At 46.4% G+C, this 71,107-nt stretch overlaps 1 protein-coding gene and 1 long non-coding RNA gene across 12 annotated transcripts; one reads left to right on the top strand and one right to left on the bottom strand.

The window, feature by feature from the left end:
• Positions 1–16,314: 16,314 nt before the first annotated feature.
• Positions 16,315–20,271, bottom strand: LOC146892652 (uncharacterized). The gene is made up of 2 exons (XR_015004159.2): positions 20,046–20,271; positions 16,315–19,533 (listed from the first exon to the last, which is right to left on the bottom strand). It is a non-coding gene; the product is annotated as an uncharacterized LOC146892652 (long non-coding RNA).
• A 181-nt stretch (positions 20,272–20,452) lies between these two features.
• Positions 20,453–67,089, top strand: Wt1 (WT1 transcription factor). Of its 11 annotated transcripts, XM_048443680.3 has the most exons (11): positions 24,772–24,975; positions 25,882–25,975; positions 26,622–26,744; positions 27,160–27,262; positions 36,836–36,913; positions 37,872–37,922; positions 57,331–57,427; positions 60,355–60,505; positions 62,483–62,572; positions 63,445–63,537; positions 65,720–67,089. In XM_048443680.3, exons 3-11 carry the CDS (start codon positions 26,723–26,725, stop codon positions 65,839–65,841), a joined length of 807 nt encoding a protein of 268 aa, XP_048299637.3. In that variant the 5' UTR covers positions 24,772–24,975; positions 25,882–25,975; positions 26,622–26,722; the 3' UTR covers positions 65,842–67,089. The 11 variants fall into 11 exon arrangements, with proteins under 11 accessions (XP_085552844.2, XP_085552842.2, XP_085552843.2 ...); XM_085696716.2 differs by lacking the exons at positions 24,772–24,975; positions 25,882–25,975 and adding an exon at positions 20,455–21,165 and having other exon boundaries at positions 63,445–63,528; XM_048443679.3 differs by lacking the exons at positions 24,772–24,975; positions 25,882–25,975 and adding an exon at positions 20,457–21,165.
• Positions 67,090–71,107: the final 4,018 nt, after the last annotated feature.

The raw sequence follows: 71,107 nt of genomic DNA, 5'->3' as shown, positions 1-71,107 counted from the left end.
AGGTTTTATGTGGGTTCTGGGAATCCGAACCGAGTCCTTAACTGGTAGTTACTGAATTTTTTTTTTTTTAGTCTATGTGGCTCTACCGTCATTATCGTAGTTGCGCCATAGATTTATTTATCTTACCCCCCCATGCCACTAATGGGCCTCTGCATTGATCTGGATATTTTACAGTTCCAAACATCCACGTTTGAACATTTGTGTTAGTATTTCCTAAGAAAGGACGTTTCAGGGCCCGAGGGTGAGCCATTAAAAAAACTGAAAACGAACTCCACCCGTCCCCAGCAGTCATGCCGTTTCTTATCAGACACCCGTGGCTTGCAGTGTTCCCCAGCATCTGTAGATGCTCCAAATGCCTGAAACAAAGATTGTTGGGGGGAGGGGCCTTTGGAATCATCTGTTCTAATCTTTTATTTTCAGGCCTGAGGCACCAAAGCCAAATGCAAGAAGAGGGAGCACAGCTTATTGGTGCCAAGGCTGGGAGCTGAGCATTTCTCTTGCCCTCTCTCTGTGGGTACAGGGCCTGTCCTAGCTTCCACAGCATCCCCAGGAAGGTGGCTGTCCCTCCTGTGCCCAGGCACCCTTTGCCTGTGATGCTGTAACAGTATCAGGCAGTCTGACAAATCAGCAAACCTTTCAGTGGAGCATCCCACACCTCCACAGTAAACAAGGCAGAGGAGCCAAGGCTTCCCCTTGATATTTATAACCAGAATAGAACTGAATCAGCTGGAAGGCTTGCTACAGTTTCAAAGCAAGCTTTCCTGCCTCCCTTCTGCTGAGCACAGCCAAGTCACAGGCCCTGACCGAAGTGCCTAGCAAGCCAAACATTTTGCCTTGAATAGAAGCCACTTGGGAAGACAGAAGCAGGGGGTTTTGTTGGTAGGGGGCGCCCCTTCCCTCCAGTAATTCACGCTAGTGGGCTGGCGAGAGGTTAAAGCCATGGGGTGTGCAAGCAATGTGGACAATCTCTAGCCATAACTGCACAGAACTTAGTCTGCTGAATTTAAGGCCACAAATGCTGACAGATCTCACCAACTCCTCACAGAGCTAGTCGAGCAGGGAGATTATTGGAGATTTCTATGCTTAAGTCCATTGAGGGCAAAGCCAGGACTGACAGCAGTTTTCCTACCTCTATTTCTAGAATGCTCTCCTCTTCCCCACCAGTCCTGGTGTCCTGCACCCTGGACACTCCCAATAGGCTTTCCACAACTTTGCCTCAATTGCATGAAGAATATTTTAAAAATATTTTTTACTTCACAGATATATTTTTTGTTTAAAAGAAGAAAAATCAATCCAGTTGAACATGGTGATGCATGCCTTTAACCTCAGCATTTGGGAGGCAGAGGCAGGCCAATCTCAGTGATTTTACAGTTAGTCTGACCTACAGCGTGAGTTCCAGATCAGCCAGGGCTATATAGTAAAACCCTGTCTCAAAATAAATAAATAAATTCAGACTTTTTAATTCTATTTATTTTCTTTTAATTAAGACTTTTCCTTATCTATTGATGGGTGTGCCACAGCGCGTGTGTGGAGGTCAGTGGGGGTCTGTGGATCAAAGTTAGCCTGTCAGGCTTGATGGAGAGTCGCCCATTCAGCCATCCATGGCCCCTCTATTCTTTTCCCTCCTCTTATGCTTCTTCTTTCTACCCTATTACACAATTCCGACACCAACAAACTGAAACGCAAGAAGAAGCTAAGTCTCTTTCTTCTCCAGGCAGGCCAGGAAGGCTATCTTATCTCTCTTAGCAACACAAGAAAACACTGACATAGTTACCATTTGGGGAGAATCTTGTTTTTTTTTTTTTTTTTTTAAATCTTAATGATCAACATGGAAGTTAATGGCAGAGGCTGAGGTTTATGTGAAGTAGCTTTGGGTGATGAAGGGACTTGGGGTGTACTGGTCAGTCTTTTCTTGACTATCAGTGTGAAACAGAAATACAAAGAACCCACTTTTCCATAAAAGATGGTGAAAGGGAGGGGTGAGTTCCCAGCCTAACTGCAGACTCGAGCTTCCACGGGTGACCTCTCTCCTCTCCTGAATGCCAAAGTTGTAAGACTCAGTCAGAGGTGGGTGGGGTTTCCACTTTGCTCAGGATTTAACTTCAGAGTCTCAGAACTTCCAGTAGGCAAGAGGTGAAGCTATTACCTACTCCAGGGATGGGTTCCACGAGAAAGCGCCCCTTTGTCCAAAAACACTGTGAGGAAATTGTCAGTTGCCAGATTCTGGCCCAATTAATCACTAGAGATTCACAGTCAGAGACCTCCCTTCCCGGGGCCTGTTCTCGCACAAGGCTCATTGCAAGGCAGATTTATGAAACATGGCCCCAGCCGCTTACATTCCGTGTGCTACAATTTACACATTCCTGTGGGGGTCAAGGTGGGGAATGGCACGCATACTAATAGCTTTCATGTAAACCTTCTTCCAAGCTCATTTTACTGATACATTACAATATTCTTTTTTTTTAAATAAATGACACTTCAAGGTCATGAATGAATGCTTCCTAATGTCCATTTTTAGAAGATTACAGGTCTCAAAAGGGCAGTGAGAGGTTCCTTAGACCATTCCCATTTCCTGGCTAAGACTCTATTTGAACCATCTTAGCAGATCTCCAAGAAGACAAAAGAATATTTTCCTGTAAGTCTCACAATCTCTATTTGCCAAGGTCTTTCTTAAATCTCTGGGGTTTTGTGGCTGTATGGTTCCAAGCATACATATTTTACTCCGTGTTTAAGTCCTAAAATAAGATCCCCTTGCAGAATACTTCTATGAAAAAATTGCAAGGTGGCTCAGAAGGTAAGTGTGCTTGCTGCCAAGGCCAATGGCATGAATTCAGCCCTGGTACCCACATAAAGGACAGAAGTGATGCCTTCAAGTTGTCCTCTGGCTTCACAGACCCACAGTGGCACATGTGTACCCATGGACATGCACAGACACAATGAAATAGATGTTTAAAAAGCTCCAAAGAGGAAGAAAATATCCAACAAAACTGCTGACTCCAAGGGGCCTGGTGAAGTGGGTCTACCATCTTGCTGAGGTAACCAACTGCAGGGTGTTGGCTTCTTGGCAGAAGGCAGAAGGTCCTAAGGCTTTGCCTTAATTTTTTTCTGACCTAAATGGTCAGTCAGAGTCTGTCTTTGTTCCATTTGTCAAAACACCATTGTTCTTTCTCTTCACTGGGGTGGTTTCACTTCCATTGTTTAAAATATCAAAAGTCAGAGCAGCCTTGAGTGGATGGAAGCAGGGCTTGGCGACTGCCTTGGTGGCCAGGAGCCAGGCTCATCTTTGGTGTTCAGCGGACCGTGGAGATCAGGCTGCCAACCAACTTTGGCTCCATTGCAAGGTTACCAGGCACAAAGAAGTCTCTGTCACCAGTTACTCTGCTCCAGGACCACAGCACACCGCATGGGGAGCCCCAGAAGAGGGCACCCTCTTCTCCCAGCGCAGCTATCTTTATATACAACAATAAGCTCATTAAGGAGAGGCCCAAGATTTTGCTAAGAAAAGTATCTGACAGGCCTGGTTTTGTTCTGTTGTTGTTTTGTATTTTTTCTTAAGAAGGTCATGGTCTCACATTGTTATGAAAAGACACCCACTTTTCAAAGTTAACATGGGGCCTTATTTTTGTGGAGAGACAGAACAACTGGGGCATTTTAGCTCCAGAGAAGAAGTAATACATTTTAAATGATCATTTAGTTGTGAATTTTTTATATTGGACTTTAACATTAATTGCTCAAAAATGTATTTTAAAACAGAATTTAAAATGCCATGTACCTATGCTGGGTGCAGGCCTATAACCAGTACTTGGAAGGTGGAGGCAGAAGAATTTACGAGTTTGACACCAGCCTGGGTTATATAATAAAAATCTTGTTATAAATAAGTAAATAAAATAAAACAAAATACAGAATAACAACATTGAAAAGCTTGATTCTTGTGTTAATTTGTGTCAACTACTATGTAAAAGAAAAGGGATTGCTTAAAAATTGGTAATTCATTTTTTTCTGAGTCTATAAATTGCCATTTAGAAAATTGTTGGGATCATTTATTAAGTATGTGAATATTTAAAAAAAATAATTACGAGAATTCAGTTGGTCCATTTGAGGAATTCTTAAAGATAAGATCCAGGCAATTCTCCTGAGAGAAAATCCTAGTTTCATGTATGGGTTCAATGCAAAGGATGGCTTTATATTTCTCAAAACCAACAATAGACGTGAGTGAGAAAAGAGCACCGACTTCAAAGCCAGAGTAAAAATAATTGTTATTCCTTAGGGACCGAGATGACGAAACCCCAGTGGAGAAGAGGCCGATGTCATCTGAGCTTTAGAAGGTCCAAACCCATGTCCCTTGATGTCCCTGGACACCAATCTGCATCACGGGTACTGACGGGACCCAGTCTTCCACTCCCAGATTGTCTGGCCATTGGCAAATACTGGCTGAGGTGAGAAGGAAGAGGAGAATAACTCAGCCTATTTGTTCCTGTATTTCTTCCAGAAGGTCAGCCTTCCTTTCAGACAGACCTCTCCATTTTCTTTCAGGCACAGGATGGGGACAGGCTCCCTGCTGGCCGGAGCCTGGAAACTTAACCCCCCTATTGGTTTTACTTAGTCTTGCCTACATTTTAAGCTATAGACTGTGCATTTACTATCTCTCAGTGGCCCTACTGGAGTGTGTTTCTGTCTCCTGTGGGACCCTCACCTACATGGATGCCTGAAAGATCAATGGATGGCGTCACTTATTTCTCTAGCATGGCACAGTGGTTAAAATTACCTTAGACTCACGTCCTCCTGAGCTTTGCCACATCCCAGCTATAAGACTTTGCACAAATGACAAGCTCTCTATGTCTCATATGTAAAAAGGGAGATTTAGTTGATTGACTGATTGGAGATTTTAAGAACAGAGCCTAAGACCTCAGGCATGTACTTGACCACCAAATCACTTCTCCGACTCAAAAACAGGGTTGGTTTTTTGTTTAGTTTTTGCTTTTTTGAGGCAGGGTTTCTCTGTGTAACAGTCCTAGATATCCTGGAACTAGCTCTTGTAGACCAGGCTGGCCTAAGACTCACAGAGATCTGCCTACCTCTGCCTCCCAAGTGCGGGGATTAAAGGCGTGTGCCACCACTGCCCAGCTAAAAACAAGGTTTGTTTTTATGACTTAACTTTTTTTCTCATGTGTATGTGTGCTGACACATGTGTGAGCACACGTATGTGGGGCGTGTATAACATGTATGCATGTGCATGTAGGTAGGGGCCAGGGCTGACATCAGGAGTCTTCCCTAGTTGCTCTCCATCTTGTTCACTGGGGCTGAGTCTCCTGGTTAAACACAGAATTCACCGATAGAGGTAGCCTGGCTAGCCCGCTTGCTGCAGGCATCTCCTGCCTCTGCCTTCCGAGTGCTGGGATTGCAAGCTGACCCGGACTCCCATCCAGCACGTAAAAGGATTCAGGAAATACAAAGTCTAGTCTTCACGATTGATGACAAGTGTCTGTTCACTGAGCCATCTCCCCAGCCCCGTTTTTATGACTTTTGACTTGGCATTTCTATGAGAACCAAATGATAAAATCTTAGAACACATGTAGCACAGTGGCTGTCACCGAGAAAGTGCGCTATAAAAGCAGTTACTGTTATTATTTCCTGTAATGATCTCCACGCCACTGCCAGTCTGCTCTGCAGAGGGCCAACCGACCCAAGGAAAGCCCAAAGCTGTACTTTTGTTGCCTTACAGGTTCAGAGGGAGCTTCCGTGAGGGAGAAGCTCCATCAGTGTCTCTGTAATATGCCTTTGGGGCGAGCGATAACGATGCTCCTGCTTCCTGTGTTGAACCCTGGCAGGCATGGCTGGTGGCCTCAGACAGCTGGCCTTGTGTTTTGGAACACAACCGGACACAGGTTTTATAGACTTGGTGATTCCCAACCAACTGACCTGTTCTCCTTTGAAGAGAGAATGATTCAGAAACGGAGTTGGGGGGAAGTCACCGTGGGATTCCGGAAGGAGCAGTTTCTTCTTGTAATTCCCACACAGTGCAAAGTCGTTGGCCTGTGGATCTTGCCGTGATCTGGCTGGATCACAGTTGGACGAATGACACCAGAGGCTGATGCTAATGCGCATGTCTGAACCTTAGTCCTCTCCTCTTCCTTTCCTTTCGCAATTCTGAATTCTGAATCTTCTGTCCAAACCAACAATGGCTGTGCTGCCTACACTGTGTTTGAGATGGAGAAGAGTGGTCATGTCTGTCTCCCAGCTTAGACTTCCTTGTCAAGGACGTGGTATGATGACGCCTTCTTGAAATGGCGTTGTGAGGAGTAAAGAGAATGGATGAGAGCCACGAGCATGCGGTAGAAGATAGCTAATAAGAATATTTATTATTATAAAAAAAAAAGAAGGTATGGGGAGATGGAAGGACAGAGAAAGAGGGAAAACACATCTTGGCTCCACAGAGCAGCGGCCCCACCGCGAGCCATTTGGGAAGCATAGGAGTGCGTTTATACATACTTTGACAAATCTGAAACACTCTTTAAAGAGGATCATTAAATTTCCCAGTAGGGTTGTTTCTGTTTATAAGCTTCAGCTTAGAAATATGTCTTGATTGCGGCAGTATTTTAGTTTTGACATCAAACACTATGAGATTTTTTTTTTCCGGCTTCTTCCACAGCTTTGGCTACTCTTGCCCAGCAATTCTGGGGTCACCCAAGTACTTTTATTCTAGAGACCTTCCAAAGGCAGCCAAGGCGGTGGTTCTGAAAACGGCCCTTGTTTGTCGACACGAGTACATTAAAACAATCAAGGGTCTGACTTCTGTCCAGGATGATTGTTTTTAATGTCTTACTGGACACATTTGAAATGTTTTTTGGGTCCTTGGGGAATTGATTGGGAGAAAAAAAAAATTTTTCTTGTATTTTGTTTTAAGTCTTGGGATGCGATCTTTGGTAAACGTCCGTGCTGTTTGCACGTTGTGTAACTCTCCCTCCAAAGGCCGTTGGAATTTCGTCAGCATCAGAAGGCAACAAAGACTCAGGGAGAAGAAGAAGATGCGCCACTTCTCCTGGGCTTTCTGCTCATCGTCCTCTGACTGGGCTACTCAAGGAGCTTGAGGAGATTGGTTTTCCAGTTCTTTCCAAACCAGAACCACTTCTGCTTCAGGCATCGGTGACTAATTCTAGAAAAGGATACCACCATTATGTGAAGTAACCCCATGGAGAGCAATGACGTTTTTCTAATTACGACAATACTGTAATTAGCCAGTTATTCACATACTGGTCAGAGACCCTCTCTGTGAAACTTGAATGGTCTTTATTCTCTCTGGATAGCACAGGGAGGAACTGAAGAGAATCCAGACAAATTCCTGGATCTGGTGGAAGTAAAGATTTTTCTATAATGCTTCTGTTTGAAATATTTATTATTATTATTATTATTATTATTAATGTATGTTTGGAGGTCAGAGGACAACTTTGCAGAATTAGTTCTCTCTTCCACCATGGGTTCCAGAAAGGAAACACAGGTCATAAAGCTTGGGCATCAAGTGTCTTTACCTACTCTGAACTCTCTTACTGGTTTCCAAGGACACTTCTTATAGGAGAACTTGCCTCAATTATGATCAAATACTGAAGCAATCATGACCAAATCCTGTAGCACAACCAGAATCCAGAAACCAGTATTACATGCAGTTGGTTGCCGGGCCCGTAAGAATTACTTGACAAGGAAAGGGAATGTGCTCTGTAAGGGAAATGAGTTCTCCTTCCACAGGCCTTGCTTAGGCAACCCATAATATGGGGGCGGGGCGGGTGAGACTGGGTGCTCTCAATAGTCTCTTGCGTTTTGTAACTTTCTGCAAACTTAAGACTCAAGTCAGGGAAAAAAAAGTGTTTTCCGTATCCGCTCAACTGGACGATAGCCAAAGTAAGTGCCGTGCCAGGTTGAGTTAGGAAGAGGTGATTGACATCGTAGCAATGCTTAGACTCCCCTTACCCATGTGAACACTCAGGACATGGGTGACGTTTCCTTTAAAACAATGAAGACCAGCTACATCCAGCAAGCATTTTTCACAAATGCTCAGTGGATGAATTTCCGACACACACTCCATTTTATGGCACCACACGTACGCAACCATCCCGATATGAGCAGGCATCACAGTCCCTTCTAACTTCTTTCTGAGCACAGCGCCTAGTGAGAGTCAGGACGGGTGCTCTATTTCCCTCTCAGATCCTTCCGTGATGGACACTGGGTTGCACTCAGAAAGAAACTTGTCTTCACGGAAACAGGGCCAGCTTGCCTGAACCGATGTCCCTGCTTGTCCGATAATAATAAGGACACACTGTGTTTATTTGAAAGATGGCTCAATTATTTATTCTGACTCCAAGGTCCCAGCGCAAAATCCTGGATTCTGATCCCGTGGATTTATCACACCCACTGGAGGAGTCTAGCGTTCCAAATCTCTGCATGGATCATTTTCTTCCATTAGAGTGGGTTCACCCTTTCCAAGAGATAAAAACTTTCTTCCCTGGCCCGAAGTTCCCTCAATGTCTTTGTGAAAACAATATGTGAGAATGCGGGACAATAGGAAGTGCTGGTGGGAACGTGGTAATAAACATGTCAGGTGCTAAACTAGCTGATGATATTTCTTTGGTTCTCTAGGACCAAGTATTGGGATATGATAAATTACGATCATCTCGGATTTCTCTAGCAATGCATGTATGTTGGCAGACCTCAGTGGCTCCTGCTAATTTATTTGTAGATCATCAAAGAAACACATAAAAATGTAAGTCTCCAGGCGAGTGAACTGACTGGGAAGCCGAATTGGGTAACAGCAGTATTTTCCTACACCGTAAGTAAACATGTCCACATGATGACAAGGGTTTTTGTCCCACTCCTGGCAGAACTTTGAGGGGTGACATGGCTAATATTGAGGGACTCAGCTTTGTAGTCTTTCCTTTCAGAGAGCCTCATGACTCCACAGAAGGATATGCAGCCTGACACAGGGAACTGGGTCAGAATATTTCTAACCAGAGATTCCTACGTGTTATTGGATAACGGCAGGGTTCAGGATTCTCTGTGCTTTGGTAGGCTGTGTTCTAGAGCCTGCACACATTTTTAAAGTTAATCTGATATAAAATGGACTCACAACAATTTCTCCACTATGTAAGTGGTGAGAAATGATGGGGGGGGGGAGCAAAATACATGTCTGTACGTACACCACAGGCTGGCATGCCAAAGACAATCTTTGTGGATCTGGAAGTTTATGCTGTCTTTGACTTGTGAGATTTCAAAACATACTAGTGGTATTTAGGGATCTTGGAGCATCTGCCCTGAGTTGACGTGGGCTCTGACTGTCATGTTGCTCCACATGGAGTCTCCTTTCCTAGTTAAACTAAGGTCTCCATAGTTCCCTTTGTGGACTGTATCCAACAACAGCCCATGCCTCTTGTCATCTCCCTAATTCTTTCACCAACCTGTCTTTAGCCTGGGAAAGGCATCTCCCAATTCTACTGGGGAGGGATTGGAGAGGAGAGATGTGACCCAAGGCTCCTCTTCCATATGCTTTCTGATTTTAACCCTGGTAGAGGTGATGTTGCGATCTCTTTTGCTGATGGTACTCTAAGGTGGATTTTCAAACTCAGCACTGCTGATATGTTAGGCCTGACAGTTCTTTGCTCTCAATGTCTGCCTTGTGCTTTGTGTTGGAGGGTGAGGTAGCATTCCTGGCCCTGCCTTCTTGATGGTAGCAGCATCTACTGTCCACAGAATTCTCCAGGCCAGTGGGTTCTCAGTCTGTGAGTCTCAACTACTTTGACAAACCTCTATCTCCAAAAATATTTACGTTAGAATTCATAACAGTAGCAAAATTATATTTATGAAGTAGCAACAAAAATAATGTTATGGTTGGGGGTCAGCACAACGTGAAGAACTGTATTAAAGGGTCGCAGAATTAGGAAGGTAGAGAACCACTGCTCTAAGTATTGCAAGATATTCCGTGGGGAGCGAATGGTCAACTGGGAAACCTTGCCTGTGAGGACTCCTCAGTTCTTCCTAGATTTTTGGAGACAGGGGTCAGATCTTTAGTCATACATAGGTTCGTGTTCAGTTATCTGATGATTAAGAATAAAAGATGCAGGGGCTGGAGAGATGGTTCAGAGGTTAAGAGCACTGACTGCTCTTCCAGAGGTCCTGAGTTCAAATCCCAGCAACCACATGGTGGCTCACAACCATCTGTAATGAGATCTGGTGCCCTCTTCTGGCCTGCAGGCATACATGGAGGCTGAACACAGTGTACATAATAAATAAATAAATCTTTAAAAAAAAGAATAAAAGATGCATTTTAAGATTGTCAATTGAGAATTTCTACAAATTAGCTAATTAGGATTGGTTGATTCTGCCTGGGTTGAAGGAGGAAATCCCCAACCAGAGACTGCTGCCGAATCTTTAAACCACTCTTGTTGAAGATCCTGGTGGTCCTAGAGCAGTGGTTCTCACCCTCCCTAAAGCTGAGTCCCCTCAACACTTCCTCATGTTGTGATGACCCAACCATAACGTTCTTCTCCTTGCTACCTCACTACGTAGTTTTGCTGCTGTCATGAGTTATAATGTAAATATCTGATATGCAACCCCAAAAGGGTTGTGACCCACAGACTGAGAACTGCTGTCCTATAGAAAACTCAGTGTGATGTTTTCCAGAGTTTTAGTGACAGAAAATTTTGTCTGCTGAAAAAAATAATTCGTGGTTTTTCTCACTTCTGTTACCAAACAAGAGCCGTATTTCCTTCTTTTGCTTGGCTGTCAGGAAACTCAGGCCCACATCTTTCTGTTTTATTATGTTAACTATTTTCATCCTTTGATTTTTTAAAAAATATTTTAATATGAGACAATGTTTTCATCTCACTAGCCCCACTTAACTTTGGTCTTTCACCCTTGCTAATGGTTTGCTTAAGATTTCCTTCCTTGTAAAGTAAAAAAGAAAAAAGTTGCTGCCCTTTTTTTTTTTTGGTCAAGGTTTGTCTGTTGTAACCCCTGGGTGTCCTGGAACTCACTCTGTAGACAAGGCTGTTCTCTGACTCAAAGATCTGCCTGCCCCTGCCTCTGCCTCACAAGTGCTGGGATTAAAGCTGTGCCCCACCACTGCCGGCCAATCTTTCTATGTGTGAAAGGAAAGAGGAGCCACACACAGACAGAGTCTGACATTTTAAGAGCAAATGCTGCCCTCATGCAGTTTGGTTCTTGTATGACATCTCTCCTTCCTTCTGTCCTTCTTTCCTTTCTTGTTTTGTTTTGTTTTGTTTTGTTTTTCAAGACAGAGTTTTTCTGTATAACCCTGGCTGTCCTGGAACTCACTCTGTAGACCAGGCTGGCCTCCAATTCAGAGATCTGCCTGTCTCTGCCTTCAGAGTGCTGGGATTAAAGGCATGTTGTCCCATGCCAGGCATAAAATAAAAAATCTTAAGTAAATGGTGTATACTACTCAAGCCAGGGTACTTTGAAAATACAAGGAGAACAGTTTATAATGAATTGGGACTAGACAGTAGCTCAAACTGAGATGATCCTGCCCCGAATGAACGATCCTCCAGGTATAGAGTAAACATCACAGTAATGAATAATCTCTATCCATTCCTGGGTAGGAGGATAATTAAAAACAAATATGTACCTGACACAGAGGACCATGGCTAAGTTATGTGCTTCTTATTTATCTTGCATCACACGTGTTGATTGGAGTGTAACATTTATTATCTCCTGGGAAATTTTATAATTAGCCTCTGTATCAGCAGAGGAGAACACGTTGGGCTCTGGACGCGATTTCTGCAGTGATGGGAGGGGTCTCAGATCTGGTAGAGTGATCACAGTAGGAGGCCCCTGGACTGTGTTTACGGAGTGTCGGATAAACGCACTATAGAGTAGTGTTAGGTTTCCAATGACTCTGCCTTGTTTTTCCTCAGTCGCTCCTCATAAACGTTTCTAATTCTTGACCATACACTTGTTTACAGAACTATTAATAAATGCTATGAGGTAGTTCCAGGAAGAGAGTCAAACTGCTTTTTCTCTGCGTTTGTTGAAAACACTTTCCTGCCTCTCTGGGAAAACCTCGATCGGTGCTTGGTATTCTTCAGTTATAAATAGCAATGGCGATGGGAAGTCAATAGACCGAAACTCAGCCAGTGCCTGGACAGGACCGCACATGTTTTCATACATGAACAAGTGAGACTTCAACGTGGTACGAAAAGCATAAGGGAGATGGACATTCATGTCTGTGCGTGGCCAGAATGTGTGCTTGCGATGCACAGAACACGGCTTCTGTGAGGCTGTCATTCAGGCTGCAGCCGGCTGCTTTTCAGTCAAGGTCACCGTCTGATTAGCCAAACTGAAAGCTTAAAGACTATCAATTATTAGCGGTCTATTATATGCCAGGCAACATACAAGCACTTTGTACATTTTTTAATGTACAAGAACTTTAGGGTTATTGCCTGACTTTTTTCCTTCATTCATTTGTTCCATAGTTCAATTATCATTTGTTAGTTTTTTCCTTTGCCAAGCATCGTGTAAAAAGTATAAACAAATCATAACAATTTTTTTTTCATGGCTGTATTGATTTGTTCTAAAAAAAAAAAAAGTCTATGGAGTGGTTCTCTCATTCGCTCCTGTTCAGAGTCAGGACAATGATGGTTCTGAGAATATGGAAGTCACCCTGAGTTAAGAAGTAGCAGCATAGGAGGACTTAACCCTTAGCAGCCTGGCCCGAAAGATCTGCTGTTTCAGATTTAACAGAGACTGGCATAGTAAAAGTCCGTCAGTGGAAGACTCTAAGCTTCAGAAAGAAGATGGCCCGAGAAGGATCACTGTCCCAGCCACAGTGACACCCACTTGAGTGTTCTGAAAAGTCACAGGTATGTTCTCTTTTGCTTGTCTCGTGAGGAAGGCACCATGCTCACGTCTAGAGGTGCTATGGCCCAGTCTGAGGAGATGGCTCACTCGGTAAAGGGCTTGCTGTGGAAGCACAAGGGGCCTGAGTTTCGATTCTCAGCACCCATGTAAACTAGCCTGGCATCGTGAGGCATGCCTGTCACGCTAGTCCTGGGGTGGAACAGTAGAGCCCCAGAGTTAGCCAGCTAGTCTAGCTAAATCCCTGAGTGTCCATTCAGGAGAGACCCTGTCTCAAAAAATAGTGGGGAGTGGCCAGAGAAAACAGCAGTGTGGACCTCTTGTCTCCACATACATGCACGCAGGTGAGCACACTGTACACACACACACACACACACACACACACACACACATGTAATACGTGGTTTTCTTTTTCTCATGTCTACATGCAGCAGTTGCTGGTCCTCTGCACTAACACTTTGGGTTTTTGTTATCACTCTCTTTTACAGGTAACAGTACTGAAATAGGAGGGCCTTTCCTTGGCTCTTCAAGGTCTTGACCACCGGCAGAGGCAGGCCTAGCATTTCCTGTTTTTATACCTGGCTCTGAATTCTTTATTATTATGGACATGTCATCCACACTTGATGTCTGGCTGTAGAGTCGATGCAACCCCAGCTCTTACAAGACTACGTGACCTTCTAGTCTTGAAATTACCCATTTGGAAATAAAAGCCCTCTATTTCCTGTTTTAGAACAAATTTCAGTTTCCTTTGAAATGGCAAGTTTTGACTAAGGTTAATAAAGTTTTTACTTCCTGCCTTTTTCTCTGCTCTAACTCATACTTCTAAGCCTAGAACGTGCCAGTTAATAACTGGCAAAGCAGGTCGAAGTATAGACCTCCATATAAAGAACAGCTACACTTGAGGAGCGCTTTCCAGGGGCGAAGAAATGGCCATGCCTTCCCCGCATCTACTTTTCACAACAGTAGTGGGTCATGATCTCATTTTTTTTCAAACCTTGAAGACAGAAAAACTTAGTTTTCTTGGTAACTGTTACTGATTCTATAGGGCTGTGCAGGCTGTGTGGAGACTTTTCTAGATTTAGGTTTTCAAATCCTTCAAACCCCTTCTATTTGTGAGTATGGTAGGATACTTGCTGAGTGCATTCAAACAGGACAGAAGGTGGCTCGCAATGAGGGCTCTAGGTGGCTCCCCTCCCACCTCCTTTTATCAGTTGTCCAGTCCTATTCCTTTACAGTATTTAAGCCTCCTGGAACGGATAGTCCCTGAGGGCTGTCCTGTCACTAGTGAATTCCAAGTCTCAACTCCAATGCTGGCAGGTAAGCGGGTACCAATGCAGAGTTACTATGGGGTACATGAATGGGTACTACCAGAAAGGTGGGCATACACTCCTCTCTGAGGATGGACAGGAGTAAACAACTTGATTTAAAGAAAATCTTGAGAACATTTTTCTCAGCCGGCTCATTGAACTGTTTGTTTACTAAAAGATGATTTAATCGTGTGTGTGTGTGTGTGTGTGTGTGTGTGTGTGTGTGTGTGTGTGTGTTGGGCGGGGTGGGTGCAGGCACAGCACCTGTGTGTGGAAGTCAGACAAGTTTCCCAGAGTTGGTCCCCTGCTCTCATTCCAGGGACAGAACTCAGGTTGCCAAGCTTGGCACTAAGGACCTCGCCCAGCTCAGTCCTCTCGCTGGCTCAGTGTGTCTCATTTCTGTCTTGGTATACTTCCGCTAATAATTCCGTCAGTCTCCCTTCCTGACACCCCCACCACTCCTTCCTCATCCACCTCCAGTGAAGAGACCCCTCTGCCGGCTAGAGGAGCACAGACAGACCCAGGTGGCTCTTCCCTGGGCTAACTGTTACCTGCAGAAGCACAGGCCCTTTCTAATAGATTTTTATGAAGCTGACTGATCTTAGGAAAACACTGATTCTTTTTTTCCCTTTGCGCTTCCCACCCCACTAACATATCTTGTAGATTTTTCTACATGCAGCCTCCCCTAAACAAACAAAAATCGAAAACCCAACTCTGTTGAAGATTGAAGTGCAGACCATCCAGAACGTCTATCCCTGTGACAGACCGGAAGCCCAAACAAGGCTAAACCCTTGTCTCACTACAACCTTCCATATTCCGAATTCAGCATTTGCATATTCTTACATCACGCACTCAGGCTGACTGTGAGTAGGGATACCGTGTTTTATATGATCATTTATACCAGTTCCCTGGCAAGGGGCTGACTTCATTGGAATACTTTACGGCTTAATCCATCAGAATGATTTATCACTCTTTTGGTCTAGGCATTTATGCTAATAAATTTAACAGATTCCCCAGTACCGCCTGGTCCTTCGATTCTTCAGGGAGTCAAGGTGAGAGAAAAATAAAAGAGCGTATTACAAATGGGAAGAAGAAATTGTTCTACTGGATTTAGAACTCAAATAAAATTACAACACAAATAAAATCTCCGATTAAAGTTAAGCTGAAGAAAAGGCCTTGGAGGGAGGGAAAAAGAGAGGGGGGAGGAGAGCGCATGCGTGCGAGACCTTAGTTCATGTGCAGTTCTGTAATTATGCTACTTATCAAAGGGAAATCACAATGTAATATTTAGATTTACCAAGCTAATTTTCTGAGGAATAATTCATTCCAATCTAATTAAATCCAATGCTGACAGAAAAGTGACAGAGTGTAGCCGGAAGTGAAGGGGATGAGATGAAATCCTGCCTATAAAAATGCAAAACAAGTACTTTGAAAGAATTTTCTCCGATGGGAAAATTTTAAGTCTTTCTTTAAAAACAGGTGTCGAATAAGTTAGTTGGTTTCTTCTTCTTCTTCTTCTTCTTCTTCTTCTTCTTCTTCTTCTTCTTCTTCTTCTTCTTCTTCTTCTCCTTCTCCTTCTCCTTCTCCTTCTCCTTCTCCTTCTCCTTCTCCTTCTCCTTCTCCTTCTCCTTCCCCTTCCCCTTCTTCTCCTTCCTCTCCTCTCCCCCCCCCACCTTCTTCCCATTGCTGGCAAAGTTGAATCTGGGGTCAGGAGTTCTAATTGTAACCTCAGACTGGAATTCCAGATGGTGTGCTCTGGACTGGAAGCACCTCTCAGTTCATCAATTTCATGGGCTTGCATATCTGCTCTGGCCACGGCCTGGTCTCCATCCCCACTGTGGCATTAATGCAGAACAAATTGAGACATATCCTCTATATAATTAGTTCCAGAATTTAAAAAGATTTACGGGATAATAATAGAGGCAGCGCTGCTGAATCCTTTCATTGGGGGCTCTTTGGAAGCTGGGGAACCGGTGGTGTCAAAACACTTTGGATTTAGGCACCACAAACTGGGGGAAAGGGCAAATTTTGCATCTCGCACCAGGCAGCGCTAGGCGGTTCTGGCCCCCTAACCAATCCAGGGAGGAGAGTTCAAAGCCCAGATGTGAGGTTGGTTAAAAAAAAAAAAAGTAAATAAAGAATCAGACAATTTTCAAATGAAAGAAGCCTAAGGGTGGGCTGTGTCACAAAAGGCCCTGCGATGTTTACTTTTTTTTTTTTATTTGCAAAATGAAGGTATGGTTTTTGCCAACTATGCCAGTCTGGAAACTGCGCTCTAGGCGCCTTCCCCGCAGTCCTAGGCAGACTGCAGTCTTAGAAACGCTGGGAAAGAGAGCGCTGTTGTCCTGCTCTTGGGGCTCAGGACACTCGGCCCAAGGGCAGCGGCTAAGATGATTAGTAGCTTGGAGGTCGGGCCACCCTTCACGCCATTCTCTGGCCCTGGGTGAGGGCAGGCGGCCTCAGCCATTGACGGATCCCAGGGCTTCGGCTGTTTATTCCATTGTCAACAGCCTCCGGGTGACCAGCCGGATCGCGGCCCTGGCGTGCGCACTAGTCCCTGGGGCCACAACAGCGGCCCGGCTCTGAACTCAGCCGGACGCAGTTGACAGCCATGGGATGAAAGATCTCCGCTCCCCACCTCACCTAGATGCGATGTTTTAGTCTTGTAATAATTATACACCTTCTAAGCCGAGATGGGTATACTTTGTCCACGATTGAAGCCACATAGACTGCCAAGGTCTCTCTTGTCTTCCATAGTCCAACAGTACTAAGGACGCAGAGACAGTGGTTTAAACCACCCCTGAACAAATTGGACATGGAAAGTTTTGGTTTTGGTTGAGCTTAACCAAAAATCTTAGTATACGTCTTTGAACAAAATCAGTCTCAAAACCCAGCGGTTTTAGAACAAATAGAACACTACCTTCCTATATGATTCATCTACAACCCCGAAAGGTGGGTCGCTACTGTCAATATTTTCTCCTTTGACCACCAATAAGGAAATGGAGGCTCAAAAATATTACAGAACTCATGTGGGCCCGTGAAACTGTTGTTTACTGGTGACAGTGAGATCTCATTCTCAAGACACCAACCCTTGCTCCTAACCATAGCTTGCTTTTCCTACCTTGGTTTCGCCTCAGTTTCCTCAGCTGGCTTGAGTTTAATTGCAGGCTTTACCCAAGGACAGACAGTTCAGAATGCAATCCTCCCCAGACCCGAGTCTTTGCGTCATTGTGGTGGGAAAAAGAAAGAGCATTGGAAGCTCATAGATCTCCAGGCCCTTTATTTTTCTGGAGCTCCTGCGGCCTCAGATGAAGGAGGTTTAGGGTGGGCAGCAGGTGCGACACCCCCTGGCCAGGCTGTCTGTAGATCTCACAGTCAGCGCAGGTCACCCAAGTCTGTGTAATATGACATCTGTTGGGGGAACCTCAGGATTCCGGTAACAAAACGGTTACCCAGAGGAGAAAGGTGGAACGTGAGAGGAATGGGATCTCCTAGGACCCCAAAGATTTGCTAGTGCCAGAGTACTGGCCTACCTGTGCTTTGGCTTCTAGACATGGGGTGGGCCAGGGTATCACAGGTGTGTCCAATCTAACCAGCCGGCCTCCACCTGCGGTGCAGCTTCCCATGCCCTCGCGGCTGGGAACTTTCCACTGCTTTCATGTTGGGAGAAGTTAGGGCTAGAGAGTACCCTAGGGTTGAAATGAAGAATTAATCGTACATCGCCTGGGTTCTCCCTCAAAAATTTTGGGAAAAAGAATGACAGAGGAGCTTAAAAAACTTTCGGCGGGTCTGTATCTGTATGCCACTTCTCTTCTCAACCACCCACCCCCAGGCACAACGGAAAAATTTAAACAGAGAAGCAGAGGTGTGTCCTTTCTCATTCGAAGACACAAGACTCTGAAGAGCTCACATCAAATGAACTCTCTACACATCTCTTCCATCCATACCTCCTCTCTACGAAAATCTGCAGGAGACTAAAAGAGAAAACTAGCTCCATTTCCCTTTGGTAATGAAGGGCTCCCATTCCCTAGGAGCTCAAGTTAAGGAAAACTTACTTCAAAGTAGAAATAAGAGGCCAGGAGGAGGGGAAGGGGGCAGGGGCATGGGGTGGCAGGGTCAGCTTGACTTGGGGAGTTTTGTAGCAAAGGGTCTGTCTCCGCCAAAAAGAACAATGGTCCTGCGCCCTGCTCCGCGTTTAGGCATAGAGAATGCAAGATGAGAGGGCAGGGTGTAGGGAGAAGCTGGTTTTGAGGGCCCTGCATTTCTTTAAAAGAAGAAAAAGACAACGAAGATGGAGATGAGGAAGAAGAGGAAGAGGGAGGAGGAGGAGGAGGATGAAGAAGAAGAGGAAGAGGAAGAAGAAGAAGAAGAAGAAGAAGAAGAAGAAGAAGAAGAAGAAGAAGAAGAAGACGAAGAAGAAGAAAGGAAGGAAGGAAAAGAAGACGTGGGAGAGCTTCTGATCTATCACAAATCAGTGAAAATTTCAAAGCAGCTTGTGCGGGGTTTACCACGGTGAAAGTGAAGGGGTAGCAACGAATAAAGGATAACGTAGCACTTTATCTTCTCTTAGGATCTTCTTTACCTATACAGATTTTGCAACCCCAAGAGGTGTGGGTAATTGCATACGGCAATCCTTTCTGAGCCCATGGATACTTTGGGTTCCAAATCATAATTCCCGGCGATTCTGGATTTATGAATCTATGCGAATTAAAACCAGCGTACAGCAATTGGAGAATACACTAAGACCACTGAAACGCTAGGTTTCTTCGTAATCATGGTCAGTATCCTTGAGTTCTGTTTAGTAAATTTTGTTGAAAAGTTCGAGCCTCATCCTGATTCCAACTACAACCGGCCGCTTCCCGTCCCTTGCCCGGCAGACCCAGACCGAGCCACGACGGTGCCTCCAAGACTCCCGGGAGTCTGCCTGAAACCCACTCACTCAGCGACCCGCGGGCTTCTCCTTGTTTCCAGGTTGTCTCCCACCCCATAGATGCCACTATTTTAGAAGACCTAAACCAATCCAAACTAATCTTCAAACACCTGTTCTAAGACACGGGAGTCCCAAAGGGCTACAAGGTGGAAGGAGGGGTTGTTTCGGATAAGCCATTCTCTGGGAATTCTCCCAGTGGTGCAAACACTCCACTAGCTACAGGCCAGTGGAGCCGCTCCCTGCTGGCTTGTAGACCCTGATCAATCACCGCAGGTCGGTAGTGGGTCCCTCAACACTAGAGGAAGCCTTGCTTGGCAAAGTAGCTTTCTGGATCACACTCTTCCTGTTGGTTTCCTGGCCACAGACTGTCCGTTCCCATTCCTTCACAATGTGGCCCCAGAGCGTTCGCACCAGAATCCAAGCTGGTTCTCGGCATTTCTGCAAGAACACCACCATAGAAAAATAAACAAAAACAAAAACCAGCTGCAGTTTCCCCCAGTTGCCTATAAGGTCTATCAGCTACTCCTTGCTGGGAAGGGCGGGTAAGTGCCGTCTACGCAGACTTTAGGCAGACAGCAACCGCCTTCCGGGTTCCAACCTCACCAAAGAATTAATTACCAGACAATTGAAACCGTCCTGCTTGTCACGACTGACGTCACACTTCACAATTACCATCCCGAACAATTTCACCTTGAATCTCAACCTTTGAAACCTTTGGAACCGACCTCCTAAAGTGACACCGAGGTTAGGCTCTAGGGTTCTGGACGTGGGAGGGCACAAGACTCAAAGTTGGTATATCCTCCTCAGAACCCAGGAGAGATCGCTGGGTCCTCTGGTTCCCGCCCTCTTGGAGCCCACCTGCCCCTCCCTCCACCCCACCCTCTCTGAATTACAGCCCCGTCTCTACTCCCACCTCGAACCGACGCATCGAAGGGGGACACACTGCTTACCTAGAACGCCTTGCCTTAAAGCGCCCACACTCGGGAAGGCCAGCTGGGAAGGCAAGGGGAGGTTTACTACACAGAGGCCAGCTGAGAGCACGTGGTGGGCCGGAGAGGAGGGTGTCTCTGAGATGATCGCTCCCTCGGGCCCGCCCCACACCCCCGCTACGAGTACCCCGGACGAGCGGCGTGCTGCCGGGGCAGGCTAGGGCTGCTGTGTGAATGGAGCTGCCGAGCATCCTGGCTCCTCCTCCTTCCCCCGCTGCCGGCCCCTCTTATTTGAGCTTTGGGAAGCTGGGGGCAGCCAGGCAGCTGGGGTAAGGAGTTCAAGGCAGCGCCCACACCCGGGGGGCTCTCCGCAACCGGATCGCCTGCCTGCTCCCCCTTTCCTTTTCCCGCCCTCCCTCCCACCCACTCATTCACCTACCCACCCAGAGCGAAGACGGCAGCCCAGGAACCCGGGCCCGCCGCCTCCTCGCCGCGATCCTGGACTTCCTCCTGTCGCAGGAGCCGGCTTCCACGTGTGTCCCGGAGCCGGCGTCTCAGCACACGCTCCTCCGAGAGCCCGGGGGTCTTCAACAGCAGGAGCAGCCGGGGAATCGAGGCCCCCGAAGCATCTGGGCCAAGTCCAGTGCCCAAAGTCCGCAGAATCGTAGGAGCGGAGGGCCGTCCGGGTCCGAACCGCAGCTGATGGGTTCCGACGTGCGGGACCTGAACGCGCTCCTGCCCGCGGTGTCCTCGCTGGGCAGCGGCGGCGGCTGCGGGCTCCCTGTGAGCGGCGCTGCTCAGTGGGCGCCGGTGCTGGACTTCGCGCCTCCGGGTGCTTCGGCTTACGGGTCGTTGGGCGGTCCCGCGCCTCCGCCCGCTCCGCCGCCACCTCCGCCGCCACCCCACTCCTTCATCAAACAGGAGCCCAGCTGGGGCGGCGCCGAGCCGCACGAGGAGCAATGTCTGAGCGCCTTCACTTTGCACTTCTCTGGCCAGTTCACCGGTACAGCCGGGGCCTGTCGCTACGGACCCTTCGGTCCTCCTCCGCCCAGCCAGGCGTCCTCCGGCCAGGCCAGAATGTTCCCCAATGCGCCCTACCTGCCCAGCTGCCTGGAGAGCCAGCCCACCATCCGCAACCAAGGTAAGGAGTCCGGACAGCCCGCCCTCCACGCACTGCAGCGGCTTGGAGTCCTAGTCCCACGCGGCTTCTCCCCCTCCGCCTGTTCCTTCCTGATCTCAACTGCCTTCCCAAGGAGTCAAAGTAGCGGGTGTCTGGACAGGGGAGCGTGGACTCTGTGAAGTGCTAATACACACACACACACACACACACACACACACACACACACTACTGAACATGACTTCAGAGTTCGATAGTTCGCAGTACCCGGGAGGACATCTAGGGTCCCAGGGTGCCTGAAAGATTCCGAAATTCCACGGGAAGAGGAAGAAGGGATTGATTGTAGCGTGTGGCTCCATATTGGGGAAATGTCTGGTGCCTCACCAAATTATCATCAGGTATCGGCCCTTTTAGACGTCTAGTGCAGACGGACTTAGAAGACACTGGAGTCGGATCAGTGCTTAGGGATCCCCTGTAATGTCTCTGACAGGCCCAAGTCCTTAGAACCTCCAGTTTTCTATATGCGCTGGCTCACTTTAGACCCACCCAAAGTAGAAGGGAGCTTTGGAATTAGGGTTTAACATTTGAGGGACCATGTCAGCACTGTAGGAATTTCTCCAGGTCATGCAAAGTCACGGGCCACGCAGGCGGCAGGAATGGAAGAAAGCCTGGCTGGTCCGACTCCAACCGATAAGAAACCAAATCCGTGAAGAGTCTGGGAAAAGGTGGTGACCTTCTTCCTTTCTGTGCTCCTCGGATGCTCCTAATCTCTCTCTCTCTCTCTCTCTCTCTCTCTCTCTCTCTCTCTCTCTCTCTCTCACACACACACACACACACACACACACACACACACACACACGAAAGGTCGGGGAAGGTTTCTAAGAATTGGGACACTGGAACAAGAACAAGTGTATTGGCGATCTTGAGCCAATGTACAAGGGACCTTGTATGCAATACGTCTATTTTCTAACTCTCGCAGGCTCCCCCACACCTCTCCTTCGATAGCACCCTGGAGGAGCCATGGTTGCTGAGCCTCTGTCCTTTTCCTCGTTTGTTCTCATTTGATTTCTTTTCTTTTCTATTGGGAATCTAATTTGGTTTGATTAAATATTTTGGGAAAACATTTACTAACACAGACACGGATGTTTTTCTCGAACCAGCAATTCTGTTGTCCTTGGTCTGGGTGTTTTTGAAATGTGCAGGAAGGGAAAAGCAGAGCCAGTACTGCTTGCCGGAGGTGCGGGAGGTGCGGGAGGTGCGGGAGGTGAGGGAGGGTCCTGGGGCCTTCTGAACCCATCCTGCAGCAAGCACCTCGACCACCCGAAGCTCTAGCGAAACCGAAACCACTGAAGAATGGGAGCTCCTGATTTCAAGGAGCCACCTGGAGCGGACTTAGGGGGTCCCTTCCTTCTAGATCTTTCATAAATGAAATAGGTGTTTTGTACAAGTCAGTTGGAAGAACTCAGTGCCTTTGCCGAGGCTCTCGGACCTTCGCCATCACTTTCTAGAAGGCAGGTGTTACCGTTGGCAAACCTCCAGGTCAGATTGCTGATCACCTAAGAGGAGAGATGACATGGATTAGGCCGAAAGTTACACCCCAAACACAAGGAAGCCTGATCAGGCTGTAAATACAGAACATGCAGCCCATCCAAAGCTCCCTGGGTCAGAAACTGTGCCACTGTCAGACATGTGTACGACTTCACTGAACATACTTGTTGTCTGGAGGGACTCACTGACCTATTGCTCTGGGGAGCAAATACCAATATGCCACCATCTTTTTTAGTCCTAGGTATTGCTGCTCTGAGTGTAAGGGGGTGGGGGGAGAGCGTGCTTAGCATTCTGCACTGCAAGTCCAGTAGAAGCCCATAGTAGAAGGTGGGTGGGACTCAGAATTTAAAGCCCGAGGGTATCACCATTACTCTTGTGGGGTGGGCATCCGAATTCTTCTGGAGTTGACCGGTCTGGCTGCTACTGAAGAAAGATCTTAGGAGCTGAAGCCCAGGACCAGCAGGTGAAGCCTCCCCACCACGCTCAGCTCTTCTCAAATCGAACAAGATAAGGCTGCTGCTGGGGATGTCTTCAGGGTAGGGTCATAACCTGGAAGCACGTTCCTGTCAGGAAACTTACCTTTTTCTCTTCTAGTTAAAGCAAGTGGGTTGTACAGGTACAGTCTATGGGCATCCTCGGCTTTGCTGAAGTGGGGGAACTGTGAAGCAGATATCCTCCCCTCCACTCTTGCCCCAACTCTGGCTGTCAACTAGAGCAGACCCCTGAGGTCCGAGGTTCAAGATTTTTTGAATATTCATTACTTTTACTTTTGGGGTTCCTATGAATCGTTTCAACAACGCAGTATTTAGTTGGGGTTTTGATTAGAAGGTGCCAGCTGTCCCTGGAAAATGTGAGAATGACGTCAGCGTGCTTTGCTCAGACTCCAACTGCTCCACTGCAGAGAAGAATTCTTGCTGTCTCTATTTACCTGTGCACAAACCCCGGAGCCCAACTATGGCCCTCATTCATCCCTTCCTCAATTTCATAAGGACACCTCCCCATTTCTTATAAAGCCGTTGTCCTAATCGTCTAAACAATCGAGCAAACACCAAAACCTTACTTGGTGGAGTGGGGCGGTGTAGATTGACTGTAGACAGCTAATGGCTACAGGCACCTTTACAAGAAGTGCATAGACTGAGAGAGAAGGAAGGAACCTTTTAGAACTTTACGATGAAATCCAGGCACTAGGAGATTAGACTCAAGAGGCCTCTTAGGTCTTGGCAGAGCTAGGATTTGAACCCACATTTTTTTCTCTCCTGTTTTCTCCCAGAAATTTTGGCTCGTGGTTGAAATGGATTTTCTCTGCCCAGTTGAATAGTCCCTGACAAATTATGAGCGTGAGATGGTTGGAAAGTCTGTCAGGACCCAGAAGCGAGGACAAGGATTTTCCTAGTCTGGACCCAATGTGGGCTTGTCAGTCGGTTTCTGACCCCTACCCCGCCCCCAGGCCTGCTAGTGCTCACTTCAGGGTGAGCCTAGGCCCTGGGGGTCACTGCCCTTCTGAAGCTCGTCATGCGGGGAGACCAGCTGTGATGGGGCCAAAAGCGCCCCCCTCCGGTCACATCAAAGACAGTAGTTGGGTGGGAGTGAGGACTCCACCTATCCCGTGGTGGCTTCGTTCCCCCTCCCCCCCCAACACCTTCTAGGCTAATCCAGGATCTCCCCCTGAGCCTCTCAGGGCCGGGCTGTTCCGGGCTCCTCCGCAGAGGAGGCAGGGGAGGAGAGCTCAGGGCGCTACTTTCCTTCCCGCAAAGTCAAGGTTGCTTTCCCGTCCCTGGTCCAGACCAAACGTGGGAAAGTGGATACCTTGGCTTGGAGGGCCTCTCCCTCCAAGGCTTGAACAAGAACCCTTTGAATACTCTAGATACTTCGCAGAGTCAGCAGTCTCTCCCCCGGTCCCCACTCCCGCCCTTTTCGAGCTGGGCTCAGTTCAGTCTGGGTACAGGGGGTTCCTAATCAGCCCGGGTTCCGATAAGATTCTAATTGAAAGAGCTCTCCCTCCGACGGTCCCGCCGCTTTCACCGCTACCCCTCCCAGGAGCCCCGAGGGAGGGGTTCAAGGTTGCTGCTGCCCGCCGAGGTCTGCGGGTCTCATCTGCGTCTAGGCGGGTAGGGAGCCTTGCCGGATGCTCGCATTCTCAAGTCGGAGTTCGGGAGCCGGAGCCGAGGTCCCCAGCGTGGGAGCTGCAGCCTGGCCCCAGCAGCTCTCGCTACCAGCGGTTGAGCCTCGGGTCTCAGATTGTGCGTGACTTAGGTCTTTGGCTGCTCGGTTCAGAAATGGAGAAGGGTTCGTTTAGAGAACTTTCTTTATTGTTACCTCCTCCCTCGCTTTTTTTTTTTTGTTTAAATCTCTTTTTCACAGACTCCTCATTTCTGCTGGGAAAACTCGGGTGGGTGCCTAGACCCGTATTTCGTTTGTAAAGTGTAGGCCTCAAGTGGGGCCAGGCCTTTTCTTTCAAAAGGAAGTCTCTGGAAGGCCAAATGTACTTATTGATCCACGCCCAAGAGCTATTAGGGTTGGGGATTATCTTTCTCCACTTCACAGGAAGAAAAAAATGAGGCACTCTGGGCTCACCCAGGTTGAGAAGCGGGCTGATTCCTCATTCACTAACCAGAGCTCTGGGGCACTAAGACTTCCTTCCCTGGCCGTGTAACTCAGCAATTCCCATGGTGCCTCACTCCCTTCACCGTGAAACCCCTCAATCTGGACCGTGTGTATTTACTGCTCTGGAGTGATCCCGATAGAAGCTCGGATTTTCCTTTGGCTAGTGTGTGTCCTCTTTGTATTTTGAAGTTGGAGATAACCGGCCTCCTGTCTCTGTACTGAGTGAATTATCTCGGCGACCTCTTATAGAAGAACCTTGATCAACTGTGCGAGAGTGGGAACTTGGTTTTCCCTTGATCCCAAGAGCGTTGGGGTTTTGAGACTGCGCAGTAGGGAGCCAGTTTCACACTCTCCTGCCAGGCCAGGCTCCCTTTACACCACAGGAGGGGGAGGCCCCACCCACATAAGGTCCCTGGGAGGATTCTTAGGATGCCCCCTCTTGCACTACCTTGAGCTTTGACAAAACAGGTGGAATATGTGTTTATAGAAATCTAGGAACAATATCATACAAGACTAAGATTTCCAAAACTCCATATTGCTTTTCATCCATTTGAGTGATAGGAAAGAGCACCGGCCTCTGTTTCTCAGCAGGAAAACTGAGGCAAGCAACTGAGCTACTGCTACCCAGGGACGGGTAAGGGCAGTAAAAAGAAGTCGGTTCTTCGGTCTGTAGGGCAAGAAGGTTAGTCCGTACAGCAGTGGGCCCCAGGTGGGCGTGGGAGGAGGGAAAAGGACTCCAACTGGAGAGGTCCTTTCTTTCCACCCCTACAAGATTTCCTAAAGGCTTTGGGTGTCTCGGTGTCAGGCTGTGTATCCTGGAGAGGTAACGTGCCCTGGTAATTACTCTCCGCGTTTCAAGCGCAGACCGTTGAACTGACTCCGAGTAATTAATGAAAGTTGGTGCTCGGGTCCTGATTTACAGCCCCGAGTCAAAGCGGGGTCAGCGGAGGAAACTCAGTCCTCTGGGCCGAGTCGCCCCTGCGCGAGAGACGCGGCGGCGTTGTTTGTTTTTCAGAAAGACAACTTCTCCGCCAGGCGGGCGACGGTTTTTACACCTAACTTGCTGGAGGCTCTATTCAATGCTGGATAGAGCCTACCTAATTGAGGCGTTGAAGAATTGGGGAGCTTGGGATTTTAGCTGGGAAAAGGGGCGGGATAAGGTTACACCACAGAGTTTGGTCCCTGCTTCAAGCCTGAAGTCCTAGACGGAGGGGTGGGAACCATTTACTGCGAATTCCGGAATCAGGTACCCGCTGCCAAAGTCGCACCAATGCTCCTGCCTTTTCAGGAGCCTGACCGTTTCTGTGTTTCTTTCTGCTGCTTCTCAGGATACAGCACAGTCACTTTCGACGGGGCGCCCAGCTATGGCCACACGCCCTCGCACCATGCAGCGCAGTTTCCCAACCATTCCTTCAAACACGAGGACCCCATGAGCCAGCAGGGCTCTCTGGGTAAGTGGATGGTAAAGATGCGGGTCTTTACCTGCTGCTTTCATCTATTTTCCCCCTCCTACCGGATTCCTACGCCTTAGCAAACTGGGGAAGGGAATAGAGGCTATCTAAGGGAATCCTAGAAATTATAGCTGGCTTTACTCTATTTGAAAGATCGAAGCTCTTTTCATTCCACGTAAGTTACGGGAAAGTGCCACTCAAACAAGGCAACGAATGCCAGAGAGTGACCAGCAACGCAACCTAAAGTGAGGAATTTTTGTTCCCTCAATTGAGAGCCGCCCTGCTGTCCCAGGGCTGGCTCCAGGCCACTTGTTGTCTGCGGTCCGAAGCTCAGCACGCTCTCCCCTACCCCCATCCTCTCACTAGAACCCCTGCCTGTGCCTCACACTCACAGCTGCCCTTGGCTCTCTGGCAGGCGAGCAGCAATATTCGGTGCCGCCCCCGGTGTATGGCTGCCACACCTCTTCGGACAGCTGCACAGGCAGCCAGGCCCTGCTGCTGAGGACGCCCTACAGCAGGTAAGAAGGTGCCGAGCACCACGATTGTGTCTTGTGGTGACCCTGGAGGTACAGTGAACGGGCGGTGAGGAAGCGCTAGACCCTGACCACCGCTGACTGCGGGAGGGTCTTGGAGGCGAAGACCTGTACCCGACCCAGACACTCAAAGCAGGTGCTTTGGATAGAAATTTGCTTTACATATAAATGAAGACCTTCATGTTTGGAGATAAAAAAGGAAGCTGCAGCCTTCTCGGGTTATTTCTTTTATTTGATTCTTCGGGACAGAGTTGTTCTGTGTATCCCTGCTTGTTCTGGTATTCTCCCTGTAGACCAGGCTGGTTTCGAACTCTCGAGTCCTGAGATTTAAAGGCGTGCACCACCATGCCCGGTCACGATTTATTTCTTAATAGTCTTTGCTGGGAGCACTTTAACTTCCCCAGGACCAAAAATTAGGGACCAAGTCCTTTCCCACTTCTTCCTTTTGTTTAAAGCCTTCCGGGCCAACTGGTCACAGGGACCAAACCATTTCGACTGCGCCTAGTGTGGGCCACATCCTTCCTCTAACCCTTACCCTCTAGTGTTTTGGCCTGTGGCAGGGTTCTGTGGACGTAGTTTGTGGCAATCTGTGTGAGCTCTGGGGCGAGACCCTTTGAGAAGGTGATCAGGGAGATATCCGCACACACACACACACACACACACACACACACACACACACACGAGAAGAAAGGACAGGTTTTTTAAATTTTTTTTTAACTTTTTCCTTCAACAAAGCTCTACTTCCTCCCCCTACTCTGGTCTCCAAGTTCCACTCTCCACCGTTTCCCCCCCAAATTTATTCTTCAACTTTGGGTGAACTTGGCCGGCATCCCGCGTCTCAGATAGGGTTGCTTAGTAACTGCGATGCGCGCACACACACCGGTCCGCTAGTAGGTGGCTTCGCGCCGGTCTTGACTGCAGAGGATTGGGTGCGCATTACCTCACCGCTCCTCCCCCCCACCCCCCGACTGCAGGGTTCCTGACACCGACTGCCCCAAACCCTTCCCCATCCTCCCTCCACTCGGCTCCGGGAGGCTGACGTCAAGGGAAGGAGGCAGTGAGGTAATGAAGGAAGGAAAAGCTTCTGTCTTGGGAGATTGGGTGGGGGAATGGCCGCGCCTGGGGACCTCCAGTCCCTCAGGTGGAGGAGGGGATCAACCTTGCTCTAGACTCCAGAGCCTGCAGTGCAGTGGAGCATCCTAGGATCTCAGGTGCATTACTGAGTCTGGGGCTGGTCTGAATCTCCCATCCGGGTACCGAGGCACAACACCTTGGCCCTTCTCCTTTTGCCCTCTGGAGTGCTCAGATTTTGGAAACTTTTCTATTTGGTGTGAAAATCTCATCATTTCTAACAGGATCTTGGATTCCACATCATCTTCTTCAGGCAGGAGGTAAAGGAATGTATGCCCTAGGTGCAGAGAGGAACACAATGCCTTTTCTCCCTTATTAGCTAGAAAGGGGTTCTGAACTGGTCAGCCTGCTACGCGAGGCCACAGTCCCAGTGGGACCAAATCACCAGCACTCAAGGTTGGCTTGCACTCCCTGCTGGAAGGCTCTTCCATTATGGGGAGTGGTGGCAACAAGCCACAGACATCCTTCCTGTCTGATGCTAGAGTATCATCGCTGTTGTTCCTGGACCGGTTCCCAGCAGAGTGAAGACCTTGGTCCCCTCCCTCAGTCAGGAAAAAGGGCTTGGTGTAGGGGTCGGAGTAGGCATTGTTGATATGGGGCCTGTACCTTCTTGGGGGCTGGAGGCTGGCAAGATGTAGCTTTCTCCCCCCCCCCCCCCCCCCGTATTACTGCAGATACATCCTTCATTCCTCTTTCTGCCAAACCTTGGTTCATACTGGGGAACTCTAGGAAGGGGGTCTGTCAGAAAGTGATCACAGTCTATGATTTAGTATTATTTTTTTAAACGAAGTTTGCATTTTTGTTATGGATTTTTGACTTGGGGATGAATCTGTGGTTACTATCAAGAAGGGAAAAGTCATTCTGATTGTTACAGTTTTTGTTGCTGGGGCCTCTTGCATGCCAAACATCTACTCTACCTCTGAACTATATTACCCTACTCCAAGATCATATTTTATATATAAAACATATTTTCTAACCCAGCTTCTGACTGGCCATTGTTGAAAGTAATTTTGTCAGATTCTCCTTGCATAAATAGTTGCTTGTCCCTTTATTTTTCTATGGCACTCTAAGACATTCTATGGCATTTCTATCAAGTTTTTACACTGATCTCATAAAACATTATTTTCTCCTAGTACAGAAATGCCCTAAGTAGAAATAGATAGCAAAAACAATTGCGATCCTTGGAGGAAAAGTGCTTCCTCCCTTGAGGCAGTCATGTGAGTCTTCGGAGCTCCTCGCACCTTAGGTTCACAGTGCTGATAATCTCTTTTCCAAAATCACATCCTTTTCCCACAAGAATGACCCGTAGGCAAGCATATGGAGTTGGCACACTTCGATTTCTGAAAACACTTGGAGGGTGTTTAAACACTCGTGTGAATATAACATCTGGATGGTGTTTAGAGACTTGCATTTAAGTAGCACAGAAAATGGGAGCAAACTTTAATTGCTAAATGGTTTAACTTCTGAATTTTAGTTTATAGCGCACTGTGGCTGCTTACTCTTCCTTGGCTTGGTTAGTACCTTTTCCGTTGTAAGGTTGGGAACTAGGAAAGAAAGGGTTGCTTCTATTGTGTCTGCCTTGCTGCATTTGGTACCCTGAGGCAGTCTGCTGAGCCTCTTCTCTAACTCCCCCCCCCCCCCACCACTCCACCGCAACCCTGTCTCTCATATAAACTTTTGTGTCCCCTGGCTTGGGATCTAGTTTCCTTTTCTTGTTTGAGATAGAGGAAATGGTACACCTGTAGCATTAAATCAGCGGAGTGCTAGTGTGAATCTGCTTTGAAGAAAAGCCTCGACATATCAGCCCTTTGGTCCCCTGTGCCATTCCCTTCTCTCTCCAACAGCGTGTTCAGCTCACCCCTTAATCTCACTACTTACCAAGTAGGTACTATAATTTCTATAATGAGGAGATAAGTTTGGAGACTTGAGACATCTTGATGAAGATCACACAGTAAGTGAGATTCCAAAGCCCATTTGTACTCTGAAAGTGAGTGATTCTGGGCCACTTGCTCAGGTTATGCCCCTTTCTATGACAGGATCTTCTATTTATAGACAGTAAGTGCAAATGCTTGGACAGACCTATTACGTGTCAAGTGTCACTGTAAAGCGCCTAGTGGGTGTTGACTTCTTTAATCCACACCACTGGTCTTTGAGGTGGGCACTGGGTTATCGCCTCTATTTTATGAAGGAAGAAACTGAGACTCTGAGAGGTGATTTTTCCCCCAGTCAGACATAGTAAGAGATATCATTTGAATTTGAATTTAGGTAATGAGGATATAATCCATTCTTATTCTCTCTGCATCCTGCTTCCTCTCACATGGCTAAATGTCACTCTCTGAAGATGGTATGTGCCATCTATCTTGCTGGAGGTCGGACTTTATCTCCCATGGTGATGGAAGCCCCTTTTACTCACAGCCACCATAGAAAGTATTATGGGCAGTGTTTTCCCTGGGGGGTGTTGTTAAAAGCAGCCTTCTTCAGCTTCATCTTTATCGTTGGGCATATAGCACACACACGCACACACACACACACACACACACACACACACACACAGCATATAGGTGAAACTCAGTACAGTATGAGCCTCCTAGAGACTGCTAGAGCATCAATCTCTCTTCTCATTGGTACTGCTCCAGGATGATTGCTTCTGGGCTCCTACTGCTTCTGGGTTTGTGCTTGCCCAGAAGCAAGGTCTCAGGGAAGAGTGTACTACCTGGTCTCCCATGTGAGGAGTAATGAAGTCCAACCCCATGCAGCAGACGCCATTGCAATTTCCACTCAGCTATCTGGGCACTCTTCCCAAGCCTGGCTGTTCGGCGCTGGTGCTTGCTACCTCCACAGAGTCACTCCCTGCTGTGCATGGGGCGGGGCGAGCCTCACAGCTACTTTGAAAAGTTCTGGGTTCTGTGTTTGACACACATTCCTGTTTGTACTATTTTTTTTTCATATTCTAGCTTTTTATTCACTCTTCTGCTTTTCTATTAGCCTTATATGTTTTCCTTTTAAACATGTATTTATTTGTTTTCTGTATGTGGTGTTTTTTTTCTGCACGTCTTTCTCTGCACCAATTACACCAGTGACCAAAAGAGAGTGTTAGGTACCCTGGGACTAGAATTATAGGTGGTTGTGAGCCTCCATGTGGGTGCTAGGACTTGAACTTTGGTCTTCTGGAAGAGCAGTCAGTGTTCTTAACTGCTGAACCATCTCTCTAGCCCGTAGCTTTACTTGGATTTCTTTATCCATGCTACAGGCTTACGTGAGATGATTTCCTTTTGTCCTATGCTTGCTCCTTAGCAGGCAGCACTCCAGTCCTTCCTAAAAAACTTATGCTTCCGATATTTTAATGAAATGCTGATTATTCCCAAATACTGATGTGGCCCATACCGACCATGACCCATTAATTTCACAGACGATCAACCACCTTAGAAGCCATAATTTCTGTGGAATTTTGGAAACGGTGGGTCAAAGGGATGTCTATGACTTGCCACGTGGATTTGGCTTCAATTAAGACATAAATCAGGTGACAGCCGTACTCAAAATAAAATTACCATTAATTTTGCCTGTCTTCACTTGTGAAACCATGGACATCATACAGTATATTTTTATATTTCTTTCCCACAGAAGCTAAAGCGGAAGGTCTGAAGTGGTTTCCAGGGTGGTGGGCCATGTTATCAGAGCCACGGGCTTGAATTGAACCCGTCTCCAGGGAGGGGGGAAAATCTAGTTCCAAATATTTCTGTAACTTGCGTGCTGACCAAGTGTTTATTATTAGAAATTGAATCCCTAGTGGGTTTTCCTTCGGTTAACTGGTGAGCTTGAGAGCAAATACAATTACCAAGAGAGCGAGCATGAAATAATTATTCACCGGAGCCTGCTGGGCAGACGGTTCAGGGCAGTCAGCCTCCATGGCGCCTTTGTGGAGGGAGGACCGTGCTGGAGAAAGGCTCTGTGGAAGTCTGCATGGAGTTTCTCCATAGGCACCTTGCTTAGGGGATAGAGGCAAGGCTACAGAGACCTCTCCCTTGGTACAGGACTGGGTCCTCATAGCATAGCTCAAAGTCTTACCACCCATGATGGGTATCTCCACTTTTCAAAAAAAAAAAAAATGTTTGTCTGTCTTTTAATCCTATGGGGAAGCTTTACCTGTCCTGGGATTCTCTTTTCCCAGCCACAGCCACAGCGGTCGGAGGAACTGTGATCTCAGAGAGGGCAGCTAGAGGTTTCTAACAGGACCCTCTCTTCCTTCTTCTGTTGACTATAGTAAGCACACTTAAAGATGGAAACGTGCTTGAGTTCACTGCATTTGACGAGTGGAGGAGTTCTGGTCCAGATAATAGCGGAGGGTTTTTTTTTTCCCCTTCCTTTCTTTTGTGTAGAGGTCAAGAACACAGTAATTCTGTAATCCAGGCCAAAATAAACTATACGATCTACTACTGATTTCCTTTCAAGTTCCCCCTTTTGCTAGGACTGACTTCCTTTTATTTTACTCCAACACGCATTAATCCCAACTCTAGAAGTTTCTTTCCTTTCCCCCTTGCCTCTGACTTCAAATATTTTTTTAAAAACATAGTAAACAAGTGACTATTTTTTTAAAAAAATCTACTTTAAAAATATAAAGGCTATCACGACATTGGGTCTATATTTTGGCAGCCTGTAGCCTCAGGGTCCACTTCCGACCAGGCAGAGCTGGACGGTTGGAGCTGAAATGTCTACGTGACCACTGGGGCTGCCTTGAGCCAAACCACATGCTTATCTGATTCCTTCTGGGGATGAGGTGGTAGACACTGACCATGGCCCTTTAATAAGTAAACGCTCCATTTGCCAGAGCCCCGTAGTCCCTGAATGATGCAGCCTCTTTCCCCAGGCTTCCATGATGAGAGCCGGGTATTGACCGATTGCCCAGAGATCAGAATTTGACTATGGTGGGAGCCAGTATTTTTAGCTCAAGTTGACATTCTACTCTCTGCAGCAGCAGTTGCTGTCATTGCCGCCACTGGCTCTAGGGGAAAAGCTGGACCCTGCGGCCAACCCCGAGTCACTGTGGAGCCCTAGCCAGCAGAAAGCAGGGTATGGTTAAGGAAGCCTACTAATAGGTTGGAGATTTTCTGCAAGCCCTTCCCCCCATTCCATCTCCCCACCCTCCCTCTTCTGAAGCTTCATGGCTGAGATATCAGAACACAAAGTGTTGGGAGGTCAGTCACTGGGCAGGGAGGAGAGGATACAACAGGCATCTTACATCCCTGCAGCTTCCATGAGCTGCTGGTCCTGTGTTCCTTAGGATAAACAACTCTTTTGTTCTTTCACCTCCAGATTCTTCTCTGTACTGTTATATAAATGACAGCATAGGCGTAGGTTCAGATGTTGAATCATGCCCAGGAGCCTCTAAAGGAGCAGGGAGGAGGGTCATCAGGCATCCTAGCAGCAGGGACCCCTCCAAGTGCCCATCCTTGTCTGAAAATGGGGGTAGCTTCCTGAAGTTGTTGGGAGCGAGAATGTGCAAATGTGCCAGATAAAATCTGACGGGTTAGAAAACTGGATATTCTCTGTACCATCTTCAGAAAGTCATTAGAAGCATCAGTCCCTTTGAGTCTTACAGTATCCCTATAGAATGAGACTAAGATGAATTTTCTCATTTGACAGATATGAAATCTAAGGTACAGAGTGTTGAATGGCAATCTTCTCAGATTTTCCCACAGACTCAAAACATAATCCCATCCATTCCTGAGGGTCTTTATACAGGAAGATTGCAAAGAGAAAGTATCTTTTTTAAAATGAGTAGTATTATTTAAAATTTTTATTGTGGCTATTATTGTGAGAGTGTGATTATTATGTAAATAACAGTGAACTAGATGCCAAATACTTCCAAAGGAGCAGACCATACCAAGTGCTTCTCCTAAGTACCACTGTCTGCTAGAAACATAGTGGGAGCCACGGGGGTGTTTGAGATGTGCTAGTAACCACATGAAAATAAGAAAAAAAGAAGCTTGCTACCTAAGACATTGTACTTGACCCAGTAGAACCCAAACTTTACCTTGGTGAAGCTCTATTTCTGGTGTTCAAGAGCCACACATGGCTAGTGGTTGCCATATTGGACAATGCAGTGCCGATTTTTTTAAAAAAATTAAATATCCCATAGGAAGACACACATGTATATGTCCTATCTGAGAAAATTCTTTTTGGGGCCAAAAAATGAATTTAAAAATATTTGTCTTTGAGATCCTTTTGTACTGAGGCAATCAGGAATCAATAGGATGGTGCACTAAGTCTTAGAAAATCTCTAAATATAAATTTAGAAATCTGGGATTCATTCATTCATCCTTTGTGCATCAACTTCTGTCGTTCACCTGATTTTCCATCTTTCTTGAAAATTACAATAGTCAGGCATCATGGCACATGCCTTTAATCCCATCACTTGGGAGACAGAGGCAGGTGGATGTCTGTGAGGTCGAGGCCAGCCTGGTTTACAAAGTGAGTTCCAGGACAATAGGACTGTTACATAGAGAAACCTTGTCTCAAAAAACCATAATAATAATGTTAATAATAATAATAATAATAGTAATAAATGATAATATCTCGAGTCTTTCATAAGAATCAAGTCATTCCGGAAAGACTCCACATCCCAATGGGGCCGAGGAAAGTTGTCAACTGAAGCTGAGTGATTTTAGTTGGTGAGCAATTTTTTAAAAACCAGTGACAAAAATATAGAGCTACCTGGGGAATACAATGCCCCTTGGCTGAGATTAATGGCAAGATTAATAAATGGATTGCTTGATGAAAAGGCACAGGAGAACAAAAACCAGCGGAGAGATTGTGGAGGAGGCCACTTATTAATGAACTGTCAGCCCAAAGAAAGTTCAAGAAATTCTGCTGTGGTAAATGCAGCAGCCTGGCACTTCTAATAAAAGTTGGGGGTCTTTCAGGAATTAATTACATCAGCCTTACAGAAGGAATTCGTGGAATTGCGAAACGCAGTGGCACAGACCAGCACGGGCTGCCGCTGCAAACGAGGAAACTCCAGAAGAAGCTAATCTTTTTCTCCCTTCCCATTGATATGTAGGATATTGTGGTAGTATAATAGTCCGTCAGCCGCAGGGATGAGTGATGGGGCCCAGATATACACTGACTAATGAAGATACACATGGAGTTTGAAGTCACTGTACTTTTCATATGCAAAAATCTCCTCCTGGAAGCCGATTTCCTCCTCAGCCAGTGTACTGGCCCCAAGGAGTTCTGAATAACTTGCAAATTATAGAAGAGTCAGATGGATGCTGCCAGCCCTTGTTTATGGAGCAAGGTTTAGAGCTAGTGACAACAGGATCCAGTGACTCAGAGCGGTGTGATTTCTGTCACCCTCCACAAGTTCTCAGTTCAGTCGGCCCAGCAAACCCTTTCTGAATTAAAAACTCTGCCTCTGTCCGATGAAGCAACAGAAAGGAATGTTGGGACAAGACAGGAGATTGTTCGGGATTTGTGATCTGGTATCACGCATTAAGTATTGAATGCTTATCTCTGTTCATTCTGCAGTGAAGGTAGGGTGAAAATTTTCTTCTGTAATACGTTTAGACTGAAGGTTTCCAGGCAAACCATTAATCTCTTGGGCCTCGGATTTCATAGTTAACCCTTTTGGTTCTGCCCTCAATGTCTTCCCTGTTAGGGCTTGGTCATTGGAGATTCCGTTGATTTATGTGTTAGTGATGAGACACACAACGGACAGAGAACAGCTCTTGGTTGGTTTCCATGGAGGTCTGTTTCCCCCTTTGAGGTCCTAATGTAAATCACAGGCTGTTAAACATGTTTTGCTTTGTTTTTTTTCTTAAAGCTTCACTTGACTTTCACTAGGATTATAAAATACATGCAGACTATTTCTTTAGCCTTGTGCTGAGATTATTGCCCTGTTTCTTTGGCTCATCACATCCTTGGGTATTAGCCCATCCCTCACCCATCACCCTGCCCTTTCGGACCCTCATCATCCACATGACACTTCTGCTTTTGATTAAACAAACGTAATGGCCTTTTCACGAATAACTAATCCGCTGTCACTCCGCTCTCTGCTTTAGGTTTTTAACTTTAATGTTGAGCTATCCAGTCTGTGTTACCTTCCAAAGCCTGCCTCCCTCTAGCCGCTTCCCTCCAAGGCTTAACACAGATTAAGAAACGCCGAAGTTCACTATGCTAAGGTTTTTTTTCCCCTGTAAACTACTGACTTACTCTCATCCCCCCCCTTCTCTCTCTCTGTGTGTGTGTGTGTGTGTATGTGTGTGTAAGAGCAGAAATCAGTGAAATGAAATGAAACCATATAAGATTCACAAGTCGTCTTTTTAGAAAACGTGGAGGCCTGTGCCGTGAAGTGAGAACTCCACTGTGTGTAGAGAAACAGCTCTGCCCTGTGCATGTGGCCGTGGTTCTAACTATGGATCTTTTCCACAGTGACAATTTATACCAAATGACCTCCCAGCTTGAATGCATGACCTGGAATCAGATGAACCTGGGAGCCACCTTGAAGGGGTAAGGAACTTACAGCTGTTTAAATCATTTTTAGGGTATTATAGCTTACAAAGGCAGCACAGACCTGGGTCTAGAAAAGCGGGTGTAGCTCACAGTGGCACTCAGAGGCTTTCCTCCTCTCCCACTTGGAGGGGTGTGTTTAACATTCCATTTTCAAAAGTGGAAATGGGATGTTTTGGTCTGGAGTAAGGGAACAAGGAATATTGGGAACCCTTAGTGTGTCCTTTCTTTGTTGAATGTTTTAGAATTCTTCAAAGACATTGTGTCCATGAAACTTCACTGAATGTTTATGTTTTCCTGGCGCTATCACTGATGCTCAACCACTGTGTTATCTTATCAAGAAGTGCTTCGCATGTGCAAAGTCTCCGAACTGGATTGGTGTGGTGTTGATTTGAACAATTCCAAGTTAGATGTGTCCCCTCCCGGTTGCATTGACAGGCTTTACAAGCATTGTAGGGGGAGTGTTGCGGCCAGGCACGCAGAACCCTTCTCTGCACCTAACACGGGAGCAAGGAAGGCAGGTGGGGCTGGTTTTCAACAGTTACAGAGCTCATGCGTGGTTTGAGACGAGTCTGAGGAGATGACAGTGGGATGTACCCGAGATGTCAGGTGCCCTTCTAGCCCACTGCACCTTGGCTTCCCAACAGGATTCTGGGCGCCCGGCACTGTCACCTGAGTTACAGATGAATTAATAAATCCTAGCGCGTCAAATCGCTTCCCAAGGCCCCATCCAGTTAGCGGGAGAACTTAGATTCCAAGCCCAGATCCGATTCCAAAGCTCAGGCTCTGTCTAGTCTTTCTGGGGTGCCTTGGATCCCACTAGTGGTACCGGGAGCATGTTGCAGCCCTCTTGACAAGACCATTAGCTTCAAAGTTTCTTGTTGGATTCTGGGAACCAGGGGCTTGCTGGAACCACGCATCCTCCATTCCCCACCCCCTACCTCTTCTTCTCTTCTAGAATGGCTGCTGGGAGCTCCAGCTCAGTGAAATGGACAGAAGGGCAGAGCAAGTGAGTGGACAATGGCTTTGTTGACTGACATGGGGGCAATGCAGGAGCTAGGCCTAACATGGGGGAGCCAGGGGAGCCGCTGGGAACAGGGAAGATCTGTCCCCGCTTCAGCCCTCCCCTGGTTTGTTGTAGACTTATCACAGACTGCATAGCATCGGTGATATTTTTCTCATCGACATCTGTGCCAAACAATTAAAAGCTCCGTGCAGCAGGAACCTTCCCACTTCCTTGCTTCACAGAACGCTCTATTTGTGGCATCAAATGTGTTCTGTGTACGTCGGTCAGGTCTTTCTTCCAGCCTTGGTTTGTTTAACCTTGCTTTTCTCCATAACTTTACATTTTTTCCAGGAAGAGCTGACTCTTTACCCTGATTCTATGGACAGGTTTTGCAAAGACTTTCCTTCCCACTCATTTTGTTCTTAAACTTCTCAATTCTCCAGTCCTATAGCCCACAATCTGGGACATTTCTGGGACTCTTTCTCTTGATTTTGTTTTCTCTACTTCAACAGCTGGACCCACCTGCATCTCCTTTCTTCCTTTCTTGGTTCTGTCCTTATCAAAGCTCCGCCAGCAGAGGAGTCACTTTTTTGTCTTCTGAGGCCTCTCCCTGTCCTTCAATTTTTCTGCTATTTTATCCAACTTTCTACTTCCTCTCTGTGGATCTGAAAAAGGCAAAACAAAAGCCTCTATAGCTTTGAGACTTTTTATCTCTCCGTTAACTTTTTTTTTTTTTTTGGATTTCATCCTTCACCATTCAGAATCTAGTAATTCTTGCCTGATGAAACGCCAGAGTATGATTGTAAAGTAAGCAGTATGTTTTAATTATGAAATATTCTTGTCAGGCGGTAGAGGCACACGGGCTTTAATCCCAGCACTCGGGAGGTAGAGGCAGGCAAATTTGTGAGTTTGAGGCCAGCCTGGACTATGAAGTAAGTTCCATGATAGACAGGTCTATGTAAAGAGATTCTGTCTCACCCCCACCCCAAATATTCTATTTGTATTTTATTGGATGGGTGTTTTGCCTACATGTCTGCACACAATATGCTTGCAGTGCCCACACTGGCCAGAAGAGGGCACTGGATCTCTTGGAACTGGTGTTATAAACGGTTGTGAGCTGCTGCATGGGTGGTGGAAATTAACCTGTGCCCTCCGGAAGGAGGGCAAGTAGTGCTCTTAACTGCTGAGCCAACTTTGCATCTCCGTTTTGCCCATTTTTTAAAATTCCCCCAGGTCCCTCATGTGCCTTCTTCTGTCATTCTCTGCATTATTGCCTTGTGATAGGTTCTCTTCCCTGACGGGGGAAGTTCTCCATTTTGATTAGGCCAGGAGCCCTGCAAGCTCTCAGAACCTGCCTGTCTCTGGCTCCCAACACTGGGATTATAGGCACATGCTGACATGCCTGGGTTTTTGTGTTGAGAGCTCCGTCTTCCTGCTTTCAGAGACCCGCTGTGTCTGTCATCTCCTGAGGCAAGAAATGCAGTTTTGTGGATTCCTAGAACAAGACATTTCTGGGGAGTCCTTTCTGAGCATCAGTTCTCCATTTTGAAAGCTTCTGTTTCCAACTTCTTGTTCTGTCTACTTTGTGTTTGTTTGAAAACATTTTCTTTGTGTATCCTCCACGGCTGCTAACAAACCTCAGCTACCCTGCTGGCCTCTGTTTTGTCTCTTCTGAAGAAAATAGCCTGCAAAATGGAGAAACACATCAACCTTGACTGTGGTCCAAGTTATTAGAACAAGGAGGAAGTTACTCTCTGGGGACTGGGTAAGGGGAATGGGAAATCCAACACAATAGAAACTCCAAAGGAGTGCTGAGCAGAATCAATGTCCCTTTGCTAGTCCAAGAAGTTCACAGATTGTTGGGAACGCACAGTGTTTGACCTGCGGAGGCTGGAAAGGAAAAACCCAGAAGACTCCCAAGCAGTGATGTATGGGGAAACAAAGTTGTGTGTTTTGGTGGGGCCAAGGCTGTCAGAGCTGGAGAAAATCCCCATTAGACATGGCCTCATCCCTGAGAACCTCTGCCAAAAGAGATAGCGGAGGCTCTGGCTGGGAGCTCCAGCACAGCGCTGCACCTTCCCTCGGCGCCTGCGCGTGTTGCGCGCCTGCGCGTGTCATACCTGTCCCGGAGATTTACTTCTTGGAAGCAAATAACCTGCTCTTAAGTAGCTCCTGGTGCTTCAGATGCCAAAGCAAAGGTGGGGAGCCGCGGTTCCAGGAACCCGAGCAGCTCTGTGAACAGAACATTCTGGAGCTTGCTCTTTCACCCCCTGCACCCAATCTGTTCGCCCCCCACCCCCACTTACAAATAGCTCTATTTATGTTGCAGTAGCAGTACCCTCCCTCACTTCTGCGTTTCTGGGATGGAACTCTGTTATCATGCATGCTGAGAAAGTTCTCTACCACTGGGTCGCGCCCCTCAAATCCCGAATCTTTGTTTTTGCCTTGCTTTGGACCTGGCTGAGGTCTGTTAGATCTACTTTCTGAGGAGTGGGTTTCTGGAGTCCGAGACTGGAGACAGAGATTCAAAATTTAGTGCAGTGTCCTTGTCCCTCCAGCTACACGAGGACAGGAAGACTTGATCTGCTTTCTCGTTCTTACCTTCCACCCCCTTTTCTCTTTGAGCATTTACCTGTTAGTGCATTTAATTTTTAAGTTCTTTAAGTAGTCGTGGAAACCAGAACATTCAGGAAATGCAGTAATATGAGATGACAACTCCCCCAATCCAATAACCCAGAGGCCTATTATTAATATTGTGTTGAACATGTTATACTTTCTATGTATACATTTACCCCTGTACCATTATCCTTCTTAAGAAATGGTTGATTCCAGCTATTGAGTCCAGTAAATGCATATTGACAAGCCATCTCAAAACTGGAGTTTTAAACCTCACGGGGGTGTTGATTTTTGGGAAACATTCCCTTCAAATTCTTTCTAATTTAAAAATATTTTGGGGGCACTGTAGGCTGTTTGCCTACAGTGTTTCTAACTGTTCAGTTTTAAGGTGAGAATTATGGTCATCTCATAAACATGAGGGGGATATGACAAGTTTGTTTAGATCAAGGTAAGCAAGGAAAGATGGGAAAGGGAAGTGGTACCAAGGGGCCAAGCTGGAAATGAGGATCGTGGTGAAGTGAGGGTAATGAGAACTCCCATGGGTGGGGTGGGGAGAATGAACTATGTATGACAGGGAGAGAGGGTTCACCAGATGGAGGGAAGGATATGCCATGACCCAAGGCATATCTCAGATCCAGTTCCTCCTGGCCTTTCGGAGACCCCCTACCCACCATTTATCCTTCTCACTGTCGTCTGCCCAAGACAAGATAATAATCTCCAGCTAGGAAAATAAAATACTGATTTAGAATGTGCACTATTAAAAAGCTGTCCAAGTGGTTTTCAGAGACGAGGGGCTACTGCATATTTTACAGTAGGCGTTTTTCTACAGAAAACAAACATGTTTAATTGACTTAGCTTCCTTCCCAGCTCCTCAGTTTTGAAAAAAAGCACAGATGCGGGGCTCTGTGGTGAGATTTTTGTTTGTGCTCTGACAAACAAAACTTGCCTGAGGATCAGAGTCTGGAACTAGCCACACTAGCTAGCCAGAGAGGCCAAGCAGTGGTGGCACACACTTTCAATCCCAGCACGTGGGAGTCACACACCTATAACCCCAGTGCTAGGGAGGTGGAGACAGGAAGGGATATGGCAGGGCAGAGAGAGGAATATAAGGCAGGAGGAGATGGGAGCTCAAGGCATTCAGTCTGAGAACTTGTAGAGAGAGGACAACTTTTTTGGCTTGAGGATTTCACAGAGGTAAGGACTTTAGTGGCTGGTTGCTTTACTTCTCTGACCTTTCAGCGTTCACCTCCTAATATCTGACTCCAGAGTTTTATTGTTAAGATTAATCAGCCTCACACTACAGTGCTGCGTAAAGCAAGGATGTTTTCTTTATCTAAAATGAAATTAGTTTCCTCCCCTTGATTAGGAAATAACACATTCATATGGTGCTAAAGCATTATAAAGAAATCACCTGTCATCTCACCACCTTGATATTTTTTAAAAAACAGCCATTTACTGGGTGTGTCTCTGCAGAAAGAAAATGCTGGAATCATTTCTGTATTAGCAGTGGTTATCCCCAGATGGATTGGAGCGAGCTGGGGAAAGTGGTGTAGTTCATGGGTAATGTGCTTGCCTAGCATGAAAAAGAGCTAAGGGGAGGAGATAATACACTCATAGGAGTCAGCCCATAAAGACAACTTCTTCAGGCAGGTCTACACAAAGGGAGCAGAGACACAAAGACAAGGGTTCTTGTTGACTGGGGAAGCAGGTCAGGAAAGGGTGGTTTTCTTTCTTTAAAAAAAAAAAACAAACAAACTCATTTTGCTGGGCAGTGGTGGCACACACCTTTAATGCCAGCACTTGGGAGGCAGAGGTAGGTGGATCTCTGTGATTTGAGGCCAGTCTTGTTCTATAAGAACTAGTTCCAGGACATTTAGGGCTGTTATACAGAGAAATCCTGTCTTGAAAAACAAATTAAAACAACAACAACAACAACAACAATAAACTTGTTTTAATTTATAGGTAAAAACAAGAATAGCATATTTGTTTGCTGATGGGAATGATCACAAAGATCAAATGGTCTAAGATGGAATCTCAGAGTTGTTTTGATTTGCATTTCTCTGATGGCTAAGGATGTTGAGCTTTTTCTTAAGTGTCTTTCAGCCATTTTAGATTCCTCTGTTGAGAGTTCTCTGTTTAGGTCTGTACTCCATTTTTTTAAAAAATGGATTACTTGTTCTTTTGATGGCCAATTTCTTGAGTTCTTTGAATATTTTGGAGATCAGTCCTCTGTCTGATGTAGGACTGGTGAAGATCTTTTCCCATTCTATAGGCTGCCATTTTGTGTTGTTGACTGTGTCCTTTGCTTTACAGAAGCTTTTTAGTTTCAGGAGGTCCCGTTTATTAACTGCTTCTCTCAGTGTCTGTGCTACTGGGGTTATATTCAGGAAGTGGCCAAGAACAAAAACACTGATGACAACTTATGCTGGAGAGGTTGTGGCGAAAAGGGAACACTCCTGCATTGCTGGTGCAAGCTGGTACAGCCCCTTTGGATGTCAGTGTGGCAATTCCTCAGAAAGTTAGGAAACAACCTTCCTCAAGACCCAGCAATACCATTTTTGGGTATATACCCAAAGGATGCTCAATCACACCGCAAGGACGTGTGCTCAACTATGTTCATAGCAATAGCAAGAAATGGGTAAAGAAAATATGGTGCATTTACACAATGGAGTACTACACAGAAAAAAAAGACAACTTGAAATTTGCAGGCAAATGGATGGATCTAGAAAACTTCATATTGAGTTAGGTAACTCAGACCCAGAAAGATAATTATCACATGTACTCACTTTTAAGTGGTTTTTAAACATAAAGCAAAGTAAACCAGCCTACAAACCACAATCTCAGAGAACTTAGACAACAATGAGGAGCCTAAGAGAGACATAAATGGATCTAGTCTACATGGGAAGTAAATAAAGACAAGATATCCTGAGTAAATTGGGAGCATGGGGACTATGGGAGAGGGTTGAAGGGGAGGGGAGAGGAAAGGAGGCGAGCAGAGAAAAATGTAGAGCTCAATAAAATCAATAAAGAAAGATCAAATGGATGCTGGAGGGGATGATGGAGCAATGTAGGTAAGAGGAAGGAGACTGGGTTCCTTAGGCCATGCAGAGTGGCTGTAGGTAGAAGCTGGTTTGTCTGCTGTAGAATTACTTTCCTAGTGTTCTTCGTTTATGCAAAGCCTTTTCCTTGTCATATATACTATAGATATTTTCTCTTCTATTTTGACTCTTGTCAATGGCTACTTTCCTCCTGTTAAAAAAATCTTTAATACATGTTATAGTACAAATCTTAATCCCTTTGAGAGTATGAGTCACTTGAATTATTGCATAGGATTTCCTTTGTTTCTTTGCATTGGGGTTTTTGTTTGCTTGTTTTTCTGTCCTGGAGATGGAACCCGGAGCTTCCTGCACGCCAGGTGAGCATGCTACTTCGGGAACATCCTCACTGGTCCATTGGCTGTGCTACACAAGGCCATTTTGAAGGGCAGGTCAGACGAGAGTTTTTTGTTTTTGTTTTTGTTTTTTTTTAATTTTCACCCCCCCCCACACCTCCATTGCAACTGGAAACTGAAGAGTTTTAGTTTCCAGAACCCTGTACTGGTTCAGAGCCCAAGTTTTGAGGACCACTGGTTCTTTTCTGGAAGTTTTCATGTAGTTGGAATAGCTTTTCTCAGACGTAAGAGTGCATGAGCAAGTTGGATGTGTTTCTCTGAGAACCAAGACAAAAAGATTCTGCTTCATCTTTCTGATCACACAAGATGAGGAGTTCACCTATTGTTTAGTTTTAGGGGATGGCTCTTCAGGTGGAGCCAGTAAAAACATCTGGCCATAGAGTCAATCCACTGAGAATACAGAATAACCCAGCAAGACAGATGAAGTAGGGACTCTAATAAATTAGCCCCGACTGCCAGCGATGTACAAGGGAAGTCCAAATATTTCTTGTGTGGTCTGATGATGTGGTCTGGGAGACTATGGATGCCTGTGTTTGTGTGTTTATGTAGGAAGGAAAGTTCCATCTCAAAGTGTTCTCCTGGGCATCCAGGGCCAGTGGAAGCTAGACAATAGCGCATCTTTTAGCTGCGTTCTGAGTGTGAAATATGATGAGATCTTCTAGGAGAAGTCTGAGTACCACTCCGTGTGCTGAGGATTTTGATTGTTCACAAGGACTGATTTATATATAGTGAGAGTCTGGTTATTAACCACTGAGTCTGTGTCCTTTATTAAACAGTGACTGAGGACTGGGCAGCACGGCAAATGGAGACCAGTGAACCATTTCCATCAGAAACTTTTAAAAGGGGAATCTAGTCAAGGTTTAGCATTAACAACCTGGATGGTAGAAACAGACATCTTTTAAGTGATAGAAAATGTAAAGAATCTGTACTCCAATTACCTTTAGGTGACTATTGGGTCATGCTCTTTTACACAGGTAGAATCCTAGGTGCGACTTATATATGTCAAAGGGGGGAATTCATTAAGATACTTTATTATATTTTTAAATGTTAATTTTTTATTATTTTCAATGTATGCGTACAAGTGCATGTGAGTGCAGGTGCCTGTAGAGCCCAGAAGAGGGCGCTGGATCTCCCACAGCTGGAATTATGGGTAGTTATGAGCTGCCTTACATGGGTGCAGGGAACTGAGCTCTGGTTCTCTTAACCGCGGAGCCATTTCTCCAGGCCCAGTTTTATTGTATTTTGAAAGCCTTGTGTGGATTCAGGGCTTGGGCAGTCATTAGAACAGTGTTCTGTTGTCACCTGTCTCTCCCCAGTCTGTACTGGTTTCCTTCAGGTTCTCTCCACTGTGGCAAAAACAGCTCTGGATTCTGGCACCCACAGCTTCTCAAGGAGAATGGCTTTCTATTGGTGCTTAGGATTGGTCACGTGACTGGGCATGCAGTGGTATGATTGGTGAAGTCTTGGCCAGGTGCTTGGCCTCTCGGAGGCTGAGACTGTGGTTAGAAGAGGGGCTCCTGAAATGACACAGAAGACCCTGTGATCCAAGGGTGCCGGGGTGTCTGTGGGCAGCAAAACAAGAGATATTCAATGAAGAACTTTTAAAAGCCAGGCCTGGTAATGGTAGAGTGTGTGTGTGCTTGTTCTCCAGAAGTCAAGCTGGACGCCACAGGATGTGTAAGCCAGGGTGGAGCAGGAGTGAAGGATAGTGCAGGGTAGGTTTTCTAAGGCTCATAATAGAAAGTACCGAAGGTAGGGCGTGAGGGTGCACGCCTTTAATCTCAGCACGTGAGAGACAAAGGCTGGCTGATCTCTGAGTTCAAAGTCACCCTAGTCCACAGAGCATATCCCAGGTCAGCTAGTGTCACACAGAAAAAAATCCTGTCTAAAACAAAACAACAGCAAAAAAACAAAAACAAACAAACAAACAAAAATACTGCCCAGCTCTACCCAGAGAGGCACAGGCAACAAAGGAATGCTGAGAGCAAGAGAAAAGTCTTCTCCAGAGAGGAGCACACCGATTCTTCATCCAATACCACAAGGTAGGCTCTGAAAACATACATACAAGTAATATGATACAGACTGAAAGAGTGTATTTATGGATTTAGGAATATATATGTATGTACTTATATATGTATGTAACAAAACTAATGAAAAAAGAGGCTATGAATTTGAGAGAGAGTAAGGAGAGGTCTATGGCGGGGTTTGGAGGGAGGAAAAGGAAGGAGAGAATCATGTAATTATACTAGAATTTAAAAAAAGAAATAATGAAAACTATTAAATGAGGGGCCAGAGGTAGCTCAACAACTAAGAATGTGTGTTGCTCTTGTAGAGGACTTGGATTTGGTTTTCAGCACCCATATGGTGGATCACATCAAACTGTACCTCTGGTTCCATGGGATCCATTCCCTCTTCTGAACCAGATACACATGTGGTACATATTTACACATGTAGGTGAAGCATTCCAGTAAATTAATCTAATTTTTAAGAAAGTATTTAAAGTGTCTGATGACCTCTTCTGTCATGCAGGCATGCAAATAAAGCACTCATATATATAAAATGCATACACAAAGAAATCTTTTTAAGAAGTATTTTTTAAAGTATTAGATGGAAGCTGGGTAGTGGTGGTGCATGCTTTAATCCCAGCATTTGGGAGGCAGAGGCAGAGGGATATCTGTGAATTTGAGGCCAACCTGGTCTACAAAGCGAATTCCAGGGCAAGCTTGAGAGCTACAGAGAATCTCTGTCTTGCAAAACAACAACAACAACAACAACAACAACAGCAAAGTATTAAATGGTCTGGCAAGATGGCTCAGAGCTTGCTGCCAAGCCCAAGGACCCAAGTTCAATTCTCAGGACTCAATGGTGGAAAGAGGGGGAGAATCAACTTCCATCATTTTCCTCTGACCTCCATTCTTGGACCATGTCACTGTAATGACACCAATTGACACTCACTCATGCATACACATAAACAAGCAAACAGACAAATTAATTAGTATATTTCTTTCCTGAAAAGCAAAAAAAAAAAAACCCACAAACCATCTTTCCTTAATCTCTAAATTGAAATGAATCAACACTTTCCAAGTTAAAACAATAGCCAATTCTTCCCTATGGCTGTTTTTGAAGAAACTATATGCTTTTGAATTATCAGATGATAGGTCTCTCTCTCTCTCTCTCTCTCTCTCTCTCTCTCTCTCTCTGTATGTGTGTGTAAATTCAGTTGGACTAGCTTGGTTGTCTTACTTTAGGTTTTTATGTTCTGTGCTGTCTAGTAAAAGAAGGCCCATCTCTCTAGCCTTCCCTTTATATGCACAGCACAGAACAACCCTTTTCTAAAAAGAATTTTTTACATGTGTGCTTTACTTACATGCTTCCCCCTCCCTTTCCTCCAGCCAAATCCACCCATGCCCTTCCATGCTCTCTTTCTCAAATTCCTGCCCTCTTATTCTTTAATTTTTTTCTTTTACATACATGCAAACTGCTGAGTTCACTTAATGTTGCTCATGTATTTATATGTGTATGTATTTACAGCTGATTGTTTGGGATTGAATCATCTATCAGGGGCTTGTTCCTGGAAAAGACAGATTCTCCCTCTCTTAACAGTCATTAATAACCTGTAGCTTTGCACCTCAGGGTGAGGCCTTGTGAGATTCCCCCCACCCATATTGGAGTGTTGGTTGGTGTCATGTTCAGGTTCTCGCCCATGAGATCTTATCACTGAGAGTTCACGTGTGCAGTTTCCCTATCATAATAAAAGACACTGCTTTGCAGCAGACATTTTGTTCTTCTGGCTCTTACAGTCTTTCTGCTCTTCTTTCGAGCTGCCCTTTGAGTTTTTGGCATAGGGTTGTGTTATAGCTATATCAATCAGGCTTGGGGCATACTGCCATCGGGTTCTCCGCATGCTGACCAGTGTGACCAGCTTAATAACCAATGTGTTATAGTCACTAGAAAAACTGAATTGAATCTCATAAAGAGAAGAGTGTCTTTAGATGCCTTTGCTCCTTACACCCGTGTAGAACTGCGGGGTCTAATTACCTTGCTTTCAGTATCCACAGTCAGACAGAATAAACTAGTACTCACAGTGATCTAGAAGCTTCTATGCTAGGTTGTCACTACTTCTGGTTGTGGATAATCAGTTAGCTCCTCGTTTTCCAAGTAAGATCTTGTCTACATTCGTGAAAGTGGCTTTTGAATTCTTCTGACTACAAGGAAGCTGGCTTTTCACTTGGTTTTTCTCTATCCTTAAACATTCAGTGGTGACTGCCAGGACTTCCCAGGGCTGGTGCCTGGGTCCTTTGTCCTGATATGTTCTTAGGACTGATCAGTTTGAGACGGCCATGGTTCCTCGTGCTCTGTGGTGAGCTTTCCTTGGGAAGCTTGTGCTGATTTATTTTGACTGTCCTCTCTTGAAGTCTTTGCCCCCGCTGATGTGGGAGATAGCAGGCCAGGTGCTTGGTGGCGGTTCTGCTGGCTTCTGCCTCCATCAGACTTGTAGCTTCAGACCTTGAACTGTATTTCTGTAATCAGATAAGGATTATCTAATTACAAGTCTAGAGGCTTGACTCTTGTAGGTCCCTTTATCTTCAGGCAAGGGTAATTTGGTAAGTGATGCAGAACACAGGCTTGGCTCTGTGCTTACCTTTCAAGGAAGTCCAGTTTCTTAATGGGGCTCCTTTACTTTTTTGTTATCTGCGAAATTGCACACTAAATGCAGGGGTGATAGGCCGCAGGGCTTGTAGCCGAGCTTACTGTCAGCGCCAAAAGGAGACAAGCGCTTATGTGTACATCTCATAGCTATGCGCTGGGTGTTGAGGACGGAGGTGCAGAGAGCCTTCTGGGGAAATTCCATGTTCTGATACCTAAGAGCTACAGGTTGTCTGCACGCTTCCCTCATGAGCTCTGTAGAGGTGAGAAGACAAAGGTGATGATGGCGTGTAAGTGTAGGGTCTTGCACACCTGGCTAATAACTAGAGGTGGGGGAAGAAAAACCACAGGCCAAAAGGCTTTCTTGTTGAATATTCATATTAAATGCTAATTGCCTTCAAAAAGCTCTTTCTTCTTTTTTCTTTTTTCTTTCTCTATTTTTTTTTAAACTTCTTCTGTTGATAAGGGATTTCAGGGAAGCTCTGGTTTTCTTCGTCTGTAAAAGCTCAATTCCTTTTTATTAATCTTCCTGTGCCTGTAGAATATCAGAATTAATCATTTCTAAAGAAGCTTCTCTTCAAATGTTCTGTCTCTTTCCTCAGCCAGACCCCAGGGCAGACAGTTTTAGAAAGAAGAGGGTTTATAATTTGTGTTCTGTGAAGGATGCTTTCCTCTTTCTGCAGCTTTCTGAGGAAACGAGTTGATGAGCTCTAAAGCTGTATAGTAGGGCAGACTGTCTCGGGGCACACTTCATGCCTGTGGAAGCTGCTGCGGGAATGAAGGCACCAGGCACGTGCTCTGCTGGGAACTGCTTCTGTGTGGGTAGAAGGAAAGAAAAAAAATGATTGTTTTTGTAAGACTGGTGCAGTTTGAACTGCGTATCCCCTGTAAGTAGGACACTTGCAGCAATTAGCCTTGCACACTCTCTCTCTGTACCTCCTCCCCCTGTGTGTGTGTGTGTGTGTGTGTGTGTGTGTGTGTGTGTTTATAGGTCAGAATCCAACACCATGCATCTTCCTCAATCACTACCCACTTACCTTTCAAGACAGGCTTCCTACTGAACCCGGAGTTCTCTGATTCAGCTAGGCTGGCTGGTCAGGAGTCCCAGTAATCCTCCTGCCTCTGCCTCCCTAAGGGCTGAGATTGCAGGTACACACTGACATGCTGGTTTTACACATTTATTTATTTGTGCAACAGTGCTGGAGATCTAAGGTCAGACCTTCATGCTTCTACAGCAAGCATTTTACTGACGGATCCACCTCTCTACCCCTATTGGCTATAAAAATAAATACAGTGTCACAGTAGAAGCTGCAGTGTGCTCAGCTCACCTTGTTGCACCCATTCCCGTTTCCTTCCCCTTTACCCTAGCTACGCTGTAGAATATCAACATGGCCTATTTGATCCAGACCATGGAGGAAAGAGCTGGAGGTCATTCAAGTGTCATGATGATACAAGATGGATTTGTACCACAAAATTGTTCTGTTAATTGTAAAGGAGCAGACATGCCCTGGGCTGGACTCAGACTTCAGCTCTGCCATTGCCCTTCCTCTGACTTTGGACAGATAACCCAACTTCTCCTTAAACCTCAGAATAGTTTGTAATGAAATGACAATGGTAACTATGAAAGCCACAGTGAACATTTATTTAATGTTTGTCCTGTTCCAAGTGTTGCACAATGCTTTCCTGATCTGGTTTGGGTTTCCAGCAACCATATAGGGCTGGTGTTGTTATTTCCATTTTACAAGAAACAGGGGCCAGGGAGACTAAGTCATTGGAGTAAGGTGATGGACTTAAAACCCTTAAAGGCATCTTTAATGGTTTCCAGGGTTGTACTCAAGATCAAAAATACAAATTTTATCAATCTCCATCACCAGACGCATATGAGCCGCATATGGAGTAAATATTTTTTTATGAGGATGAGTCACTGAGTGTTGACAAACACGGAACTCCTGGATATTGCTGGGATATGGTTACTCAGTGATACTTAACTTTTGCTTCCTGAATAGTTCATCTCTTTAATCTTCAAACGAAACTGAAAAATAGGTTATTAGCTTCATCCTGCAAATGCTGAATCTTGGATACAGAAACAATGAGATGACTCACTAGCCACGGGGGCGGGGAATGTTGTAAGTGGGCTTGGGACTTAGACTTTCAGATCAAGAACAGCGTGTTCTCAGAGGGATCTGGAGATGTATAATCCAGATCAATTTAACTTTTTAACTGTATCTGTAAGAACTGGAACACACTAGTTCCCTCGGTGTGACAGGCTAAATACCTAGAGGTACCCAGATTCTGATGTCTGAAGCTGTGCATGTCACCTTATGTGGCAACAGGTGTAGTGATTCTGCTAAGGTACTGAGGTGGCAATGGTCCTGGACTTTCTGGGCGGGTTTGGTTGACTACAGGCAAGCATCAATGTCAGCATGAGAGGGCAGCATTGGGAAACTTAACTACAGAAGACCAGTAGGAGGCAGAGAGAGAAAGAGAGAGAGGGTACAGTGTGCGGGGGGGGGGGAAGGGGGGGGAAGGACCAAGACATATGCGTGGGTACCAGAAACAGAAAAAGGCAGGGAGGAAACGCCCCTCTCAGAGTGGCTGAAAGAAAGGAACCCACGCAGGACTTGGGGCTTAGGCTGATTGTGAACCCCCTTTTTTGAGACAGGTTTCACTTTCTATCCCAGACTGGCCTCGTATTCACTGTGTAGCTCAGTGTGGTCTGGAAGCTGCAGCAGTCCTCCTGCCTCACCCTTCCGAACGATGGGAGTCTGTTGCCCAGGACTGTGAGGGATTGATTGGCTTTGATTTAAGCCATCCCAGTTTGTGCTACTCTATTACAGCCGACATGAGAAACTAATGCCCTTGAACTGGCGGTCCGGCAGGAATGGTTTCCCGCCTGTAATAACGGCAGTGTTTAAACCTACTGTTTAGTGGGCTAGTGAAGTTAAGAACCCAAGAGCTGACGCCTACCTATGAAGACTAGATTCTGCTGTAACAGCAATGGTCATTGCTGCTGTGTAGGTAGAGCCTTCTTGGGTGCTGGAGAGATGGTTTGACAGTTAAGAATATTTGTTGCTTTCACGGAGGACTTGAGTTTGGTTCTCAGCACCCACACGTTGCTCACAGACATCTGTAACTCCAGTTCCATGGGACCTGTCCCATGCTCTTCTTACCTTCGTGGGCACCAGTCATGCATACGGTGTATAAATATTCATCCAGTCTCTCTCTCTCTCTCTCTCTCTCTCTCTCTCTCTCACACACACACACACACACATGCGCGCACGCACACACACACACAAATATAGCATTCTTTCAAGTTTTCAGGGATTGAAAGAGACTGGTACCTAGTTTTCAAAGCATCAGGCATATCTCCACTTTTGTTTAATTGACATGCAGGAGAAAACAGCAGAATCACAATGGGAAATTTTTGGTTGATACTATATGCTTCACTGTTCAGTCTTGGAAGCAGAGGATGCAGATTGGTAGTTCTTAGGTCAGACATAGGTTTTAAAAGTGAATTTGTTTGTAAGAATGCTATGCCACCTCTTAATCAGCCTATTAAAAATAAGATATTTGACTCAACTGAATGACAGAGGAAAAGAGTCCAGCGACTCACGGCTGATATCACCAGGGAGGCCACAGGGATTCGCAGTAAGGTGGGGTAGGCACCTATGGGTCTGGTGGGAAGAAGCCGGTGGGTTTGGTACAGGCAGGTGAAGGTGGGAAAGAGGAAACTTGGGTAATGTTGTTACTTTTCCGAGCCCGAAAGAGTGCACTCTGCTCTAGAAGTCACTGACTAGGTTGGCAAAGACATTTTAGCTCATCTTTGCGTTATTGTCCAACCAACGATCAACCATCTATAAGGCGTTTACCCCCTCTCTATCATGCCTACATATGTTCTAAAAGAACTATCAAAATATCTCTTTGTAATACAGATTCACTTTATCAATTATCTTCAACTCTCAGAATGAAAATTCTACCACAAAAAAGGAACAGACTTGGCTTTGGGTCTTGCATATGACTGAGTAACTTTGGTTCTTACTGGTCCGTTTTTCTTCCTCGAATTCTCTGAAAGATCCAGCCTGATAACTCTCCCTTACTGCTCCAGGTTTCCAGAACACAGTGGATTTTTTTTCCCACTTGAAACTCAAGGTGCTCACCTATCTCAGCTCTTCCACCGCCTCTCTTAAACTCTGAATTTGCAGAAAGTATTAGACAAGAGGGCAATTGTTGGGTGACAAAAGTGGGCTTACTTCTATTTTGCTTAAAGCAGAGACACAAACTCAAATACCCATGAAGGGTCCAAGTAAATTGGTAGACGTAAACTATAAAGACCCCAAGGCACCAACGGGACCCCATCAGAGAGTGACCTCAGCCACCTTCACCTGCCTGTACCAAACCCACCGGCTTCTTCCCACCAGACCCATAGGTGCCTACCCCACCTTACTGAGAATCCCTGTGGCCTCCCTGGTGATATTAGCTGTGAGTCGCTGGACTCTTTTCCTCTGTCATTCAGTTGAGTCAAATATCTTATTTTTAATAGGCAGATTAAGAGGTGGCAAAAAAAATAGGAACAGTGTTTTATAAAGCAACACTTTCTGAGCCTGAGGAAGGCCAGGTTTGCTCACGCTTGGCTCATGTACTGTGCCATGTATACATCTCCCTTTCCCTCGTTATCCGGGTTGGGCGGTAGGGAAGCTTTGTATTCTTTTCCACCTTTGAAGAAGGAGCCCCTTGATTAATTGCCATGCTGGGGCCCATACTCTGTGCTTGAACCCGCTCCCTCTTCTCAGCTCCATAATAACACCTTCTGTCTCTGGGTTGTTTGAGATTCTTCTTTCTGGAATGTGCATTCTTCCTCTAGAAAATCTTCACCACGACTCTTACACTTCTTGCCATTCTAGGCAGGCTTTGTAGCTCTGGGCCTTTGTGAGGTCTGCCCTCACTCCGATTTGGTTTGCTTTACCCACAGCAGAGTCATAGGCTGAGGTAAGGAGAGTTATCCTGGTACAAAACTTGGCGTCATCTAAGCCAGCAGGTGGGTTTCACACTCTGGTTGCCTTGTCCCCCATCGTCTTCATGAGCCTTTCTGTCTCAGGGTAACTTCTGCCCCAACAGACTGTACCCTATTCACATATGTGATACTTTTCTATAATAGCTTCCTTCAAATTGTACCACAGAGAGATCTTCTGGAATCCCATCACCTCAATATCCCTGAGAAATAGTTGACATGTATTATATATATATCATATACCATGCATCAGCAGCTAGGGACGGCACCTCTTGTGTGCAAACGTGTCTATGAATATGCATTTGGGGTGAGTGTGTATATGCTCACAGAGATCAGAGGACATCAGAGTGATTCCCCGAGAATCATCTACGTTGAGTTTTTGAGACAGGGTCTCTTCATTGGCTTGGAGTTTGCTGATTAGTTTAGACTGGCTGGTCAGTGAGCTCCAGAGATCCAGCTGTCTCTACCTCCCCAGGCTGGTCTTCCAAGCACATATCACCATGCTAGATTTTTACATAGCTTCTGAGGATTGAACTCAGTCTCTCCTGCTTGCATGGTCTATGCTTTGCTGACTGAGTTCTTACCTCAGCCCTGGAAAGATGCTTTTCAGATGTAGAGATGATATGAGCTTGGGGGTGGAGAACAAATGTTTTGGAAGCCAAATCCGGAGTCTGAAAGATTTCAGCAGCTGGGCATGACGCGGGGGACGAGCCGGATAGAATTTAAAACACCGGTTTTTACCTAAAACAAAGATATCTATAAGTTCAGGCCATGGATCCCGTCCTCAGTTCATGGTAGTTAGGGATGGAATTTGAGAGTTTAGATTTTATTAGACCGGGGAAGAGCTCTGGGGCTGGAGTGAAGTGGAACTAGTCATTCTTGGTCATGCTAGAAGCTGTCCTACGTCTACACTAAACCAAGCAACCCAAGCCCAAGGCGTGAGCCCTGCTGGACTGTGTCCCACAGCCGCAGTGATATATGCCTGACTGAAGTATTGATTCTGAGTGACTTAGATGGAATCTCTTCAGATGAGGCCCCGCTTCTCTAGCTTCTTGCATTCATGCTAAAGTCCCAATGCTAAACTCTTTAGACTCCGTTTCACCCTGTTATGGCTGACCCAGCTCTGTAGCTGGGAAGGCTGTCTTTTAAGAACTGAAAGATTAGCATGTGGAAGAGGGTTTAGACTCAGGCCATACCTGGGATGTTTATGGGCTCCGTGCTTACTCTAGTTACTAAGGATACAACATGCAGAAAGGAGAGCGGACTCTGTACTCAAGGGTCCGGTTTAGTGTGGAGCCGAGGAGACACACAGAAAAGGCTGTGGTGTAATAACACACACGCTATGGCTTACCAGAAGGCAGCAGTAAGGGGGAGTTTCCGCCAACTGACACCAAGTGAAACGGTCATCATGAGATATACAGACATGGTGTAGTGGGCTAGGGGAACAGAACAGTCACCTCCCTCCCCAAACTGTCCAAAGAAGACAGACCCTTCTTACTAAAATGCGTGAGCCAGAACTGAATGTGAAACCCTGCAGCTGCCGTGGCCCTGGACTGTGTGGACGCTACAGCCTTCCTTGCAAACACTTCTCTCTTCCAGGAATTCTTTCCCCTGGGGAGTTAGGGATGAGTCAGCCCTAGGCCTTCCCTAAGTCCATCAGACAGAGTGGGCTAATGGACTAGGTCACCTGTCTATACCCTGGTGTCCGTGATGCTGGAGTGGCAGAGGCAGAGAGGCAGGGGCAGGGTCTCGCCACCTGTCTATACCCTGGTATCCGTGATGCTGGAGTAGCAGAGGCAGAGGGTCTCAGCCTGACAGTCAGTTAGTTTTACTTGGAGGCCTTTAACGATGCTACTATAAAGTTTATTGTGGTTATTACTTTGTGTGTTTGTTTGTTTGAGAAAAGGTCTCATGTCGTTTCAGCTAATTTCAAACTCCTGATCCTTCTGTCTCCATCTCCCAAGTGCTAGGATTTTAGGTGTGCACTGCTATGCTCAGCTTGCTATAAAATATTTCAAAAGAGTTTTGTTGATTTTGCATACCATATAGCTCCCCTACTTAGAGCATATAGTGTAATGGTTTCTAATAAAGTTATAAACTTGTGTGGCTATTCCTAGATAGTTAGGACATTTTCAGTAATCATTCCCATGTTTCCCCAACTCAATTTGTCCCAGGCAATAATAATCACTAAATGACTTTCTATTAATTGACTTACTCTGTGAATTTTGTATAAATCGAATTCTTCAGTACATGATCTTTTGTGCTTTTGTTATTAAACTCACAGTAGCATATCAATACCTCATGGCTATTTTGCCAAATAGCCTTCCACTGTGTGAATATACTTCTTTATTCTGTAAGTTGATTGGCGAGTTGAGTCTAATTGCTGACTTTTGAGAATAAACAATGTTTCTAGAGGACAGTATACACATTTTTAAAAAATATCTGCTTTTACTTATCTTAGGAATACACCTAGGGTTTCTGAGTAATATGACCACATTTTAGCTCATTTTTTTTTTTTTTGTGGGGCTTCTTGGTATTTTTGAAGTAGCTGCTTCCTTTCACAGAGACGAAAGCATGGAAGCCGATTCATCCCCAAGCCCACAGTGATTCTCAATATAATTCTGATATATTGTCAGTGTGGGTGGGAATTTCTGTGCTGACTGGATTGCAAATAACATCGCTGTAGAAACGATCCCAGGACTGTACCTGAAGGAGAGAGTCTTCTCAGAGCAGAACATTCTGGCTTTTCAGGTTGCTCCTTTTGAGGCTCCACATTCCCAAGGCCTTACTTGTGGTCCTGAGTTACACCAAGCAATGTCTTTCCTAGGAGGTGGGTCAGCCTGGAATGAAGGACAATTGTCCAGTACTCATGGATGGCCACAAAGAGTTAAGTTGGGGATGGGGAGATGGCTCAGTCAGTGAAGTACTTGCCATGCAAACATGAGAACCTCAGGTCAACCCCCCAGAACCCATGTAAAAAATCCAGGTGTGCGTGCAGCCTCAGCACTGGGGAAGTGGAGACAGGGGGATCCCTGGAGAATCACTGTGCAGTCAGCCTAGCTGAACTGGGGGACTCTTGGTTCAGCGAGAGAACCTGTTCCAAAAAAATAAGGCGAAGAGAGACCAAGGAAGACACAGGGTGTCTATTCAGGTTCTCTAAATGCACATTCACACACAATGCACATGCAACTGCGCACACAGGAACACACACACACAGTTAACTTGATCTGAAAAACTGATCAGTGGACTGAGTGGAGCCACAGACGTGCATGCCCCACCCCCTTCTGAGGACGTGACATCTCTTCTTGTAAATGTCATCACTTTTCTTGGTGCTATTTGGTAAGAACTGAGTCATGAGGTGCTGACAAAGCCCCAGTGCGCTTCACATGAAGCCCGAGGCATTCTGCTCATTCCTGAGATACTGCCCTGCCGGCCTGCTGGTAAACAGCTTGCCAGGGACGAGCTCCCGCCACTGTGACTTTTCTTGGCTTGTCTGAAGGAAGCACAGACCCAGACAGTTTGCCTCTGGGGGTGAGTTTGGGGGTGGCGGCGGCTATAAGGTGGTGACACTTGGGTGGAACGGTCTCTGCTTTCACAGAGCTCTGGTCCAGAGTGACCTCATAGAAGAAGGTAAGACTCAGCATTTCCAAAAGATGGCCCGGAACCAACTTCCATCTTTTTGTTTGCAGCCATGGCACAGGGTACGAGAGTGAGAACCACACAACCCCCATCCTCTGTGGTGCCCAGTATAGAATACACACCCACGGAGTCTTCCGAGGCATTCAGGTAGGATGCCCAACCAAAGGCCACCTTCCCTACCTCTTCTTCTGCTCACCTGCCCTGCAGTCTTGGCTGATGGACCACCTGGCCCTGGCAAGTGTTTGCCATCAGAGATGCTCCTCTTCCACTGGGGGTACCAAGGAACTCCCTCCCTCTGCCCTTGCAGAGATGTTGCCTTGCGTGACTGCAACCAAGATACTTCCTGCAGACTTCCATCCTTTCTTCCTTTATTATTCGTTCTGCTTCTCCATAGTGGGTGGTCCATTTCTTGCATGTGGATCATTTGCATTTCAATTAGTGACCAGGACCCTTGACTTTTAAGATTTGATCTGTATTGTAAGGTACTCAACCATAGACTGCCTTCCAAGTGTTGATAATAGCATTAACAACAGTACTGCTTAGGGCTGGACATGTTCTATGAAGTGAGACTTAGACACAGACTTTAAAACATCGACTTTATCTAGCTTCTAGGTTTGTACAAAATATGCGCAGAAATTATAGTGTTCCAATGTCCTCCTGCTATGACTTTCAGAGAGGGTACTTGGGTAGGCTACACTTGCTACAGTGGATGTAGGTGTATTATTGGTAACTGAACTGTTTTGTTGTATAGTCCTATGGGTTTTGATATGCACATAATGTCACTTATTATATTATTGTTATTATTATCATATGGAACAGTTTGCTGTCTCAAAAATGCTCGTATTCCACCACCTGTGTGCATCATGCCCCTTTCCAGTCCCTCTCTCTCCCCAACCATCACTGCCCCTTTCTCAGAATGTTGGATACTCCGTTGCATTTTCAGCCTAGCTTTTTTGACTCAGCAAGGTGATTTCAGATTCCCTTGCAGGGTCTTTGTTCTCTGATGTGGCCCCCGCTATACTCCTAAGAGGTAGACACATTATAGTTGGGGAAACTGAAGAGGGAAGAGAAGGGGCTTGTCTAAAACCACGTAGCTAGTAAGTGGGTGCTGAGATGTGCAATATACATTTTATTGGACTACACAATATTTATTTTGCTTATTAATATTGTTCATTAGTGGAAATTAAATAGTATTGTTTATTAGAAGAAATAGGAGGGAAAGGACTCAGGGTGAGCGAAGAATCTCACCCTGTAGATTCAGGGTGATGAATAACCTGATGTAGGTTATTCAGGGGAGATCCCACTCCTATCCCAAGCTTCTTTTGAATAGTTAGAGCCCCAATTATCAAGGACTCACATCTGTGGTCTACAAACCTGACTAGGGACGGCCACAAGAGAAGCAGCTAGTGTATCCTTTCAAGGGAAGTTAGAAGCTTGAAATTAAGCTGCATGAGAGCCAGTCCCTGTGTGATAGGGGCAAGGAGCCCAACTTCATGGAAGTCAGGGTGCTCTGTCATTCCAAGCCTTTCCATGGTGAGAAATAAAGAAGCCACAGAAAGGTGGGGTTGTCACAGAGTTTCATCTGAGTGTCTCACAGTAGACATCATCAGCGTCCTTTGCCAGACCGCAGCCTGACAACACCAGCTGCTTGTCAGTCTAAGTCCTACGTAGTCTTCATCGAGGGTGAGAAGAGACGGAAGAGGTTAATGTGCCGTCCTTCCAGCTGTATTCAGCTATCAGAGCCACTGTCAGGGCTTTTAGCAGACTCCACTTCCTATACATGTTATTTCCCCACTTAACTCTTTTTCTTCTAGAAACAAACCATTGCCTGCCATTTCCTTCTATGCCACCATTTCCTTGCATACCCCAGGAGAAAGGCAAACGGTTGACATACTAGGAAGTTCCAATACCGTATTTACAATACGACACTACAGAACTTTTCCTCAGGGCAAGGCAAGTGAATTAGGAACAAGAATGTGAGTGTGTGTAGATCAGAAAACACACGGGACAGGAAGTTGCTGAGCTCAGAGTAGTGGTTCTCAGTCTGTGGGGCGCGGTTCCTTGAGCTAACGTATCAGGTATTTACAACTGAATCATAACAACAGCAACATTATAGTTATGAAGTAGCAATGAAATAATTTTATAGTTGGCGTAACCACAGCATGAGGATCTGTGTTAACGGGTTGTAGCATTAGGAAGGCTGAGAACCACTGGCTCAGTGGTTGGTGCAGGTTTTTACACCATCACAGGGGTGTTCCCGGGCCAGCAGTCCATTTCTTCAGTCCTGATGGCACATCTGTAATTGAACAAGGAAGAATCATTCCTGTTATCCAGGAATCGCTGAACTTGAGGGCAAGAAAGGAGATTTGCCTCCCTTGCTAGATGACAGGGACCGCTCGGTGTTGTGGGAAGGACAGACAAAGGGCACAGAAGGCAGAGGGCTTCCGGTGCTTGCCTGTGTCACTGCTAAAGAACACGCTGATTATTATTATTATTGTTATTATTATTATTACATGCTATAGCACTCTGGTGAATTTAGAGGCCCCAGATCCAGAGACTGGTGTATCATCTGTTTACTTGTAAAGCTCCAGTCAGGTTGGGCCTCACTCAGTGTCCCATGTCTTTCACTACTAAGAACTTCCTCATCCATTTTCTTACTGAGTCCATAATCACATGGCCGAGCCTGCAGTTGGGTGGGCATACATGCAGTCTGGGATTCTAGACCTTGCTGTCCCAAATGAGAGATGGATTGGGAGCTTTTCCAGACACTAATGTTTCTTCTCTAGAGGTCTGTATCAGGGGCCCCAAAGAGACTTCATTTCAAATCCAAGTTCTGGTGCTCAGCAGTACTCACATCAGAACACTGCTCCATAGAATTTCCTCATCTACTCATCTATCATCCACTAGTGATGTCTGCCACAGGTATCTAGGGGACGGAGGCAAACAGTGTTTGGTCTCATATCATATCTACCTTCTCTTCCTTTGGTATATCTCAGTGCCCAGTTTCCTATGGCACTGGCATGAATGCTCACATGTGGCGCGAGGTCTCCACATCTCTTATATTTTGCCCGCAGGATGTGCGACGTGTGTCTGGAGTGGCCCCGACTCTTGTGCGGTCAGCCTCTGAGACCAGTGAGAAACGCCCTTTCATGTGTGCTTACCCAGGCTGCAATAAGAGATATTTTAAGCTGTCCCACTTACAGATGCACAGCCGGAAGCACACTGGTAAGTGTGTCCACTGTCCAGACTCGAGCAGTGGTGCTGCAGGAGCTTCCATCCTGAACTCTCACACTGCTAAGGACACAGGTGACTTGTGGGATGTCACAGGTCAGGCCACAGCAACTGGCCAAGGCTGCAGGACTGTTTGCATGCGGGTTCCCATCATAGCAAGTCAGCCATCTTCAGGGAAGCAGAACAGGGTGGTGGAAACAGTCGCCATAGGAGAAAAGTGGCATGTGTTTGAACGTTGCATTCACCCACCAACTGGTGAGACCTTGGGCCAATTGCTCACCATCCCTTTACTCCACGCACCTTGTATGGACAATGAAGCTGGTAATGCCTACACTGTACAGTTCTTAGGCCTGGAGGAAATGGGATCAAATTGTACCACAGGAGCTGTAGCATAGGCCTCTGTCTTTCTAAGCCTAAATAAAAAAAAAGGTAGTGTTCTTTCTGAGGGACTATTGGCATCTTTAGCAGGGAAGACAAGCCAGGGATAGTACAATCAGATGGCCCAGAGACTGATGGACAAAGTTACTAGAGACTCTGAAGGGTAGGTCCAAATACACACTTAGAGGTTCTAGAATTAATCCTGCAATATGAAGAAGGTCATTGAGTCTCCAAGCAGGCTGTCCCACTGTCACTGTCACCTGACAAACGGATTCATTTGGCTCCCCATTTGAGGGCACAGTTTATTACTGCAGGGAGGGTATAGTGGTGGGAACATCTTTGGATTTGACGATAGAAGAATGAGGCAGCTTGTTCACATCTTTGGATCAAGAAACAGAGGGAGACAGGACAGAGGAGGCAGAAGGGTACCAGGCTCTAAGCCTCAAGGGTCACCCTCACTTTTTCCTGTAAGGCTTCTCGTTCTAAAGGTCCCACATCTCTCGGGGAGATGGCACGGGGAGCTTCTGACCAAGGGGCGAAATGCATGAGTCTGTGGGGGTGTTTCATAACATAGCATTGCAGAGCAAGTGGCATTTGTGAGGGCCAAAGCTTTGTTGGGTAGGGATGGAGACATTGAGGTGAAGGGTGTTGAGTTAGGAGGGCTCAGGAGTGGTAAGGTCAGTTACAGGAGACACACAGAAAGGCCAGGGGAAAATCAGTGGTCCTGAGCAGAAAAGGCAGCTTGGAGCTGTCCATCAAAGGACAGGCTTTACTGACCTCCGAGTAGCTTGCTCTCTATCCCAGAGTTCAGTGATTCAGAATTTCAGGAGGTGGAGACCCTTGCAGAAGCTCAATGCACTCCAGGGGGGCTCTTCTCTCAGTGTTTGGCTGAATTTTTCCTTTGGCTACAGGGGTGTGGCCCTTCTTTCGGAGTCCAGGATTGCACAATCCTACTGCTGACTCCTTTCAGATGAAAGAAGAACAATCTTGCTAAATATTTCGGCTCCTGGCTTAATTGAGTTGTCTCACCACCATGGAGTCATTTATGTTGGACCCAAGAACAAGAAGTCAGAAGCAGAGAACACCAAATATTCAGGCTGTAAAACATGGAACACTTAATTCATGAGGCCAGCCTCATGATGAATTCTATCTCAGATTCAACCAAGGAGTCATAACTTGTTTCCTTTCTTTCTTTCTTTTTTTTTACTTCTTTAAATAGTTGCTGCTAATATATGTATTTTTTGAACATTGCCTCCATGCGAGGCACCAGTCTTCCCTTTCTGCATGGTCTGGTCTAATCTGTTCATGAACCCTTTGCAGTTGTCAGATTACTGGCTCCATTTCACAGCGAGGGGACTGTGCCACACCCAACACCCTAAGTCCCGGAGCTTCCTCATTCTCTCCTCCCGGTGTCCATGGGCATGTGTGTAGCTGGGATTTTTACCTTCCTGGAAGTCCACAGCACTACCCTAACAAGCTCGCCCGAAGCGCTTTGGGCATCTGGGGATCCCTTCATCTGCATTCAGGAGGGTTTGCAGTGATGGGGTCGGATTTCCAGCATTGTACTCTGAAACAACGTGTGTCTTTCCTAAGGTGAGAAACCATACCAGTGTGACTTCAAGGATTGTGAGAGAAGGTTTTCTCGCTCTGACCAGCTCAAAAGACACCAAAGGAGACACACAGGTTTGTGGGTTAACTTCTCATTGTCAGCAACCACAGGCCATTGGGTTAGAGCTGACTTTGTGGCTGTCTTCTCTGAGCACGGATGAGAGAGTGATCTACTATCCATTTAATTTCTTCAACTTTCTTCCCCTCATCTGGAGATTTGTCTTTTTAAAAAGAGAGGGGCTGTGGAGATGATGGCTTGGCAGTTAAGAACACTTATTTAAGAGGACTTGGGTTCAGTCCCCAGCATCCATACCAGGCAGTGTCTGTAACCACAGCTCCGGGGAATCTGATACTCTCTTCTGGCCTCCAAGGGTACAACACATGACATACACTCTCTCTCTCTCTCTCTCTCTCTCTCACACACACACACACACACACACACACACATACACACACACACACACACATACACACACACACACACACACACACACACACACACACACCACATGAATAATAAAAACTAAGTCTTTCTTTACAAAGGAGAAAGAGAAAAGAAAGGAAATGAGTCACTTTTCTCATGAGAACACAGCACAAGGGAGATCCCACAGCAGGCTGGTGACCCACTGAGGTTCAGTTAGGAGCCAGAGCGATGGAGAGAAGCCAGTATGCAGTGATCCACTTTCCTCAGTCTATGACACTTGCCTGCCTGTGAGAGCCGGATGTTTGTGGTTCCCAAGCAAGGAGCAGCACCTGGAGGTTGCTGTACAGAACCAGGTGACTTCTGCTGGGCCTGGGGCTCAAGGAAATGTGAGGTCCAGGTAGACACAGACCTGGCCGATGGGATGGATCTGCCAGGCTTCTCCAGCTGCCAGAAAGCAGGCCTTATGTGTGTCACTGTGCCTCGCACTGTTAGGGCCGAGGCTAGACCTTCTCTGTCCGTTTAGGTGTGAAACCATTCCAGTGTAAAACTTGTCAGCGCAAGTTTTCGCGGTCCGACCACCTGAAGACCCACACCAGGACTCATACAGGTAAAACAAGTGCGTAAACTTTTCTTCACATTTATTCTTCATTATTTTTTTTAAGCTACTGTTGAGTGAAACTGTAATGAGATTCATGTGAAAATTCTAGAGTTGAATGGCAGTGTCTAGCTGCCCTTATGTGGTAAATGATGACGTCATCCAGAGAAGGGGTGGGAAAGCGCTGAGTAGGAAAGAGATGGGAAGAGAATGTCCGGGGGAGGGGGGCGGGTCAGAGCAAAGGCGGGAAGATACATTGGTCCCCAACATGCCCAGTTTGCTGTATCACTGATAGAACAGTCAACCCTCAGCATGATCAGACACTCGAGATGCTCCAGGATAGAACAGTCAACCCTCAGCATGATCAGACATTTGAGATGCTCCATTCTTCTGAGAGTTCACGTTCCACAGCCATGATTAGAGCGTGTACTCTTTGCCTACTTAACGCTCCACGAGGAGTCTAGATTTTTGCTAGATTAACAGAAACTCTTGGGTGTGTTTCCTTTATACTAGCACAGAAAGGAGAACGGGCCATGAACATAGCCACTGGCTGCTGCAACCATGCTTGGCCACAGGCTGATGAGATAGTTTCCCAATGACAATAGCTCCACCCTTGTGACTCATATACTTCCTTAGGAAGCAGAGCCATCTTGTAGGTTAGCGCTTCATCTTTACAGCACCTTGGAAGAAGAGTAGGGCAGGCGCTTTTAGCCCTCATTTAACAGCTGAGTCTACAATGGATAGTGATGAAATGATTTGCCCAGAGCCACAAGCGACTGGATAGCAACCTCAGGAGTGACTGTTCTGCCCCACCTCAGCCCCATTGTTCTTTCTCCTGGATAAAGAACATGTGTTCAAATAGTCATGCTGAGAAGCCAGGGAACTGAGGAGAGAGAGTCAGAATAGCCAAGCTGAGTGTCACCGAGGGGACCAGTATGAGGAAGAGTTAAAAAGTGCCCATGAGGAGGTGGGGGTGGCAGGCAGGAACCAGAGCAGGAAAAGCAGATGGATACTGAGTAGGAGACCAGAAGGCCTTGTAAGTTTCTGGGGGAGCTCCCGGTCCCCGACACAGACAGCTTGTTCCTTAAGACACTGTCAGAGCACCTGGGCCCCAGTCTTGTTCTCCTTCTTTGGGTATTTCTGGCAAATTGCCTTTTAGTCCCGTGGTAATAGTCTGGAGATTGCCCCAGCACAACTCATTGCCTGCAAACCGGTGCCACCAACAAACTATTTGATGCCATATTTGATCAGTCACCCAGTCTGGCCCCCAAACAACACATCTCTTGGGATATTTCTCAGTGGGACTCTCAACAGCCCAGGAAGATCCTCCAGGTGGCACAGAGCTTACTTAGCCCCTGTGGCATTGTCCTCAGCAAGCCCTGGGGTGGACAGGGGGAAGGCACAGGGATGAGAGTAGCCTTCAGGATTAGACATGCCTGGGTTTGAACCCTGCCTGGATGTGTCCGCAACAGTCATGCAACCTCATCAGTAGAGTGAAGATAAAATTTCGTTGTGAGGCTGTTTTGAGAAACATACAAAGCAATGAACATACATCTGTAAGTGATGCTTGTATGTTAGGTATTATATACAAGCTATTTATTGTCTTTAATGAGAGAGGGAGCTCCTGAATGAACAGTCTTACCAACTTAACCATTTGGCAGAACCGGTGTTCTGCTAGACTCGCCCCTTTAACACAGCTTGGTTCTGAATCATCCTCTGGATTAAACATAATCAAATAGGAAACAAATTGGTGTCCATGATTTATTTTTAATCATCTATATATAGAGAGTAAAGCTTCAGTCCCAGATCTATTGCTGATCAGCTGTCAATCAACAGTATCCAGGGTTCAGACCCTTGCAGCTTAGGTCACACCTAGATAGCAAAAGGGAAACATTTGCACAAGTCACAGAGTATCTAAGAGATGAGACAGAGGTTTCCAAAACCTCCTTAATGTATGAGTTGCTTTTCTCTCATACCAAGTTTTCCGCTTTATTATGTTTATTGAACTTCTGGTTTTCAAAACCTTCTGGAAAAGTCTTGCTAACCCCAGGCTGCCAGTGAGGAACCAGTTGGTTAGCTTAGGGAATGACCCAGGGGAGTCCAGGGCGGGTATCTGATGGTGATTTAGCTCGGGCCTTTGATAGTTGAACCTGCGCCCAGTCAGTCTGCTGCAAGCGTCTCTAACTGGCAATTGTGTCAACAGGTGAAAAGCCCTTCAGCTGTCGGTGGCACAGTTGTCAGAAAAAGTTCGCGCGGTCAGACGAATTAGTCCGCCATCACAACATGCACCAGAGAAACATGACCAAACTCCAGCTGGCGCTTTGAGGGGTCCGACTGGGGGACAGCTCAGCATCCCAGGCAGGACAGTGTGCAAACCGCTTTCAAACCCGATTTCGAAATTCCTCCCCACTCATCTACAAAGTGACTTGATGGTGAATCGTCAACCAACTTCCAAGACGGCACACGTGTTTGGCTACACCCTATCAGGTCTGCTGGGAGGAGTCTGTGCTCCACCTCCTTTTGGCTAACTCACAGGCCTGAAAAAGTGGCTCAAGATGTCTTGCTGGTTGAAAGAGCATTGCCATTCCGTCCGAACTTTCCACTGTTAGAAGATACATTGTTGCTAATGTCCCCCTACCTTCCTCTTCTCCTTCATGCACACCAGGATGGGAGCGATTGTTCCATTTTCCATCATGGGATATTTATAGGGCCAGGGCATGTGTGTGTGTGTCTGCTAATGTAAACTTTGTCATGGTTCCCGTTTACTAACAGCCCTAGAAAGAAATAAATCAGAGAGCAAAGCACCAGGGGCAAGTCCCGCCCAGAACTTCAGAGGTCAGGCTGCAAACCCGGAATCCTGGAAGGCAGGAATTCTATCAGGCGACTTTTAAAGCTCATAGGTTTTAGGATTAGAATTAACCGGAACCTCTGTATAGAAACCTGAAGGAGCCTTCCTGTTTAGCTAGTCATTGCTAACATTAGCACCGTGCTCTTAAGAAATAATGTTTAAAGAGCAGAGATTTTTTAAAAATGTTTTTGATTTATTTTTTAGCTGTAATTAGGTACATCTTCAGAGATGTACGTTTCTTTTCATGCAAAGGAAACGGAAGAATTCATTTCCATCATCTGGGGTGTCTTTAGAATGTAAAGACCACACTGGCTATGTGGCTTCGAGTTGTAAAAATTAAAATGACTTTAAGAGAAACTAGGGGCTGGTCCAGGATCTTCACTGGTAAGACTGTTCTTAAGTAACTTAAGTATCTTTAACTCTGCAAGTATGTGGGGGGGGGGGGGAGATATATTATTGTGAGGAAATCCATTGTTTAAAGATGTGTATGTGTGTTGTTGTTTTTTTTAAAGGGAGGGAGTTTATTATTTACTGTTGCTTGAAATACTGTGTAAATATATATGTATATATGATGTGCTCTTTGTCAACTAAAATTAGGAGGCATATGGATATTAGATTCATCACTGTGTGGATGTCAATCTTACAGTGTATTGATGATAATACTAAAAATGTAACCTGCATTTTTTTTCACTTGGCTGTCAATTAAAGTCTATTCAAAAAGAAAATGCAGGAGTCTGTTGGTTGTATTGCGTTCGAATCTCAAAGCCAGTTGAACCTCTTTTAAATAGGTAATCATGCCATCAGCATGCGTGGTCCATCCAGACCCCTGACCACAGTCAACTTCTAACTGTTGGGCTTTGGGAATGACCTATCTTCAGAGTATCAGGGTTCCACCTTCACCCTGCACCATGAAGAGATCGTCCTTTTGGGATGGTTGGGTGGCTTGCTCATCCTCTGGTGGGTATTCTGTTTCAAGGCTTATTTTAATCAAATCCTCACTGCATCATATCCAGACTAACAGAAGAGAATATCGAGGCTCCACTGATTTCCAGCCTTTCTGGAAAGCTCACTGATACCTTCCCAGGATCAGGAGGGAAGAAGAGAAGACCTAACACAACCGGATTGACAACGGAAGCTGCCATGATTCACCTCAGCAGGCGGGAAACTGCTTAGACTTCCTAGGACAGCAGAGCCAAGCTCTCTGTGACCTGGAAACTTTTCTTTGGTTCTGGTGGATGGTTTTCCATCATTAGCATGTGGATTTGTTCAGCCTCTCTCAGCTCCGTTATCTTAGAGCATGCACACATTCCAGGTTTCACTTCTTCCTTTGGAAGCATCTTGAGCACAAAGAAGCTTAGCTGCAGCTCCAAGTCAGGACAGCCTAAAAGCACGGCCTGGAGCCCCTCTGATGCATCTGGCTCTCGCATCACCGTTAACTTTAGCGAGTGTGGTGATTCATATGTATTAGTCGCTGTTATCTTCTCCTGCCAGAAGACAGCGTCTCTCTGGAGAAGCTCAGGACAAGCATGGCAGACATCAGTGAGTCAGAGAGCGCATTTCACAGCAGAGGTTCAACCACATTGTTCCTACTGTTCAGGGTAGACCAGAGATGCAATGGCTACAGAGCAATCTGGGTTCAATTCCTGTGTCCGCAAGTTTTGTTTTGGATTTTTACTTATGAGAAAGCAATAGCCCTTTCCTGACACGAGCCTGGGACAAATGGAAACATAATCTAGCAGAGAAAAAGGCTTACAAGAATTTCCCAGGACTCTGGCCCATGAGCTCACCTGTTGGCTTCCTCCGTCTCCCGTTCTTAGCTTGCAGTGTCTGGGCATGCTCAGAGGTCAACCCTGCAGGATGACAAAATGTCCTTTCCCCTTACCCTGAACCACAGCAATGATTTGCGACAACTGGGCTTCTTGCCAGCAGCTCCACAAAGACCGCAGCTGTGGGTTTTGTGTCCTTTGCAAAGCTGCCGCTGACACTGTGTTTCTGAGACCCGCAGTGCTGACATTCTGCAGGCTATCAGGAGGCAGCTGGCGGGTGCTGGGCAGTGGATGCTCCCTGTGGTCGGGTCTCAAAGTGCACATTTTTCCATCTTGTTTTCCTCTAGTGCCTGGCTCCAGCCCCCTCTGCCCTCTTGGCTGGATCCTCCAACACTATTCCAAGTGTCCCCAGCTCCCTCGTCTCTGAATTCCTCAGCATTCAGAGAACATATCATTAACCAGCGCCTTGTGGCATGGTGATACTTTCCCGTATTCTGTTTCGGTCTGTAGGGTGATCCAGTAAGGTAGACAGGAAACATGTCCCCATTTTATAGATGAAGATATAGTGACTGTGCATAGCTGAGGAATGACTTAGTCTCGGCTGTTAATATCCATTTCCCACCAGAGCATGCTGGTGATGATGACTCGCGTTCTGCCCCCATTGTTTTGTGTCTTTAGCTGTATCTTCCCAATTAGGATGTGAACTTCTAAAAGGGCGCTTGTCCCCCTTCCCTGTCTTACTTGTGGGACGGACTCCCAACTTTAACATTCATAGAAACCCCCTGACGAGTTCGCTGAGGTACAGGCTGTGTCGTAGAAGCTCCGGAAGACAGCCCGAGCATCTGCATTCTGGCTACGTCCCAGATGGCCCCTACCACAGGGCCTTGGACAGCACACATGTAACCAGGAACTGTAAAGCAGGCTCACGGAACATTTATGGAAAGGGACCTAAACTTGACTGGTGAGACTTACACTTGGCAATACTAAGATGCGCCGAACCATAATAACCCTTGAGCATGGTCACGGTAGTGGCCCACAGTTCTGTTTTGGCAGTCCACGGGACTGAGGGTCAGAAGGAGAGGAACTGTGCCTGGCAGTCCAGGAAACACCTTCCATGAGGAGGTTACTTTTCAGACCAGTCACTCCGTCTCATCTAGTCAACAGTCCCAACATCTTCCACATTCACCCAGAACTGACATGTCAGGTCTGTCCCAGCAATAGCCAGCTCCCTCTGTATTGGTAACTTTTCTATTGCTGGGATAAAACATTTTGACTAAGGCAACTTATGAAAGAAAGTGTTGGGTAGACCGCTCCTGGCTCCAAGGAGAAAACATGGTCCTGCTCGCCACCGTGATGGACTGGGAGGGACAAGGAGACCTGTATGCAGGCTGCCTCGGGCTCTGAGGAGAAAACGTGGCTGGCCTGGTGCCTTGTGGAGCTGAGTAGTCTTATGGTGAACAAATCTATGGGGTAGCAAAGGAGAGAAAGACAGAACGGTTCGTGTCCTGTGGACAGGGGCAGATCTGAAGAGGTGAAAGCGGCGAGGAGCTTGCTGAGGTGGGTGGCTGCATTGCCACACATGGCCATGGTGGCGTATGGGTCTAGGCTGCTGCCAAGGCCTACATCTGAGCTCATGGCCCTATTGCGGTCACAGTCTGTGTTAATGTCTGTGGCTCCTGATACTACTGGAGGCTGAGAGGATAGGCCTATAGAGAGAGCTGTTTGGTATTTGCTGGCTGCAACACTGGGGAGAGTTGGTCCTGCCCCTTGCAGACTGAAGCACTCAGTAGAGAGGGTCCTACACCTCACCTGGGCAGCACGAGAGAGCTGACCTTGTTCTCAGGGGCATGGCCAAGCTGGCCCTGAGGGCATGAGAATGAGAGAGCAGGTCATGCCTTCTCTCGTTGGCAGTGTGGTGGCATGGATGAGGGAAAGATGCCTGCCTTCCCTTGCCTCTGGACACCTGCAGCAGGCAGGGGACCTGACCCAACCCCTTACCAGATGAGGCACTCAGGAGAATGGGCTCTAAGCCTCGCCTGGGCAGCACAGTAGAGTTGACCCCCTAGATAGGGGACCTGATGAGCCAGTCCTGAGGGCGTGAGAGGGGCATGGTACCACCTCCCATATCTGCAGAGTAGTGTTGGGGGACAAGGGAAATACGTCCTCTCCTGTAACCCCTATTGCCTTCAGCTGGCGAGGGAGCTGACCTTCCCCTTTACCAGCTACAAAACTTGGAAAAGTGGGCCTCGCACCTCATCTGTACCACACAGCAGAACTGCCGCTGTTGATGGGGTGAGGGCTTGGGGGTGTGGTGTATGGAGGTGGGGTGGGGGCTTGGGGAGTGTGTGCAGGTGAGCTGGTCGGAGAATGTGAGCATGGGAGATCTGGCCCCACCCCTCATCTGCCATATGGTGGTGTGGGTGGAGGAGAGATGCCCTCCCCTCCCCTTGCTGCTTGTCACCTGTGACAGGTGGGAGAGCAGTCCCTGAGGTCATAAGAGGTTTCTGCCCCTCACCAGCTGCAGCGCTTGGGAGAGTGGCCCATGAACCTCACCTGGGCAACACAGCAGAGCTGGCCCTGGTGGTGTAAGAGTGGGAGAGCTGACTCTGGGGACATGGAAGCAGGAGAACTGGCCCCGCCCCTTGCTCATTGCTGCAAGGGCTGAACTGGGTGGGGGGCAATGCTGGGAAGCTCACCCTGGTGGTGAGGGCTGGGGAGAACGGAAGGACTGACCAGCCCTGCAACTACCCAGGTCTAAAACCTAGGGTTATGAGTTGACCTAACCCAATATTCACCCCATCTATGATCTATGAGAGCACATGAAGTGGCTAGTACTGCAGATCCAAAGGTGCAGGGTCTCCATGACAACAGGGCAACAACCTTCAGGATGTCCTAAAGGAACCCCAGTGAGAGCCCAGCATCGATAGTGTAGCAGAAACCAGAGGCCTCGGACCAGAACGACTCTTTGCAATGAACA

The sequence above is a fragment of the Myodes glareolus genome, chromosome 10, assembly GCF_982192425.1.
Source record: "Myodes glareolus chromosome 10, mMyoGla1.1, whole genome shotgun sequence".
Classification (NCBI taxonomy): Eukaryota; Metazoa; Chordata; class Mammalia; order Rodentia; family Cricetidae; genus Myodes; species Myodes glareolus.
This window is presented reverse-complemented; position numbering and strand designations above follow the sequence as displayed.

Excerpts from the sequence above, each read along its gene's own strand:
- Wt1 (XM_048443679.3), top strand. The coding sequence starts at position 20,727 with ATGGGTTCCGACGTGCGGGACCTGAACGCGCTCCTGCCCGCGGTGTCC. Across the intron at positions 21,166-26,621 it reads GCCCACCATCCGCAACCAAG|GATACAGCACAGTCACTTTC; the intron begins GTAAGGAGTCCG and ends GCTGCTTCTCAG. Across the intron at positions 63,538-65,719 it reads GACTCATACAGGTAAAACAA|GTGAAAAGCCCTTCAGCTGT; the intron begins GTGCGTAAACTT and ends TTGTGTCAACAG.